This window comes from Nothobranchius furzeri, chromosome 10 (assembly GCF_043380555.1).
Source record: "Nothobranchius furzeri strain GRZ-AD chromosome 10, NfurGRZ-RIMD1, whole genome shotgun sequence".
Classification (NCBI taxonomy): domain Eukaryota; kingdom Metazoa; phylum Chordata; class Actinopteri; order Cyprinodontiformes; family Nothobranchiidae; genus Nothobranchius; species Nothobranchius furzeri.
Window position 1 is genome coordinate 27151482 of NC_091750.1, and position 72089 is coordinate 27223570.

Sequence of the window (72089 nt, forward strand, 5' to 3'; positions counted from 1 at the left end):
ACATCAGGTATTCAAGTATTGAGTATATTTACTGCATATTACAGTAAAATATTCTGTATGTGACCATATTATGGTGATCCTTGGGTCGTGATGATGGGGCCCTTGAATATTATTGCCCAGGGTACAACAAAGTGTTAATCTGGCCCTGCCTACCGGGCATTCATTAGTAGCTGAGTGAGAGAGGCTGAGAGGGAGAGAAACTCAGAGAAGCTTTAGAGCTTTTTTACTGCTGGAGAAAAAACGTAGCAAGTCATCATCTTCCTAAATGCAGTTATTCTCTTCTGAATCAGCACTTAGAAATACTTAAATGCAACAAAGGGAAATATCCTTTTATTCAGCCTGTTCATGCGGCTTGGATCAACAAATAAGTCTGAACAGTGTTAAAGGTTGTTCATCTAAAAATAAACCTTGAAGAGTTTGAAGATTTTTTTGTTTTAATAAGTTCATCTTAAAACATCTTTCTCAAGTAAAATAAAGTTTCCTCTGTGAGGTCAGATAGGCCCATCTGTGCTGTTTTGTAACAGAAATGAACAAATGAATCATATTTGTCCACCCAAATACTTGATAAATATCACAAAAACAGGAAGGACAGAAACACCGTCAAGGTAAAGTAAGAAATTTTATTTTTAAAATAAGCGGCTGTTTGTGATGAATCATGAGTTAACTATGGACATGATTTATATCATTATTAAATAGCCTATGTGGCCTATAGGCTATGCAACTGAGATTTAATATGAAAAATTAGACAAACCTATTTTCTAATTAGGTATTTGCTTTATGTTGATATATAGTTCATAAACATTTACGAGCCAAGAGGAACATCAGCTGCTGATGGTATGATTTGAAGAAAAAAGTTCATTATACTAACCTCCTCCCTTCATATTCAGAATTTTCTAGTTGTGTATAAAATGTGTATATTGTGCCTCTCTAGTTCTTAATAAAGGTTAAATAGTTTTGAATTTGGTCATGTCACATGCCAGTGATTGTGTTGTTTTTTCTGTGTGTGTGTGTGTGTGTGGGGGGGGGGAGGGGCACCACGAAGACTTTGTGCTTAGGGCACCAAAATAGCTAGCAACGGCCCTGGGAGTGGGCCTCGTTTAAGATGCAATCATCAGGCTCCGATGAGAACAGAGTCACAGCACTGTCGTCACTCCGGAACAAGATTCAGCGGCATGAGAATTCCATGAAAAAGCTCAGAAACTTACACAAAAGTGTGGACAGGATTTGCTTGTAAACTTGGTGAGAGCTGCATCAGACAGTGTGCTGGCCGAGACGGATGCTGTGCTCAGGACAGCGTATTACACTGCAAAGATAAATACACCTTTTACTGACATGACGATCTCGTTGAACTTCAGGAGAGAAATGGTGTTTACCTGGGCACTAGTCTACACTCCAGGTATAGTTGCACTAAAATTGTGGAACATGTTGCTAAAGAAATGCAGCCAAAAACAGTGAACAGCATTGTGACTTCCTCAAGCAAACTATCTGTTCTCACTGATGAGGCTACATCTGCCAGTCACAAGTCAGCTGTGATTGTCAGTGTCAAAGCCTCAATTGATGGAGAAACTCCTGAATTTGTATTCCTGGAGCTGGTTGAGTTAGAGAGCCAAACAGCAGGAAGTATAGAGAAAGCTTTACTAGCTTGTTTGGAAACTGCAGGGTTCAGTGGAGGGTGGCTGCAAGAAAACTAGATTGCATTTGTTTCTGAGGGAGCTGGTGTTATGTTGGGCAGGAACTCAGGTGTGGCAACCAGGCTGACCTCTTCACATGGCACTGTATGAACCATCGACTGGAGCTTGCTGTATCAGCTGCAGTAGATGAGGAGGTCGCATCAGTAAATCATTTTAAAGCATTCATGGACGAGATTCATAATCTGTACAGCCAGTCCAGTAAAAACTCCAGAGAACTTCTGGAAGCTGCACAAGAAGTTGGCTCACACGTTCAACAAATTGGCAGATTTTTGAACACACGATGGGTTGCAAGCGGCTTTCGCACTGTAAAAGCAGTCTGGAGGTCCTATGGTGCGCTCAACAAACACTTAGAAAATGCTGCTGTGGACCAAACTAGGAGCGCAAAAGAGAGAAAGCATAGAATTTCTTTCTGACCTAGGACTAATGTATGATGCACTTTCTGAACTGTCAAACCTGTCCCAGCAGCTCCAAGCACAGAGCCCTGCACGGGCCTAAAATCTGAGCCCGTGTCCGGCCCAGCCCAAGGGCCTAGGGCTTCAGTGCAGGGCTCCACAGTCTATCACGCTTTTAAAAGCAGAATAACTACTAAAACGCACCATTCCTAATCTGAGGTCCTTTAAAGACTCTCCAGGGGAAAAGTCAGTGGAAGCCAGTGAAGCAAAGGCTTCAGCACACTTTGGGTCTGTTCCCTTGGAGTCAAATCCAAAATTAAAACCGACAGTTGCAAATCAGTTTCTGCAAAGCTTGATCAGTAATATGAAGAAGCGACTCTCATTTCAAGGGGAAATCCTACGTGATCTGAGCATTCTCGATAAAAGCAGTTGGCCATCTAAACCTAGTATCAGACATGGTGAGACAGAAGTAGAGAGACTTTGTAAGAGATGTCATCCGTGTGAAAACCAGGCTGTTAATGGCATGAGAGGACCAAAGCAGGGAGCCAGAAAACCTTCAACCACTGATCATTTGCATGAAAACTATTCCATGTATACAGCTGAATGTGAAATATGCTTTAACCTAATGAACAATGTTTGCACTGATAAAATGTCTTCTCTGTTACTGTCAAACGTAAGTAATCTCATGATGATGTATATAAACGGGCCTCCTGTTAATCTTTTTGAGCCTGGGAAGTGTGTGATAACATGGTTAATAAAACACCCCTCTGCAACACAGACTAGAAGACAGATGAAACGAAGGAGCTTGAGAACAAACATTTTACACGTACATTTGCTTCAATCTGCTTTGAATCATTTGTACTTCTGTACTTCTTAATATTTGAATGTGTTTTGCTTGTATGCAGTTACCTACTGTCCATGTCAGTACAAATTCAACAGCTCTGCAATGTCTGTTGTACAAATTGAATTTAAATACAAGCATTAGAGAATTTTTGCTAAGTTAAATATGCAAATAAATAAATACAATTCTCGATAAGTGCATGTGTGTGCTCTGTCTTCTCCATCCCCAGTGAGTCATGGCGGATGGCTGCTTATACTGGGCCAGGATCCTCTGGAGGTTTCTTCCAGTTAAAAGGGAGTTTTCCTCTTTACTGTCGCTGCATGCTTGCTTAGTATGAGGATTATTGTGAAGACTCTGACACTAGTCAGTGACTCGATGCAACCTGCTGGGTTCCTTATACAGGAAACTTGTTACTGATTGGATTAAATAACAGTTCTGAATTGGAATGTTTATTTGTGAAGCGCCTTGAGACGACGCTTGTGATTTGGCGCTATATAAACTGAATTGAATACATTGCACTAACCAGTTGTCTCTAAGCACAGTATACCCACTACAAAAATTCAGATTACACCACTGATGCCACACTATTAGTTCATGTAAGGGAAAGCACACCAGATCAGTTTATTCAGTAGACATGCTGGCAATTTATTTAGCCCACAGTGGATAGAAGAAAGTAAAAGGAGTAACACGCACCGACTCACTCTCAGCTCTCTGTCCTCTGGCATATGGACATTTCTGAGTGTTTGTTCAGGCAACAACAGATGGACTTAGAAAGATTCCTCTGGGTGCCAGCACGTAGAGGGATGGAGGGCAGCGAGTTGGCGGACCAGAGATCCTCCATCGACGTACCAAAACCGTCGTTAAAACACGAATCCTAGAGGAACAACAAATTCAGCGGGATGCAGAAGAGAAGGGATGACATCTTTTTCAAACCCAGTAATGAAAGAAAGAAAACGATCTTTTCTACAGCGCCTCTCAAGATAAAAGTCAGGAGACTTTTCACAAAAACAAAAAAGTTAAAATATAAAAAAGATTAAAAAATGTTTAAAATAAGCAAAAGTAGACAACTGTGTTTAAAAATGCAAAGAAAAAGAGAGAGTGAAGAGGAAAGAGGGACCAGTAAACCCTGGGGAAGGCGGAATAAGTAGAAAGTAGAAGAAGTAGGGAAATGCAACATTGTGAATATGAGAAGCACAGATCCAAAAATAATATCACGGCTAAGGCTGGGCCGTACTGGACTCAGCACACTACTGGGCCATTCCCATCTGTACCGGGCCGGGTAGCCCCAGTCGGCCCCGGTCTGGCCCGGTTGATTCCACACATCCTTGCCTTAAGCCCATGTGGGCTGATTCTAGCCACCAATCAGAGGCTTGCTCTAATGGAAGGTGTGAATTTGCTGTCAGCAGTGGGTGTGTTGGCCCTGGTGGGCCTGAAGCAGACCCCCTCGAGAAGAGGGCTGAGAATGAGCCTTGGTTGGCCCGGAAAAATACCAGGCCACCCAGATATGTAAACAACCTACGCTACCCGGCCCGGGCCGACCCGGTACAGATGGGAATGGCCCATAATAAATGTAACCGGGAAACATCCAACAGGTTTTGTGGTTGTGGAACAGAAATGGAGACAGCTGAACTTGTCAGTTGCTATTATAGTAAACATACAGAGAGCCTAAACTAAACCAAAGACGAATTAAAAAGCAACGAAGGTGGATCTGTGAGGATGAAGAATCTGCTAAGTGGAGAAGAAAATAAATCTGAGTTAGTGACAGAATTCCTAAAACACAGCGGTCTGATTGAATTTAGTTTTCTCACCTCCCACTTACACTTTGACCCACACAGTAATGGTGGAAATGCAAATACAAGCTAAATGCCAAAACAACAAATAAACAACAGAAGAAGCCAATGGAGTGCGACATAGATATGATCAATATATACTTACACTCCCCTAAAGGATTATTAGGAACACCACACTAATACGGTGTTTGACCCCCTTTCACCTTCAGAACTGCCTTAATTCTACGTGGCGATGACTCAACAAGGTGCTGAAAGCATTCTTTAGGAATGTTCGCCCACATTGATTGGACAGTAAAGACGTGTGGGATGCACATCCAGGGCACGAAGCTGCCGTTCCACCACGTCCCAAAGATGCTGGAAGCAGCCATCAGAGGATGGGTACATGGTGGTCATGAAGGGATGGACACGGTCAGAAACAATGCTCAGGTAGCCCGTGGCATTTAAACCATGCCCAGTTGGCACTAAGGGGCCTAAAGTGTGCCAAGAAAACATCCCCCGCACCATGACACCACCACCACCAGCCTGCACAGTGGTAACAAGGCATGATGGATCCATGTTCTCATTCTGTCTACGCCAAATTCTGACTCTACCATCTGAATGTCTCAACAGAAATGGAGACTCGTCAGACCAGGAAACATTTTTCCAGTCTTCAAATGTCCAGTTTAGGTGAGCTGGTGCAAGCTGTAGCCTCTTTTTCCTATTTGTGGTGGAGATGAGTGGTACCCGGTGGGGTCTTCTGCTGCTGTAGCCCATCCGCCTCAAGGTTGTGCGTATTGAAGCTTCACAAATGCTTTGCTGCATTCCTCGGTTGTAACGAGTGGTTATTTCAGTCAAAGTTGCTCTTCTGTCAGCTTGAATCAGTCGGCCCATTCTGCTCTGACCTCTAGCATCAACAAGGCATTTTGGCCCACAGGACTGCCGCATACTGGAAGTTTTCCCCTTTGGTTCAGGGTGCGTCTCACTCTGTACAAGTCACCGACCCTGGGTCCAGCAAAACAGCCCCAGATCATCCCACTTCCTCCTCCATGTTTGACAGTTGATGCCACACACCGTGGAACCATCCTTTCACCTACTCGATGGCGGACAAAGATCCTGCGTGACGAACCGAAGATTTTAAATTTGGATTCATCAGTCCATAATGCCTTCTTTAGTAATCCAATGGCGGTGTTTCACGGCCCAGGCAAGCCTCTTTCTCTTATTCTGACATCTTAGCGGTGGCTATAATTCAGAAATTAACATTATTTTTCAGTTTTGTACCTTTTTGTAAACCTCTGGCAGTTCACCACTTAACTTTGTACCATTTCAAGCTATTCATTGGACTTGAATGACTTAAAGTGCAATAAATAACTGGAAACACAGGGGCGTTGACCGGTAGTGTGTTTATATAGATAGATACACACATCAGTATCATTTTTGCTTTCTTCCTGTTCTACAGGATTTGTTAAGAGATGTTGCAAGGTTCTTCTGAGGTAAAGCCGAGATGTTGCAAGGTTCTTCTGAGGTAAAACCCACATAAACAGAACAGATACAATATGTGCACCCCAACAAATAAGACAATCCACACCCACACCACATCCGTCAGCCACAGGTTTATTGTTGTATGTCACCACTGCGGCTTTCTGGATAAGGACATAATCATCATTTCACCCAGACCCACCCAGTGGCCCACCAAACCAGTCCAAACCAGTAGAACCAGGAGGCAGTCTAAATCTTTATTCGTATTAACACATTTACAAAACAAAGTCATGAATTCTCAGGTGAGTGGATCCAACCAGCACCTTTAAGGTTTGGACTCAGCCAAACTCTGCAGAGCCTTGGCGACCTGATCAGCGGACATGTTGTCCAATAAGACACTCGTCTCTTTGCCCAAACCTGAACAAACAAACAAACAAACAGCCGGTCAACACCTGGAAACAAGGCAGGGAAAAGTCATCTTCCATTATGCCAAGCCACGAATCTCACCATATCGGACCCAGAGCCGGGCCTGGACTCCAGAACACTCCCGGATAAGTATAGGGAAGTCCAAGTTGGCCTTCTTCAGGGTCACGTAGTTCTGCTCCACAAAGTCCCTGAAACACAGAGGACACATCCACATTAGTTGTTTTCCCACTCAAGAGTTTTCCCAGGATGCTCTGCTGCTCAGAGGACCTGAACTCTGGCGTTCTACTGTTCGACCACTGGCTAGCATACGAAAGAGGCACGGCCCCCCACACGAACCCACCAGCTTACAGCAGAGCTTAGGTGTTCGCCTGGGCGCGCCAGCTGCTGTGTTCACTGCTGTAAGGTAAGCAGCACAGACATAAAACAATATAAAATAAAACTCATAATAAAATGTTTCATGTACATGACATTATAGTAAAATATAAATGTAAAGACTTATATCTGAAAGACCCGATAGGGACTGTAAAATTAACCCGTTAACTCATTCACTGCCAGCCGTGTCCTGATCAGAAAGCGTCTGGCTGCCAGCGTTTTTGAGCATTTTTACTGTTTTTTTGAAGAGCCTCAGAATATTGCGCTCTATGAAGATGCCAACACCAAAATGACCAAAACAAAGAGTAGACTCACTTCTTCCATCAGGAAGAATCAGCGTGTTTCTAGCATTATCCATTCTTTCATACTCCAAATTGTGAGCTGCAACTTTTCCAGTTGGCGCCAGTGTTGCCAACTGTTTTAGACTGAAAGTAGCTGAAGTTCCCCCAAAAGTTGGAAAAAAGTCATTAGGAACAGCGACAAAGTTGCTGAGTTGGCAACACTGGTTGGCGCCTCGCTTTTCTTTCACAGCAGCGACCCAAAACGACCTCCTAATTCATGGATTTTCTGCTTCCTGATCACATGACGTGTGACATGTGTGGATGAAGAGCAGCTTTAGAGCCGTGATGGTAATTCTCACGGTGCGGGAACTCGTTGCGACACACATCAGTAAAAAAAAAAGAAGCCATCAACGACTTTAGCGGCGAGCACGCGGTTGGATTTAAAATGACAACTTCTGTCGTCAACGGCAGTAAACAAGTTAAGCGCCAAAGACCCAACGTTGCGTCTAATGAGCCACAGCTGCAAATATGATCCCTCATGAGGTTAGGACGTTACACTAGAAGAGCAACACTTTTGGGTGTTTCTACTGAAATTTTGAGTTTTAGAGCCCCCCCACCACACCACCGTCGAGGATCCCTACCACGTTGAGGAGACGAGCGAACACACAGGGTGAATATTATTATATATAACATATAAAGAAACTTTATAAACTGTTCATGCCAGGCCTTGCTTGGTTCCCCGCTAGGCCGAGTGTCCACCCCCACCCCTTAAGTTCACCTTAAGTTTACTTATTTTTTCTTAGTTTGTCTTTGCTTTTCAAGTCCAAAGAAATATGCTGAACTCTTTTCAATCCATCTAGCTCTTGATCGAACAATAATCAATAATATGCGTTTTTGTGCATAAGGATAGTATCGTGTCACTATAAATAGGTTGGGAATTTCTATGAGGCGTTCGGTCTAACCACGAATCTGGGGCTATATTATGGTCCCCTCCCAATATCACGTTCTCTGTGTTATACGTTACTTTCCATTCATTTATTCTTTGGCTTAGTTCTGAATAGAACTTTTCATTAATTTCTTGGTTGTTATATCCATACACACACGTCTAAATATAACGTTTATCATTCCACTCCACTAACACCATTAACCAGTGGCCTTCAATGTCTCCTTTGTGATCAATTATGTTGCCTGAAAATCTATTGAATAAAATCATGACTCCTGCTGAGTGTGATGTTCTGTGTGAAAAGTAGGCATAACCCCCCCCCCCATTGCGTTTTTCTAAATGTTTCAACAGTTGCAACAGAATGAGTCTCTTGTAAAAAGAAACATTGTGATTTTTGATCCTTACAAAATAAAATAATTGCTTTTCTCTTTGTGCTGTTTTTCAAACCCCGACATTTAAGGATATAAAAGAAATTATGGTTGTTCTAAACGTGCTTAACTGTGTTTTTTCTTCTTAGCAAGAATGAACATGTTGTCCTTAATAACATCATTACAAAAATGTCAAATAAACGTAAGAACCGCAGCAAACAACTGAACTGAACTAACCCTAACCCTTTTCACCAACAGGATTTGTTTAAGCCTAACTGCTTACATGAAAAATCTGAGTGTAGCCTTACATACACTTAAACATATAATATTGTGTTATTCACTTTTGCTCAGTATAAGCAAAGGAGACCTATGTTTTTGATTACTGAACTATACTTAGGGGTCAACTCTGCGTCCATCGATGAGTGCATAACCTTCTCTTAAGGAGGCTTTCTTCCCATTTCTCCTGGCTTCTTGCACCTTGAGCCAAAGCTTAGCACGAGCCTCACAATCCTCTTTTGAGAAGTCCTCCTTAAACTTGATGTTCATCTCACTGCACACTCTTGCCTCTCTGGATCTCCTCCAAACTTCATCACTAACAGTTCGCAAGGCAAACTGGATGATTATAGTTCTGGGCATCTTGTTGGTGGCGGCATCGTTTTTCTTCCCAAGCGATGGGCTGTGTCTACGGAGTCCTGTAGTTTTCCACCGACACCGGGATTACTCTAGTGAGGATGCCGACACAGTTCCTCTCGTATCCTCTTTGTCTTTCTCAGGGAGGCCCATCAGTCGAAGATCCCATCTTCTCTTGTACCGGGCTTGCTCCGAGCACAGCTGCTTCAGTGACGCGTTTTCTTTTTTCACCAGCACCATTTCTTCCTTCATTTAGCACATTTCTTCTTTAGTCTCTCTCACTGCTTGTGTGTTAGCTTCTATTCTACTTTCAAATGCTTTCAGTCTCTCATCTTGTTCATCAAATCTCTTTATCAGTAGTTGAATCGCATTTAGAATGTTTTCGTTGGTAATCTCACCTTGCTCGCTCGACTCATCTTGCTTCTTTTGTTTCAACTTTTTGTGGTTTGGGCAGGGGGTGGTGAGTGAATATGAAGCAATTTCCTGTTTTCTTCTTCCATTGCCTCTATTTCTTCTTCTTCTTCACATGCTTCTTGCAAGGCCGTTAGGCTGTAGTCGTGGTCTGTTATCTTTTGAGCCTTAGCCGTTATGCTACCTTTAGCCATCTTGCTCATGTTGTCAAAGGGAAAAAGAAAAAACCAAAGAGTAACGGTGGTCAGCCTTGAGAAAAATAACGTTCCGTGGGGCTCAGTGGTTGTTTATGCAGTTCTTTTGATCTTCTTTTGCTTTTTTAAGGTTTAAACTCAAGGACAATTCCATTTTAAATTCCAGAGCCTGCAAAAGTGCTACCGCTCACTCCGCCATCTTAACTCCTCCCGAGGAAGAACATCCATGAATTAGGAGTATATATGTCGATGATTAGGAGGTTGTTTTGGGACGCTGCTGTGAAAAAAGCGAAGCGCGAACCGGAAAAGCTTCTGCAGCTCACAATTCGGATTATAAAGGAATGGATAGTGCTAGAAACACGCTGACTGCCCTTGATGTAGGAAGTGAGTCTACTCTTGATAGTTCTGGCATTGGCATCATCATAGAGCACAATATTCGGACTCTTCAAAAAACAGTAAAAACACTCAAAAACACTGGCAGTCAGATGCTTTCTGATCAGGAAACGGCTGGCAGTGAATAACTGAGACTCAGGCCTTTCCCCGGAGCTAGCGCTGAAGTCACGTGGCTCTGATGCTCATTAATTATTCAGAATTTTAACATTTAATTCCACTTAAACCCCTCAGAATCGTCATAAATGTAAACTAGATCTATTAAACCTAGAATGGGGTTTTGAACCAGGCTGTAAACAGTGAGGATTTGCTCACTTCTGCAGCCAGACCCTAGCGGATGAGGGTGGAACTGCAACTTTAGCTCCTTCCCTATGGGGACGTGCATCCACCGATGACGCTGTTTGTTTCCAGGAAATAGTCGGAGCCTTCGCTGACCGGCCCACATTGGTTCTACCCATCAGTTCTACCTGCTTAAATAAAACTTCCAGGAGTTCCGGTTAAAACTTCTGTTACCATTTCTAAGGGTTGCATGTTTAACATTTCCCCGCTGAAACATGCTGGCTAATAAACTACAACACTCTCGTTTCACAACAGCCTTTAGTCGCAGCTAGCCATTAGCCCGCTCCGTTTCCCGGTATAAATGGACAAATCTTCGCTTTGTCCCCCTACGAACGCCGCTCACCTGACTCCCTTGCTGGCCGCGGAGGTCTGGCAGAGGTGGAGGCGGACCTCTCTGAGGTTTCTACCCAAACTAGAACCCAGAGACCTGACCACGGACGCCGCCATTTTATCTTCCTCAGTCAAGGACGGTCGTGGGTTGTACCACGCATAGACATGAATACGTAGACGCCCCACTGGCGCTGGAGGGCATAACAGCCTCTCCGCCATATTGGATGGGTCTTTACACTCTCCAAACCCAACTTTCAAAGCACGTCTTTTTATATTCTTTCTGTGCTTTTCTTCCAGGGGCGTTACGGCTGGTTTCTGCTTCTTGTCTTGCTGCTCTTAAGTGTCTTTGACTTGTTTACTTCTCACACTCCTTCCTACGCTCTACTGTTCTTGAGGTGGCGTCCAGGTGCTCCTGTGTATGTTTCACTGTAGAATTGACCTGGGATTTCATAAATGACTCCACACTTGTGTCCTGCTGATACCTTGTCCTTTGGGTGTACTGGTCTGTTTCTAACTGTTGCGTGTGTTTATGTTGTTGCTATTATTTTTCTGTAATGCCTTTGATGTAAGGTAGTTATCACTGGTTTTGGTTCTTGTTTTTTTTAGTTTTTGTTGTTCTTTTCTTTCTGTTGTTGTTTGTTGTTTACCTTTGTTTATTGCCCATGCTAGGTATCCACATGTCTTTAACCCTTTGATGCATGATGAAATATTCAACCATGATTTTTTTTAACAATTTTTTTCATTCATCTTTAGCTGTGAATGAAACAAATTTCATATTTACATATTTTTGTAACATTTAATTTACAAATGATTTATTACATGTCCACCTCAGTGGACAGCGTGCATTCTGAACATGAAATATGTTGGCTTGACTTACTGAAGTCCAAATGGATGGGCTCAAATGCAATAAAGTCTTCAACAGCTGTGCTTAACAGTAAAAATAAATAAATAACAATTTTGAGTACCTGTCCACTGTAGTGACCATCATGCACCAAAGGGTTAAAGCGTTTTGTATATGTTGGTCCTCTGGTTTATGGTCTTGTTCTTCTGTTATCATGTTTGCTCGGTGGTCTAACGTTCTGATCACTGATATTTTATGTGCAGTACGTGTTCTGGTGTCCATAATAAATGTTGGTCTGTGCGTGTTGGTTTCCAGCACGGGCAGCAGCTGCACAAAAACGTGCGTAGTTGCTCACTCTGCACAGCGCCGTGCACAGGCGCCACCGGTCCCTCCGACCACCACCAGCAGGCAAGGTAGGTTAAGTGTCTTGCCCAAGGACACAACGACATTATTCTCTGATCTGAGCTGGGATCAAACCTGACAACCTTCATATTACTGAACAACTGGCTTTACCTCCTGAGCTGCTGCTGTACTTCAGAGAGCTGAATGTCTGCACTCGCAAGGAAGAGTGGACCAGAGCCAGAACCACGTGAGAGGCTGATGAGGTCAGACTGAGGGTTCCTCTAAAACTGGACTGCTGGTCAGTAAGCACCTGAAGGATTCACATGTGATCCATAAAAGCACACACTGGAAACTGGATGAGACTTTGCTTTATTCAGAAACAGAGTTAGTCAGTACAAAATCATGAATGTGAAAACAAGAACGGGCCCGGTGGTTTCAGAAGACCAGGCTGGTCTTTCCTTCAGCAGGAACAAATAGTTCCTCAGTCCCTTAGTGGGTTTGTTAGGAGTAGCAGAGAGTGAGGAGATACAGGAGACCATCCAGGTCAGTCCGACTGGCTCTGCTTCTCTCTCAGGAGCTGTTGAATCCGTTTGTTATGTGTCTGCTCGTGGAACGGCGGCCTTCGGGGCACAAAGTAGTTCTGCTGTTGTTTAGTGGACCTACTGTTCACTCCCACGATCTGGTACTGGACCTCCCCCACTGAGGAGGGGTGCTTCTTTGGGGGCGGGGCCAAAGTTGATAAAGACTCTGCCGTGTTATCAGGTGATGATGTAACGGTGTCTGGGATGGCAGATGTTCTTATTGTTGCTGGTGTTTGGTTCCCAGTTGCCATGGAAACAGCAACAAGGGGCATTCCGGAAGCCGACTTCTTAAACAAATGAGGTGGAGCCGTTTTTCTGGGTGGTGTTGTGGTGGGGGTGGGGGTGGGGGGGAGTGATGATGGATCCAGATATGATAAAAACTCGCCGTAGTCCTGGTATTCCACATAAACAAGGTCAGTGCTGCTCCTATCAGTGGGGGCGGGGGTGACGGTTGGGGGAAGGCTGATGATGACATCATTGATGGCATATCTGCTGTCCAATGAGCTGGAGCTAAAAACAAACAAACAAAAAGAGTGAAACTCTGGGGACTTCCTGTTAGAAGACACGGGTCATTAAGTCCACGGTGGACAAGGTCCCAGCAGAAGAAGATGGGACCTCACCAGGGTTTCTTCCTTCTCATTTGTCAGTAAAAAAATTTAGTTTTCTCATCGTTTATGATTTCTTTTCTATCATGTTTTTATTTTTATTCTGTGTTCTTGTGATGTTTATCATGACAGGCTCTGAGTAAATAATAATTTCTTCAGTTCGGATGCGGCTTGAAATGTTCTGACGGAGGTTCCTACAGCAGACGCAGCGCTGAACGAACACAGAAACGTTCATCTAACTCTGAGTAATCTTCTTGGGTGTGTTCTTGCTGTGTCGTATTTCTAACGCCAAGCTGTAGTTCTTTCTTACAACACAGAACAGTTTTGTTACCTGTGTTCCCGCTACGTTTCGTCTGAGACGAAACGTAGCAGGAACACAGGTAACAAAACTGTTCTGTGTTGTAAGAAAGAACTACAGCATGGAGTCTGAGTAATCTTAGTAAAGGATGGGAACATGGACCCGGGGAGGGGGGGGGGGGGTGTCAGATGTCACCAACATGGCTGCTGCCTCTGTCTTTCCATAGTGAGTCGTACCTGCTGGGGTCCGTCCCGGGAGCCCTGACGTCTGGACGGCTGACGTTGCTGAAGTCGTCCGAGCTGCTGAAGTTTCTCTCGCTGCAGGACTTGCAGCACATCTGTCTGTAGCCGGCGACGGAGCAGTATGGACTCAACACCTCCATCCGACAGAACACAGAGCGGTCACCTCGGCAACGCTGCTCTGCAGAAACAGAAGACCAGCTGATGATCTCTCTCAGCGTTTCCCGCGGCTGGCTGCAGAAGCGGCTCGTGGAGACAGGAAGAAGCAAACAGTGATCAGTTGTTGACTTTGTTTGGATATTTCAGCCAGCAGGTTTCCGTACTTGACAACGTGTGTGAAGCTGGGAACTTTGAGTTGGACCTGGACAACCACAGGGTGATGGCATTCTTCTGGTCACCTGCAGGAGGAGACAAACCTTCAGCAACAGCCTCCTTAGAAACACAGCAATGTAGTTGATGCTTACCACTGCAGGGCGGAGCCTGGCAGACACGCGTTCTAATTGGTTGAGGATCAGTGCAATTTCCAGTGGAACCCTCTGGATGTAAACACGCAACCTGACGCTCCTGAGTCCCGTTTCCACAGGAGGTAGAACACTGAACTCACAGAGGTGAAAGTCCGATCAGCAACAGATCTAAACGCCAACGTGAATCTGAGGCCCTGTCCATACGTAGCCGGGGATCTGCCAAAACGTAGATATTTTTCTACGTTTTGGGCTGTCATCCACACGAAAACGGATCTTTTTAAAAACTCCGGCCAAAGTGAAGATCTGCGTTTTCTCCGTTTTGGGTGTCTGCGTGTGGACAGACTAAACCGGAGTTTTAAGGTCCGCAACGTCACTTTCCGCGACAAAAAAATGCTGACATCACGTGTGCGACCTGTGTTTACACTAGCCGACAGCATGGATGCCCTCAGAGCTGCGCTCGCTTTATCAATTGTCCAAGCGCTTTTTGCTTGTTTGTTTTTGCAAGCGGAATTACTGCTCCTTGCGGAAGACCACAGACGAAGGACGAGGTTAAGAACGGGGGAAGTACTGCCACCTACAGGTCTGGCATGTCCTTAACAACGTATTTATCCGGGTACGTGTGGACAGTTTCTTTTTAAAACGAGGTGGTGTGGATGCAAGTTTTTGGAGGGGCAGATATTCGTTTTTAAAAAACCCGGCTACGTGTGGACTAGGCCTCAGACAGCAGGGAGACACTCACCGGGGCCCACGGCCCGGCCCTCCAGCCGGCAGGGCAGGGGAACCGGTTACATGTTTGTTTGGATTCTGGACGGTCTTCACCACAGAGCCTGCTGTTGACTGAGCGCTGCTGCTTTCCACTGCTGGACTCCTGCTGGCAGCTCACCCAGCGCCGCTGCCACCCAGTCTGACCACAGGAGGCGCTGCAGGCCTTCCAGCCTCCGCTCACCCAGCTGACAGCAGACAACAGTCAGATGTTTGGTTAAACCTGCTTCTTTCTGCTATGAGGAGCTGTATTCTTGGTACTGGGTGGATGTGATGGTTGCAGACAGCTAAGCTAGTCACCAGCATGCCACACTGAGACTGTTACCATGTTGACCTGCAGAGAGTTACCAGGGTAAACTGGAGTATGTTACCGTGGAGACTTGCACATCTCAGCATTGCATTTGCGGCTGATTGGTCGTGGCTTGTTTATGTTGGAGCAGTACATGGTCTCAACCATTTTCCCATCAGCTTTCCTCCTGCAGCCAAACCTGGTGTACTGAGTCCCTGACAACAGAGATCATTATCACAGGTTTACCATGGTAACCCTGGCAACCAGCTGATGGACGCCACCTACCTCCTCCACAGGGTTTGGAACAGTGTGACCATTTCCTCAGAGCCCAGTCATACAAAACGGAATCCTCCTCCAGCAGGTTGGACTCCAGTGAGGACTGGACTCCATCCTGGATGATGTATTTGTAGGAGACAGTCACCTTGGAATCGCCATGGGAGCGGACCTAAGCAATAGCGAGCAGATCTAGTTTACCTCTGTCAGACACAAAGACCTGTTTGTCTGGTGAAACTGACTGACCATGAGTAGGGCATCGTACTTCAGTGGCCCGCTGGTCTGGACCGACTCCTGCTCACCAGTCCTGTTGTATTTCCAGACCACACCCTTTTCAATCACCACTCTGGATTCAGGTAGCTCGTCCTCATCATTGAGGAAGAAATGATTGGTCTCCTTGTTCTTTATGGCTGTAATATAAAATCTGGTCAGTTTTCTGTTTTTAAATCCAGGTTTCCAGGTTCATCTGCAGCCTTACCCAGGATGTGAGGAGTCCCTTTGAACTCTTGGATAAGAAGATGTCTGGCTCCTTTAGGGATCTCCAAGATCTTCAGGTATCCTGAAAATGTACTCTATCATCAGTCAATCAGGTGTCAAAAACATCCAATTGAAAACAAACCATGTGAGAAGCAGGTCCTAATGGCTGACTCAGATCCTCATCTGTGCCCCAGACAAGCTGGTTCCCAAAGTCAGAGACTCTCTTGGTCAGCTTGCTTCCCACACCAAACTCTCCATCAGGAATCTTGGCGTGACCTTTGACCCAGCTCTGACCCTGGATTCTCATGTCAGTTCTCTTGTTGGCTCTTCCTTCTTCCATCTCAGGAACGTTGCTAAGCTGAGTCCCATTCTGTCCCGCTCTGAACTTGAGACAGTTCTCCACACCTTCATCTCCTCACGCTTAGACTACTGTAACTCTCTTTTCACGTGTCTGAGCAGAACCTCCCTGAACCGTCTACAGGTGGTTCAGAACGCCTGTGCTCGGCTTCTGACCAAGTCCTCCAAACACACCCACATCACCCCGCTTCTCCTCCAGCTTCACTGGCTGCCAGTCAACTTCAGGGTTCATTTCAAGATCCTGGTTCTGGTCTATAGGGCCTTACATGGACAAGCACCATTTTACATTGGTGATCTTCTTAGTCCCTACACCCCCAGCAGGTCCCTGAGGTCCAGTGATCAAAGCCTACTGGTTGTGCAATGCACCAGGTTAAAGGTCAAAGGTGACAGATCATTTGCTGCTGTGGCCCCCAGACTCTGGACCTCTCTCCCCCTGAGCCTGAGATCAGTGGACTCAGTGGTCTCCTTTAAAAAGCAGCTGAAGACTCACTTGTTCAAGCTGGCTTTTGTATGACCTTCTTCACCTCTCTCTCTTTATTCTGCTCTCCCCACCTATTCCACCTTCACCAGGATCCACTGATTTCCCTCTTTCCTGTTCACTCTCTCTCTTTCTTAACATGTTTTTAAAATCCCAATTGCCTATTTTTGCTCATTTTAAATATATTTTTAAACATTTTCTAAATGCTTTTTTATATTTTTACATTTTTTATTTTTGTGAAGCGCCTCGTGATTTTTATCTTGAGAGGCGCTATAGAAATTATACTTTCTTGTTCTTCTTGGAGAAAGTGCGTGGGGCTAGGGAGTATCCGAACGGGAGTCTGTTGTACTGATACTGAGTCCCGTTGACTGAGAAGCGCAGGAATTTCCGGTGCTTTGGAACAATCGGAACGTGGAAGTATGCGTACCTCAGGTCTATGGACGTAAACCAATCGCCTGGGCGCATGCATTCCAACACCAGCTTGATCGTGAGCATGAGGAAATGCTTCACTGCTATGAAGGTGTTGAACAGAGACAGATCGAGGATCGGTCTGAGCCACCATTTTTCTTCGGAACTAGGAAATAACGGGAGTAGAAATCTGTGTTCTTCTCCCCTGGCGGAACCTCGGAGATGGCCTCCTTCGACAGGAGTTCCCTCAACTCCGCCTTGAGGGTGGCAGCGTGAGAGGCTGACGTCAGTGTCGTCTCCACAATCCTTGAGAACGGGGGTGGGCGGGACTGAAACTGCAGCCTGTGGCCGCTGCGAATGATGTCCCGAATCCACTTGGTCATGTGGCACACGTGGCTCCAGTCGTGGGCGCGCTCCGACAGTGGATGCGTGCATGGCGCCTGGGCCTGCAACACGTCCAAAATCCACGTCCGGACCCCTACCGCCGGCGCTTGACCCGAAGGAATATCGGGAGCGACCCATGGGGGGCCGGCTGGGAAAGGGCCGGCCGCGGAGTTGTGACTCAGTCGACGTCGGTTCCCTCATAAACGGACAAGGTCGTTTGTGCGGTGCCGGCGAGCGCGGAGAGCGTTGCCGCGCATCAGGAGCATGCGGAGGAAACCCAGTGCGCGAGCGCGGGAAACGCTCTGAAGCCCGCGCAGACGGGCGGTGATCATAGATGACAGCCCGTTTTGGTGGTTGTAATGAATGCGGCAAATCGTCATTGTGCAGATTTGCAGCAGTCACAGCGGGGAGAAGGCGCCAGTTGGAGGCAGAGCGCACGTTCGCTGAGCTCTGTGAGCCGCTGTGTAACGACGAAGTCCTTATCGCTGGTTGGCCCCTGCTCTCGTGTCGAGATTGCAGTGCGGACGGGATTTGTAGCGACTCTACCCTAACCCGTAACAGGTGTGTGAGGAGAGAGGTTGTGCTTGGTGTGGGAAACATGTGTGAGAGAACAGCAGATGGTACGTTCGAACCGTCTGTACAAGGTTGCGACAGGATGGTGGTCTTTAAGTGATTTAAATGTTTTATTTCAAAACACAAATCGTCACAATCAAAAACACACACATTTCCCCCAAGAAGCCATTTCCTTGGGTTCTTCTTGCGACTGTCCTGAGGCTGCCAAGTCCAGGTAGGGGCAAGCGGTCTGGTTGGTCTGGGGCGCTGCGCCGGTGGCTGGCGAACCGGAGGTTCCGGGTCCGCCACCGGCGACTGACTCTGCGTTCATCTGGAGCTGGATCGGGAAGCGCGGCGTCTCTTTGCACCTCGGTGGTCTTTCCAGGTTCTGGCTGAGGTATGGTACGGTGCTGGTGACCGGGCCGGTGTTGGACCAGGCTGCGCACAGTGGCGGAGAGGTCAGCCGACCTCTGAGCCCTCTCGAAGGTGTCTCTGAAGTTGGACCCAAACAGCACGTCCAAACTGATTGGGCCCTTCAGCATCTCTTTGTGGAGCTGCTCCGGGATGGACGTAAGAGCTCCGTGCCACAGGAGCCGGTGGATGAGGGTCTGCCATGCGGAGATGCGAGCTGCACAGACCAGGTTGGCGGCACACAAGTTCAAAATGGCGTCTGCCGACTTGCAGATGAGGTCCTTGGGCTCCTCAGGCAGGTCACCCGTCTCCGCCGCCTTGGAGATGCCGTAGGCGAGTCGCGCCACGTTGTTTGAGGCCGCGCTGATCTGCGCAGCGCACTGGTGGGAACGGTCAGCAAACCGTGCCAGCTGCTGGTCGTTCCTGGAAGCGGGAACCGCTCGCCTGTTCATCATTTTAACCTTGGTTCTGAGCAGGGAAGCCAAGTCAGCCTCCAAGGGTGGGACCGTCGGGAAGCCATGCTCGGTGAGGTTCTCCAGCTTAGTGATAGACGTGTAGGAGGACACAGGAGCCCTGAGCTGGGTGGGCTCGGCCCTGGAGCCGTTCTAGTACTGCATGGCTGCCGGGAAATGCGGGAACACTGGGTCAGGGAAGCTAGTCGGTTTTGCGCCAAACCTGCCCGCCAAGTCGTCTGACTTAGCAGGGGCGGGAGCGGGAACCGTTAGTCCTTTGAAGCTCGCCGCTGCCGAGATGATGGCATGCCGCTCCTGGAGCAACGCTCGGATGGGAGGGAGCGGTGTGTGGGTGTCCTGGAGGTGTGGGTTCGGGTCCCGTTCGGGAGCCCGAAGGTCCGCAGCCTCCAAGGACAAGTGTGAGGATCCCGCGCAGCTAAGCTGCTCCGTGTCAGAGTACCTAGCTAGCGCAGGCCCAGCTGGTTCCAGACCGGTGTCAAAAAAGTCCATGGCTTCCTCGTGTGGGACGGTGTTGGGTGCTGCAAACCCGCCCTCAGAGCCCTCGGAGATGGCGGGGAAATAATCCATGCGCCGGAGTTTCTCGGCCGCCAGCAGAAGTGGCAGGCCGCCTGGGGTGTAAGGGCAAGGCCGGCGTGTCTAGGCCCGAGGCAGATGTCACATCTGGCATGGAGGTCGCCAGGCATCATGTGTGCCGCGTTGCAGGACTGGCACACAGATTGCTTCTCTCGTCATGGTTGTAGAGAGATAGTTGAAGATAGCTCAGTTGCAGTCAGGTCTAGTTGAAGAACTAAAAGGAGACGATCCTTGGTCCTCATACCTATTTATAGGACCAGGTCCCACCTGATAGGCGGGCATACATTAATGCTCTTCAGTCATTGGTCGTTGTCGGGGACTAACTCCCAATAGGCGAGGCTTAAAGGGCGGAGCCATACGAAATAGAACTACAAGATTCTCCAACAGAACCTGGTCCAAAGCACCAAATTACACCCTCAGGTGCAACTTCGTCTCACTATGCACCAAGTCCACCTTCTCTCTAGGTAAGAGACACGAACAGGCCAGACCATCCATTTAATTCATTTGAATCTCTCTGCTGAAGAAGAAGAGATGTTCTGGCCCAGCTAGTTCTGCTTGCTGACGGATTCACCCTGTCAGGTGTCAGCTAGTCAGCATTTTATGCTCACCTGGTTTCTTGGTGCTGCGGGTGAAGTTTCCCTTAATGATCCTGCAGGTGGAGTCGTCTCCTCCACAGACTCCACACCGGTCCTCCTGCTTGTCTGAGGCAATCTGACCATCACATCCCACATGCTACAAGGACACAGAGCAAAAATGCAAGCTCAAGTTACCATGGCAACAATGAAAAGATGAAAAACCTAGAGGGAAGAATCTATAGATGCTAACAGAAACAAAACCAAATATCATGAGAACCAGGGAGTTTCACAAGAACGGCTCTGGTTTGATTTAGTTTTTATTCCCTCATTAATTCAGAACCAACATTCCAGGGAACTAGAGTCAGGATGTGAGTCACGTTTGTAAAGACCTCACACTCTCCTCGGACGCACACACTGTGGGCATCTTCGTAAGAACACAGCGTCCCGTCATGCACCATTCTGTCCATGGACACTACGTCTCCCATTTCTTTAGACTGACAATAGAGGTGACAGCGCTCATCAGCTGGAAACATAAACAGGAAGACATCACTTAAGGTGGAATGTGTAAAGTGGAAATTTTAATGTGTAAAATGAAAACTAAATTCTTCTCAAACGAGGAAGGGTTAAAGGAGGAGTTAGATCCCTCCAAAAGTTTTCCTGCCTGAAATGTTTTTATTTAATTTTCTGTGGTAAGAATCACACATAAATCAGCAGAACATGCTAACTACACGTATGCCTAAGGAGAACATGCTAACTTTACATATGGATGAGGAGAACATACTAACTCTATGTATGCATGAGGAGAAGAGGCTAACTCCATGTATGCATGAGGCGAACATGCTAACTCCATGTATACATGAGGAGAACATGCTAACTCCATGTATACATGAGGAGAACATGCTAACTTTACAAATGCATGAGAACATGCTAACTGCATGTATGCATGAGGAGAACATGCTAACTCCATGTTTCCATAAGGAGAACATGCTAACTTCATATATGCATGAGGAGAACATGCTAACTACATGTATGCATGAGGAGAACATGCTAACTCCATGTATACATGAGGAGAACATGCTAACTTTACATATGCATGAGAACATGCTAACTACATGTATGCATGAGGAGAACATGCTAACTCCATGTTTCCATAAGGAGAACATACTAACTCCATGTATGCATGAGGAGAACACGCTAATTCCATGTATGCATGAGAACATGCTAACTCCATGTATGCATGAGGAGAACATGCTAACTCCATGTATGCATAAGGAGAACATGCTAACTCCATGTATGCATGAGGAGAACACGCTAATTCCATGTATGCATGAGAACATGCTAACTCCATGTATGCATAAGGAGAACATGCTAACTCCATGTATGCATAAGGAGAACATGCTAACTCCATGTATGCATAAGGAGAGCACGCTAATTCCATGTATGCATGAGGAGAACACGCTAATTCCATGTATGCATGAGAACATGCTAACTCCATGTATGCATGAGGAGAACATGCTAACTTTACAGAGAAGGGATCTGAACTTGCAAACTTTATGCTGCGAGGCAGCAGTGCTATCAATTGTACCAGCATGCAACCATGTTTGTAAACATTAATGCCAAATCTGTTTGTGTGTGTGTGTGTGTGTGTGTGTGTGTGTGTGTGTGTGTGCGCGCATGTGTGTGTGTGTGTGTGTGTGTTTACCATCTGGATGTTGGTAGGGGAGCCAGTGATGTTTTATTCCCTTATGTTCAAAGAATGGATTCCATGCTTTACACTGATCCTCCCTGAAACCAACCAACCAGCCAACCAACACACACACACACACACACACACACACACACACACACACACACACACACACACACACACACACACACACACACACACACACACACACACACACTTTGGTCTGACCTGGAGTCTGTCAGAGGAAATGTATAACGGATGGAGCATCGGGTAAACTGACCTGAAGTCTGTCAGGGGGGAACAGGGGTTCTGGTTGCACAGCTGGAACTCATAGCTGTTCCCGTAGCAGGTGCGCCCCCCATTGGCTGGACTGGGAACAGCAGCTGGTTAGGACATCTGATTGATGCATCTGAATTGTGACATCACAAATGATTGACAATTGACTCACGATGGATTATCACATTTTCTGGTCCGGAATCTGACCCCACCCCCACAGGTTCGGGAACAGCTGTCAAATGAACTCCAGGTCCCCCAGCTGCCATGTGTCCTCAGGAAGTCCAGGGTTAGCTTCATGCAGAACCCTCTGAAGCAGTGCTGCAATCACAGAATGTTACCCAGGACACCGAGGTTAGAAATGAAAAGTTTTGTTCTGTGCTGAAAACATCTTATTGATGGTAGAGGTTTGGGTGAAATCCACATCAGCAAGAAGATCACCAGGTTCTACTGGTGTCTCCAACATGCTGGCAGTCCCATATGCTGAGGAAGAACTAAACCATGTATGGTCTCACCTTCCCAGGTCCACACTTGGTCCCATCGAGTGGCGGGCTTTTCTTGGTCTTGCAGAAGAACGGGTTGCTGTAGTCACTGCACCAAAGCTGTTTGCATGGGTCTGGGCTCGTGTACTGGGGACACAGAAACAGGCACAATCTGGTTTATGGGTTAGGGTTACTGTTAGCTGGTTGATGGCAGGTCCTAGCCCCATTGCCCCATCGCCTGATCACTGCTGAGGAAAATCTGCGGTGCAAAAACTGGTCAAGGGAAGGGAACTGGTCCAACCAGTTCAGCATTTATGTGAATGTTGGCAAAGTATACAATTTTGTTTTTTTCTATCAATTAGTAGCTACTCTGCATTTCTATCACCGACAGGTCAGTGGTTGCCTCCCACTTCTCAGTTCCAAGCCAAACAAGTCAGGTCATGAATGCAGCACCAATGATTGACCGTCACTGATTGGCTAGGGGGTGGAGCCACTGGTTGATCCAGAGATTTCTGCCTGCTGCCTCGCTGCACACGACCCTTCCTGGGTTCAGAGTTTGACAAAAAGCCAGAGACTGAGGAAAATGTTCAACATCACCACCATTGTTGTGTTTTATGTCACATACAATCGCATACATAGACTGTAGTCCAGTCTACTTTTGATTGTTGTTTATTTTCTCCAGTAAGTTGATGAAATGACAACATTTTTGGCATTATGAAGCGTTACCTGACTGTTCCGAACCAAAATACGTCAATAGTGATATTTCATGTAGCCAGTTTTATTGTGTTAAAGGGTAACTAGGCTTTGGCTTACTTCTAGCACCCCCTAGTGTCAGTTTGTAGAACCAAAAGTAAAACGTATCTCCTTGCTGTGCGCTCGTCATTTTAACACCTTCATCTGACAGCTGACATGTCTCCCAACCTTTCTAAGTGTCTACAGGAGTGATTCACCACTAAATTAAACAAATCAGCTGTGTTCATGATCTAAACATGCAGGAACGTGCTGGAAGCAGACAGCAGCGCCGGGTATGCCAGCTCCATTTTTCTAAGTCCCAAAAGAGAATATTCTGGCCACAGGGGGCGATAGGGGCTGGGTGGACTTTCATTAACCCTGTAAAGGTCATATTGGCTCAAGAAAAGGATTTAAAATATCTGTACGTTAACCAGCTAGCCATAGTTTTGCCTGCAGCTAGCACGGAGGGTTTTTGTCGTGTTAAACAGGCCTATTTCTGCCTGATTCAGCTTTTTAAAATATTCAGCACAGTTTGAAATATTTATACTTAGAGTTTTGTAAATTCTTGGGTAATTTCTGAATTTGAAATGCTTTCTAAGGGCTGGAAAATACTTGTTTATTATGGCTGCCTAGCATAATTAGCTTCAGTTTGAAGCGTTGTTCGTACGTGTCCTCTGAAATGAATGCAACAAATTTGCAAGCTGCAATATGCGACCAACTAGTAGGTGAAGTTTACAAAACAAGCAAACATACTCTCCATACTCACTCCGTCTCTGGTTTAGAGGTCTTTCATATTACCTGTTTGTAACGCCCAGGCCCGGTGCCCCTGGACGCTACCGGTTACCGACGTGGGTTTACATGCGTTTAAAGAACTTGCAGCTTGAATGTTCTGTTAACATGTTTATTGCTATGTGAGTGTCCATGATTCAGTCACACAGGCACAACTTTACTCCTATATGTTTACTTGCCCCTAACTGTCTGTGCGTTCGTGATCACTTAGCCACGCAGTAGAAACTGCTAGCGCCCCGTGTCAGCAACACCTGGCGCTGACCTCTCCCAGGTTGAATAAGCGGGAGTGGCTACCACTCAGGCCCTGGGCTTAGGAAAAATACAAATCAGATAATACACAATCGGCTCCTACACTGCTACTGCCTTTGTTTTTGTCATGATCTCAACATTAACCTGTTACTGATCTCTTCTCTTGATGCCATGTTTGTTTTGGTTGTACCAGCTGCATTCTGGACCAGTTGAAGCCAGTGAATTGATGACCAAAGCCACAGCGTAAGGAGATGCAGTAGTCCAGTCTACAGGAAATAAAACATTTTGGAGGTAAATGGGCATCACCTGAGTGAGCAGCAGCAGCTCGTCCATAGGGGGCACTAGGGCGCCGCCCCACCAGTCTCACAGGAAGAAAAACAAGAAGAAGACGGGAATCACAAAATTTAAAAAAAACAACAAAAATATTTCTCTACACCATCTCTACACCATACAGACTATACATTTTGTGTATAAACTGCACTTAAGTTTAGTTGAAAAATGTTATTTACACACCCTTTGCGCATTTCCTGTCCCTTTGGGTGCAGCAATCTCTACCATAGACCTACGCTAACTGGCACATGCGTGTTGGATCCCCCTCCAATAAAAAGAATAGGAGAGCCCTTTAGCGCAGAGTTTTGTGAGCGCAAAAACACAGGCAGAGGACCGGCAGGGCAGAGTCTCAGCTCTGATCAGGACAGAATTGGAAATTCTTCACAGTTCACCATCCTTGGCTTTTGTAGAGCAGCTGAGTACACCTCGTGAGTTTTTTATTATAAAGAACCAGAAAAAGATGGAATGTGGATCTTGTTGACTCTTTTGGCCTGTCTCAGCTAGTGAATGGACGAGCACACACACTGGACCTGGTTCTGTCTCACGGGCTGAGGATTAATGACGTGGACCTTCTTTCTGCCCGTTTCTCAGATCACTCACCATTGCTGTTTCATTTGAATTCTGTTTCTCGTACAAACTCTATCCATGCTTGCTCCTCTCGTTACCACGCCCCCTCCGGCTGCAAATGTTGCCACTGTTTTTGCATTGAAATCAGCTCCCTGCAAGTTCACTGGTGTTGATAATTTATAGCATATTTTCAATACATCCTGCCTGGCTGCTATGAATACTGTAGCTCCATTAAAACACAGACGTTCAAAATCCAAGCCTGACCCGTGACTGAATGAGCATACTCGATCTGCAGGAGCCTGGAGGGTAAATGGAGGAAGGACAGGCTCACAGTTTTCTTGGAAAGCATGAGAGATGCATGGTTGCAGAATCAAAAAGCTGTCAGCGATGCAAGAAATCGTTGTTTTTATTTTTTTGCTGGTAACGTTTCTGTTGAACAGTCAAAATGTCATTTTTTTTTTAAAAACCCTAAATGCCTTGGTTTCTCCTGCTATAGCTGCATCTTCCTGTCTCTACCGGCCTCTGTAACCAAATCCGTCCGCTGTTCTTAGATAAGGTTGGTAAGATTAGAGCTCAAACTTCTCCTCCTTCCCATGTTTATGTTCCTGTCGTTCTAAACCTAACCGTTTTAAACCCATTTCTCTGTCCTATCTGGAAAAACTATCGCTACTATGAAACCCTCGGGCTCTCCGGTAGATGTGGTTCCACCTCCTTTCCTGAAAGATGTGCTTTCTTTGGTTGGCCAACATGTACTGGTCATTATTAATGGTAGTTTGACTTTGGCTGAAGTTCCTCATGCCTTCAAACACGCTATTGTTCAGGTCTTGATCCCACCATTTTCTCTAATCTCCGACCAAATTTCCAAATTACCATTTTCATGAAAGGTTCTTGAAAAAAGTCGAGTGTGAACAGTTTCTACATCTAAATGACCATCATGTAATCTTTCAGCCTGGGTTTAGACAACGTCATAGCACAAAAACTGCTCATGTTCATGTGTTTACATCTGCCTGGCTTTGGATTCAGGGTTCCATGTGGGTTAGGGATCTATCTGCAGCTTTTGATACGATCAATCTTACATGTTGATCTCCAGACTGCACACAAGGGCTGGTATCATCGGTTTGGCCCTCGACTGGTTTAGGTCTTACTTTTCAGGATGTAACAGGATGCTCAGGGTGATGCTGGATGACTACTTATACCAGTCAGTCTCCCTTCTCTGGGGGGTTCCTCAAGGTTCCATTCTTGGCTTGTTACTGTTCTCCTGCAGTTCCCGAGGTTAAGCAATGGATGTTCTCTAACTAACTAAGGTATGCGTGCCTTTTAAGTGGGGCCACAATCATGTTTTGTGGTCTCTTTTAGATTGTCTTGTTGAGGTTAGGCACTGGATCTTCTCTAACTTCCTTCTATTTAATGATAGAAAGACAGAGGTTGTAGCTTTGGTCCAAGTACCTTGTCTAGGGTGGGTGCAGTGGACCTTGGTCATTTATCTTCTGTCGTCAAGATGAACTTAAGGAATTTGGGTGTTTTTGACCAATCAATGTCTCTTGAAGGCCACTCAAAAACATTGGTCCAAAACAGTTTTTATCACTTAAGAATTGGCTGAAAATGGATGGGTGGTATGGGATGTATGTAGTGAAAAACAGTCAGAGTCTGTTGCTGAGAAAAGATGGACGGATGAACTTACTGCGGTACACAGACTATATCCCGGGCCAAAGTCAAACCGGCACTGTTGATCCATGGAATACTGAAACCCGGGTAGCTGAGGCTGAGCTGGCCAGTCATGGTTGAATGGGTCATCACGAAGACAGTCATAAGAGCTGGAGGACAGAAAACGTAAGCAGTGATCCAGATGTTCTATATCCAGATGGACCTCCCATCTGTTCCATGAGGAGCCTTCTTATGGAACTGCTGGGGTTCTCACTTCAGGTACTGGTGGAGCTCCCTCCAGCTGCACCTGGACCAGTGGTAACGATAGAATGTGGCCTGGACCCTTGGGGACATGATGCTACCCAGGGGGACATCTTCATCACAATCATTGGCCTCACCATCATGCTCCATCCCTAATCTGGGGACACATGGAAGAGCTGTCAGTCATCCTGAGTGAAGCTTGGAAAGTCAGAAGTTCAGATGCTTTCTAACAAACATAGCATGTCACAAACTCCTCATGAATTGTTGTGTTTTGTGTCTCACACATGTCCGGTTTCATGTGCAGCAACAAAAGCTGAAGAAAAGCCGTCCTCCAGAACAAGAACACAACTCCGATGCAGCTGACACATCCCAGTAACTGGAGCATAACCTGCACAAAAACACCACAGGGTCAGAGGTCAACCATAATATAAAGCTACAACAAATGGTGGCAGAAGTGGTACCCTGCATGCCGAAGGGGCCGAACTCCTGTTTGGTCAGGTAGATGGTAAGATCGTGTTGCTCAGCGTTACTCTGCTCCCTCTGCTGGAGGTATGACCATCTACAAACGTTCTCTAAACTCTTCTGAGGATTCCCAACAGAAATCAGCTCCTGAGACTAACAAAGAGAAAACGTTACTTTTATTATTCTGGCTTTTTATAGACCCAGAAACATCTGCATGGTCAGGCCTTGTACTGCTGCGTATGCTGGTGTCAGCTCAGGTGCACTTGTCCAGACTCGGTGGTTAGACTCTTGTCTGGTACTGGGAGGAGGGAGCATATCAGTCCTGTACAGGCCCAACTTCACTGGCTCCCAGTTGAGTATCGGGTTAAGTTGAAAACCCTGCTGTACGTGCAGAAGACCCTACGGGGCACTGCCCCATAAACACATCCCCTGAAGGGCCTAGCATTCCCTAGACAGGGGACTCTTGGATGTGCCACGCTCTAGACACAAATCTAGATCTTTGCGTCTCCTCCACCTGAGCTGATGGTGACGCGTGGCACTCCTCGCGGCAGTGATTTGCCTGATGGAGCGCGTGCCAGACTGTGGATGACTGGTGTGCTGACACTTCCTGTTGTCAGCCAGCTGGGTGAGGGCGGAGAGGGCTTCTGACGTGCTTCTATTCATCAATCAAACATCTTTTGGCCGTGCAATAGTCTTGTTTATTTTTTTTTACAAGCACTAGCTAGCGTTTTACACAATGCTGTTCTAAGGTTAGTAGTACTCAAAGTTGATCGTCACAAAAAAGAAATATTTCGTGCCATGGTGTGGCAAGCGGTAAAAACCGTATGCTCATCCCGCCACCCATGCGTAATCGGCTCATCCGAAACACCTGAGGACCCACTTAAATAGCATGTGAGGAACCTGACACCACCACCACAGATGAAAGCCCAACCAACAAAATATAATTAAAGAACAAATAAATGGCTCCTACATCTCCGGCCCCTAATTGTGATAGAATACACAATTACAAAAATTACATATGGAGCCAGAAAAGTTCATTTGTCTCTTATATCCTTTTATTATGTCCAACAATAGTCATTGTAACTTATGGAGCTTCTTGAAGTAGAAAGATCTTTGATATTGGTCTTTCTAGAACTCCAGTCATAGTCTTCAGTTGAACTGTTCGTACAAATCCAGCGTTGTCTGGGTATGTTTTGGTAACTCTGCCCATGATCCACAAACCTCGAGGAGTTGAACGATCCATGATGATGACAATGTCTCCAACAGAAAAGCTTCTTCGAGGCTTGATCCATTTTTGTCTCTCGTGCATCATCAGCATGTACTCTTTGGTCCACCTTCTCCAGAAGAGGTCAGCCGGATACTGAACTTGTCTCCAGCGTCGTTTGATGTAAAGGTCATTTTCAGTGAAACACCCAGGGGTCAGGAGAGATTTTCCTTTTAGCAACAGGATGTGATTTGGTGTTAGAGCTTCAAAATCATTAATATCCTCAGATGCCTTGGTGATAGGTCGATCATTAAGAATAGCCTCTACTTCACATATCACTGTATGGAGGCTTTCATCATCCAACTTCCGTTGCTTCAAAATGGAAAAAATAATTTTTCGAACTATTTTGATCAGCCTTTCCCAAACACCTCCATGATGTGATGCTGCTGGGGGATTAAATGCCCACTCAATGTCTCTGTGAAGGAGAGTTCTTTGAATCTTTCCATGGTCGACAGCAGCCCAAGCTTGTTTCTACTCTCTTTCTGCCCCAACAAAGTTAGTTCCATTATCTGATTGGATGCGCTTCACTTGACCTCTGCGACACAAAAACCTTCTTATAGCGTTGATACAGGAGTCGGTGGTCAAGGAATGGGCAACTTCCAAATGAACAGCTCTACTAGTCATGCAAGTAAAGATAACCTTGTACCTTTTAACCACAGTGCGTTCTTGTTGGACTTTGATGGGCCCAAAGAAATCTACCCCCACGTTGGTAAAAGTAGGTAAATCTTGGGTAACCCTTTTCAGTGGCATATCAGCTATTTTCTGCTCACTTGGCTGACCTTTCTGGCGTCGACATATCACACATTATGATATTATTTTTCTGCAGGCAGAGTTAGCATTTGTAATGCAATACTTCTTCCTCAAGGTTGGTAGCATGTGATTCCTTCCTGCATGTCCAAGATGTTGGTGTACATGCTGTAGAATAAGTTTGGATACATGCTGGTTCTTTGAGAGGATCACAGGATGCTTTTGTTCTTCAGGTAAAGCTGCATGCCTCAGCCTTCCACCTACTCTCAATAGGCCATCAATCAGCTTGGGATCCAGCTTGTAGAGACTGCTGCTCCTCTTGACGCATGATGTCCCGGCTTCCAGAAGAATGATTTCCTCCTTAAAGATGCTTTGTTGACTGAAACGAATTATAGCAATTTCTGCTCTGGAAAAGTCTGAAATAGTCAACAATTGGCCACCAAGTGAAGATTTAATCTTTGACAACTCTTTCTCCACCACTTCTGATGACCCGAGGGGAGCAGTAACAACTTATTTTCTCTTTTTACGCAAAGTCGGGAGAACATCTAGAAACTTGAGGAGCCAACCCACAGAAGTTTTGAGCTTTATCCGTGAAGAAAAATAATCCACAAATGATGTTAATGAATCTTGAGCCACTGTAGTGACAACGTTTACCATGATATCTCTCTTGACCTCTGGATCATCTGCGGAAATCTGTTGCAACAGAAATGGTTTAGGCCAACCATCTTCATGCTGTCTGAGAAAAGGTGGACCTGTGAACCACCTGCTATTTTTCAACAGACTGTCCAAAGGTAAACCTCTAGATGCATCATCAGCAGGATTGTCCTTTGAGCTAATGCACCTCCACTGTTCAGGGTCTGTAGCGTCTCTTATCAAGGCCACCCTGTAAGCCACAAAAGTGTGATATCGTTTAGTTTCATTTTTGATATATTTCAACACTGTCTGGCTATCTGTCCATAATAGTGACCTTTGAAGTTCAAAAGGTAGGTCATTGCGTAGCATTTTGTCCCATGGTGCGTAAAAGCATGTTAGTTTTAACACTCTGCACGTTCAGTTTTCCCATTACACCATTTGTACAAAATATTGCATTGCATTATTGAGATTGGTGCCTGCGGGAGAGCTCATGACTTCCACCCAGCCGGAGAGGCGATTGCCAACGACCAGGTAGTGGTGCCCCCTGTAGTCGAAGAAGTCAGCGAACACTTCCTCAAATGGCATGGATGGCAGTGATGCCGGCATGGGAGGTGTGGCCGCCTGAGAGGGGGCATTGCGGTTACATTCTGCACATCGCTCCCTGGTCAACTGGTTGTCGTTAGACATCCCAGGCCAGTGTACGATGGAGCAGGCCCGTCGTTCCATTGCCGACTTGCCCTGATGGGCGGCGTGGAGGTGCTGAAGTACCGCACGATGAAGGGACATGGGGACAACGACGCGGTCACAGTACAGCAGGACCCCATCTTGCACATACACTGACTCACAGACCTTAGACAGGTCGGCCAGCGCCGGGTCCTTTGGGTCAATGCTGCCCCGTCTTCAATGAGGTGAGGGAGGTGGGAGAGGCATGCGTCCGCGGCCGTCTCCTGTGCAAGGAGTGGCCATGCAATGGCGGCAGACTCCAGTGCGTCGCTGCAAATGGATGCCATATGCACCGACACCTCGCTATCGGTCACATTCCATGCGCCCATGCAGCGGCCCTCATCAGAGCCAGAGGGTGAGGGATACCTGGAGGCTGCGTCGGCAGCGCAGTTGCTCTTGCCAGGCAAGTGTACAATATCAAAGCACCATGGGAGTGTGCACTGTTTGAGCCTGAACAGGCGAGAGTTAGTTATCTCATCCAGTGTCCGGTTTCCAAGGATCTTCACCAGGGGCTTATGGTCAGTGACCACGACCAGGTCGTCACACCCCTGCATAAAGTGTCTGGTCTGCTCCAGACCCCATGCTACAGCCAAGGCCTCCCCCTCAATAGCGGCGTATCGCTGCTCAGCGGAGGAGAGAAAGCGTGAGCTGGCCAGAGTAATTTTCCATCCATCCGGACAGCAGCCAGGGACACCGGAGCTGCAGGTGCAGTGCTGCTGGAGGAGGAAGTATCCAGTGCCGCGTCTGGACCAGTCTGGGCGGAGACAAGTGCGCCTCTCCATGTCGTAGATCTCTACGCCTGCCCGGATAGAGTCCACGATGGCCAGCTTGGATGCCTGAAATGCTGCCTCTAACTCGGGTGACCACACAAATTTGCATCGAGGACTAGGGCTGCTCAATTATGGCAAAAACAATAATCACGATTATTATGACTGAAATTGAGATCTCGATTATTTAGGACGATTTTTCAATTTATGTTGATTTTATTAGTTTTTATTCAGTCATAAAATTGCTCAGGGCACAATCAGGACAAAAATAATTAAGAAACAAGATGATCACTAAAATAACTCCTGATTCCCAGTATAAAAAGGCCAATATACTTATAGCTCATAGTCTATGACCCAAGGGCTATAGACCTTGGTTTAACTCATTTAAGTCTAACCAGTACAGACCCAAATACCAATATCTTGCAAATACTGACAGCAAGAATTATACAGTGGCATTTATAACAAATAAATGCAAATAAATTGATGTTCACAAAATGTTGCATAACATCTATTGAGTCGTGTCAATGTGCTGTAGGAGAGTGCACTAGCACCGTGTCCTCAGAGAGATTAGTCATTAGTTATCAGCGTGAGGAACTTATTTCTACCTTATTTATAAACTATTTATTTACAGGTCCATCAGTTAATGTAATAATTGTCCCAACCACAGCTGCAGCCCCCACCCCAAACCTGGTCTCACAGCAATTGGTGGCAAGCTGCAAGTGTGTTTAGCACGCCGCAAGCGCACATTTAGCCGTTTTTAGTGGCTCAGGAGTCCGCAGGTGCGGTGTGTGTGTCACTCACTCTGGTTAATCCAACAAGGAGCCAGCTCCGAGAGCTGTTTCTTTAGCGACTGACACATCACTACATCATTCCCTTTCCTAATGTCCTGAAGAACGGTCCGGAGCGCAGGCGGAGTGTTTAGCTAACCTGCAGGAAATGTCAACGACAGTTATCCAGAAAGTAGCTAAGGGTTACCAGTCAAAGTCAAGTCAAAGTCAGTTTTATTGTCAATTCTACCACATGTACAAGACACACAGAGAAATGAAATTACGTTACTCTCAAACTCTTGCTAAAGAACGGGAGAGAGACAGAAGCCACTGCATGTGCACGCACCGCCAGCATTTCATTAGATAAAAAGGGGATTACATACATGAGGATAAGTTGGGGGAAGGAAAAAAAAGGCATACCAGAGTTACTCCCGGCAGGGCGTAGCTTTACTATGCAAAAAAACGCCTCAAACATATAAGCACGAACATCACAGTTCACAACATGAGACTCCGATAGGGAGGCGGGGAGTGGGGAGGGGGGGATCCTGTTTCCCCAGCGGGAGCAGCCCTGCATGGCGCTCAGCCAACTGTAGCCACAGGTGGGAGGGAGATCTTGGGAGGAGCGCAGAGCACATTGAGTTCTGCAGGCTGATGACCTTGCTAGGCAGAAGTCCACAATCCGAAGGCGGGGGGTGGGGGGTGGGTTGGGGGTGTTGTTCACAGCATCTGTCTGCATTCCTTCCTTCGTGGGGGTTGTTGTTAGCAGCGTGAAGGCTGCCTTGGCATCAGATTTGGATAACAATACTTTGTTTGGGTCAGGCAGAGATAATTTTCCTCTCTACCTTCACTCTGTAACCGATCATTCAAGTCCTCCAGTGAAGCCAATTTAGGTTTTAGGTTCTAATCATCCCCACACCGTCCGGTGACCCTCTCCGAGATGACATCAATTTTGCGCACTAATACCGGTATCGCAGCTAGAACATTGTCCAGCTTACGGTTCACCTCGAGTAACGTCCCAGTCTGTGAGGCATCCGCCCAGGCGGTGCTTTCCGTGGGTGCGGGTCACCCTCCAATCGCTCCCGTCTTCCCAAATTTCCAGAAAACCAGATATCCTCCCACTCCAATCAGAAGAAATCCAGTGATCATCAGGCCAAATATCCACATGTCTTCGATATCCTCAATGGACAACTGAGAGAGGCATACGATCCTCCATTCTTTCCAGGAATCGAGCGCATATCCCGCTGCGTGTGTCCCTTGAGGGCAAGTGGGAGTCCCCTCCTCCGTTCTCATCGTAGAAAAAATTTTATCAATCGCGTTGAATGACCAATTAATTAAATCCATTCTAAAAAATAGGGGTTTTCAGAAGAAATGCAGAGAAGCGCTCTGTAGGTTAGACAGGACAAAGAGCCTTGGGAAAAAAAGATAAGGGAGCAAGAGCAGAAGCGTCTGTACTCTGCGAGTGCCGGAAGATAGAGATGTTTCTGAGGTTCGCTAGGTACTTTTAAGATTTAAAAAGTCAAGAAGGGGGTCTGAAAAGCTGTAGGAAATAGCGTCAAAGTCGCCAAGTTGGCAACACTGTGGGAGGAGCGCTTCATTTGCAACTCAGGGCAGCGCAAGTGGGAGGAGCAAATAATCGGCTTGTTTTGTTTGAATAATCGTTCAAAACTCAGATTGTAATTGTGATTAAAATTCAATTAATTGAGCAGCCCTATCGAGGACTCAGAAAGGGCTTAAATGGCGCCATTATATCATGCAGCTGCGCGTAGTTGACTACCTGATTGACCAGACCAAACAAGCTCCTAATGTGCGTGGTCGAGGTAGGCGTGGGGAGGTGATGGCTCTGTCAGGTACTTTGGGAGGGGCTCGATTGTAGCATCAGAGACCCTGAAACCAGCAAAATCATCGTCCCTCTCGGCAAATTGAAACTTTGATGGGTTCAACACGATGCCGGATCGGCCAACGTGCGTCAGGAAGTCGATTGTTCTCCACCAATGAGTGTTAAGGTCGGTGTCATAGTGAATGGTGTCATCCACGCACTTTTCCTTCTGTTCAAAGTCGGAGAGGATCGCATCAAAGCGGCGATTGTAGCCATCGCCAGATGACAGAAAGCCCTGTGGGGCTCTGGTGTAACGCCAGCCGCCGAAGGGAGTGATGAAGGTAGTGAGATGACGGTCTGACTCGCGCAGGGGCACGCTGTGATACCCATTCCAGGCGTCAGTGACAGTCTTCCAGGTCCCTTTCGGGATCCGGCGCACCAGGTGGAATGGGGACTCGGTTGCGAAAGTTTCACGTTTGCAGAATTTGTTAAGAGGTGAGATATCGACGGTCCTACAGGGGGTTCCGTCGTGCTTCCGGATGACCACAATGTGTATTTCTATGGGTGGACCTTCCATGCATGGTAGTGGCCGATGGGGGCAAGTGTTGAATATTGAAGATGCGTACCTGTCAAGCAGCCATGCCTTCATCCGGTGATTATTCTCTGGGGAGCATGGGAACGGCAGCTACGCGGGGCACAGAGGCTGGATGCTGCATTGAGGACATGAGCAACAAGCCACATAATGGGAAGCCATGCCTCCATCGCAGACTTCTCCCAGGCATGAGACTTTGGTGAGCCCACCGCAACGGCTGGCGGCTTCAAGGTCACGGCCCACTGCCGAATTGCCCTCACCCATGCAGGATGGAAACCCGCTGGGCAGAAGGCCGAGGCTGAGCAGGGAGTCATACGAGAGGTACATCACATGAACTGACCTGCTAACCCATATCATTGCCCAGCAGGACACCACCTCACCACCAGGGGCAGCAGTGGATAGTTTGGCAAAGAAGGCGCCCTCGATGTCAATGGGGGACACGGTGGCCTCTGCAGCCGGGCATCTGGCACCGGCTCCACTAGTGAACCTCACCTTATCATCAATTTGGATGGAGATGGGCACTCGGGGGTGGTCCCTGAGCTTTGCGCGCCGCCATTCGCCCTTGGAGAAGATGTGATGGCTGAGCCTGATCGGCGTGGGCCCATCACTGCAGCTATGCGTCCCCAAGTTGTGGGCTCAGTGCCTGTCTCTGCGGCGTCCATTAGAGCAGACGCCGGACGTGACGGATGAGACTTGCGATATCACGTCACAGCCTACAGCAGCCTGCTGTCTGTCCATGTGTGGCTGGTGCCGTGCCCAGAAGCAGTCGGCACACATTCGATGAGGCTTGGTGTTCCAACCCCAAGATCCCTCAGAAAAAACACAGAAAGACACTTTACAATCAGGGCATGTAGCCCTAGCAGACCTGTCTGGTAGGGCTGGAGAGAAAGCAGGCCTTGATGGCGGCATAGCTTGTCTGCGCCTGAATGAGGACATAGCTGACAGGCTGGAGGAGGGGAGGCGTTGCGAGCCATTTCTCTGTTCTCCACCAGTGCTATAATATTATTCACAGACTTGCACAGAACATCGTGAGTCCCCAACATGTCCCTTTGTATATCGAGTCATTAATCCCATTAATCAGTACATCATGAATAATATGATCAGAATAGTCAACTGACTGCCCGCATCCGCACACAGCGTTGTAGGCACAGGTTTCTGCCTTGCCACGCACCCTGGCGGCAAATGCACGAAAGGGCTCGTCATGATCCTGGCGTAGTTGAAGCAGTTCAGTCCTCAGAATGCATGTGGCAACCGGTATCACCGCCAGAGAGCGCATGGCAGCCAGCAGAGTCTCAACCGGTCCAGTTGCAGCATCCGGGTTAGCCTTTAGCAAACTGTCCCCATGTTCCGGACCGGCACACTGAAACAGCTGGAAGGGGGCCTGGGCATCACCTATGCTCGACCCAGCACGGAAGAGGTCCCAGCGGCGTGTAAAGACGTTCCATTCCTCGATGGACATGCCGACATCCACTCTCAGTCAATCCAGAGCAGGGCCAGGCAGGCCCGGGGCCCGAACGGGCGCAGCGGGTTCGGTCCGGCTCTGATGGGCGAGGCCATGGTTTGCCAGCAGCGCCACGGCGAGAGCCTCGGACACGTCATCGGTGGCGAACGTGCAGGCTGGAATGGACCATCTGACGACCACCATGGCTCCTTCATGAAGAAATACACTCCTCGATGTCTAATGGCTTTATTGACAAGGATGAAGGAGCCCTGCGGCGACATACAAAGCTGAGTGAGCAGAAGCTAACGGCAGTGTGAAGCAGCAGCATGGGCTGAAGACCAGAGCTAAGCAATGCGATCAAATAGGTAAACAAATACAGCGCGGCTTAGATGCATACTGACAATGTGACCATTACATTAGCTTAACAAGCAGGTGAAGACTTACAGATACAAGTCGAACAGTAGCATGGATAGACAGCAGTGTGATGGTTGAGCAGCAGCAATCCAACTGAGAAGCAGCAGTATGTACAGTGAGGGATAGTCGCATGTACGTGATTTCAGGCACGTCCCTGAAGACACCTTTTTCCCTCGAGGCTTGATCTAGCCCCCACAATGCGGATCTAAAATTGAGTCAAACCCGGAAGTACCAAAAATTGCAGTTCCACCCTCATCCACTAGGGGCTGGTGTCAGAAGCGAGCGAATCCTCATTGACTCCCATGTTAAAAATACCAATTTCACAGCAGAAATAAACATGTTTACAGCCTGGTACCAAAACATGTTTTTGGTTTTAATGATCTAGTTTACACTCATGACAACTCTGAGGGGGTGATTTTTTTTCTCACTCTTCGGTTTAAGTGTATTAAAAGCCTAAAATTCTGTATAATTAATGAGCATCCGACCCACGTGACCACAGAGCTAGCTCCGTGGAAAGGCCTCAGTAGAGCCTCGGTCTGGCCTGGAAACTGCTCCGGGATTTTGAGTCTCTCTGTGTTTGTGTATTCTTTTTTGAATATTTTTTGTGCAATTGTTGGACAAAATGACTTGCTGTGGCATTAATTGCATTAATAGAGCGTCCAAGGAGTCTCCACTTCATTTTTTTCGGTAAGTAAAATTATATTTATGTATTTTAGGTCACTGCCGAGCTGAGCTTAGATTTTAACATGTACTGTTTAACCATGAAATTTAAATGTAATAGGGTAAAACCCAGTGCATTTAACATAACGCTGCACTTTAGAAAATGGGTTGAAATATAACATGTTGGTGGAGCTAGGTTCCCACTATCGGCTTGTGGAGCTCTCGGGAGACCGATGTTTTCCACCCGTTTCTCCCCTGGCTTTGCAGCCTCTGTTTGCTGCGTCGGGATGCCAGCTGGGTCTCCCGGCAGCTCGGCACATCTCTGTCTGATCGCCGCTTCTGTTTGATGCCCCGGGCTGCCGGCTTGTGGAGCTCTGGGATGGAAACTTTTCCACTCGGTTCTCCCCAGCGGCAGCTCTGCGCATCTCAGATCGCAGCAGCGCTTGTCTGCGGTGTGGCTGCCAGCTTGTGGAGGGCTCGGAGACCTCTGTGTTCCACCCGGTTTTACTCAGCGGTCAGCTCGGCGTATCTCTGACTCAGAAGCTCTGGTGTTGTGCACAGTTAACTCTGTTTGTAGCTAGGTTGCTACCTCCGTTAGCTTAGCTCCCACCTCCGCGTTAGCTTTGGGTTAGCTTCAGGTTAGCTTGTAGCTAGTTTGACCGGGTGTCGTCAGTCGATCCCAGCCTTACAGCCCCACCCTCAGCTCCACCTCTCTTCCCTTTTGTGGAAATGTCTGGGCTTGACGGAACCTGTGACACGGTCAAAATGGCGGTGGTGGCCACCTCCCATTTAGCCTCAAAAACGTAATATTGGAGCCTATGGAAAGGAGATGTCCAGTATATTAATGTCGATGGGCTTGATCGCAGCACATCCTAGTGGCCAGTCGTGACCTCTGCAAAATCCAGAAGGTCAGAAAACATAACTGTTTCCTTGTCGCTCTTTTATGTCACAAACTGTGGTGTGCCATCTTTCTCTTAACTTATATGGCCACTTCATGATGATCTTCCTGAGGTTTGCTGAAATATTCATTTCTTCCTTGTATTCAATGTCTTCCATAGAGTTACAACATCCTTTCAGAAATAGAGCAAGTTGTTGCATTCCTTGAGCATGCTCCGCTTTCAGTGCTGGCCAGGCAAATATTTTGTCTATATCGGCTGCAGCTCCTTTGCCTTTTTATATCCTTGCTGAGGTGTCGTGTGCAGACAGCTTCTTACTAATGCTCTTGGCTTCCCCCGGTACATTGCTCCAAAAAATACAAGCAATCTTGTGAATTATTTGTTCTGTGTTCCACACAATGTTCAGATGTCCTAATGAATGAAATGTACTGCAATGGGTCTCCATCAAATGGCGTTATTTCTCTTTGTGGCAAAGTGGTGGTCTTCTGTTGTTGCATCAGCGTATCAGTAATTTCATTCTGTTTTTGCACGATTTCACAGACTGAATCCTGAAGAACTGTATTTTGAGTAGGCTAAATATGGTGTTGTTGCTCCTCTCTTTCTGTAACGGATGGTGTCGCTGTAGAAACATTTACCAGAGTCTTTCTTGGGTTTAGAGATTAAAATATCTCCTTTTCAATTCTCACCTTTGGTCTCACGTCCTGGGTATATGAAACAAACCCCTTTTGTGTTTCTTGCTCTCTTAACTGACCATCCTTTTTCGGAATAAACTCCTTTGCGTTGGGTTTAAATTCACTCTTTTGGTCCTTTTATATCTCTGCTCATATATGAGTTCATGCCATCAGAGCAGGCCTTTCCACTAACATCGCTGCCTTCCAACACAGACAGTCTTGCAACAGCGGCAGCAATTTGTGTATCAATCTCCATTTGTTCTTTGAGTTTTCTCAATTTCTCTCTTTCCATTCTGAGGTTTTCTTCCTGAGCCTCCAGCTCATGATTCGCTTTTAGAGCAGCAGCTTTCTGCCTGCCTTTGCCTTTAAACATGCAGAAGAAATGCTGGAGGCAGATGTACCAGAATGGCTTCTCCTTGACCTTTTGCTTGATATGTTCGACACACTGTCTTCAGGATTGATATCATCATGACACTGAACCATTTCACTTTTATCAGCAGCGTCAACATCTTCATTCGTATTATTTTATCACCTTCCAGGATTCCTTTAACCATTTAGCAATTTTATCGATAAAAGCATCACTGGCCTCTTTCTCCAAATCAAACCATTGCTGTTGCTTTTCCTGTTCTTCTGCAGGAAGAGAGACCTTTGTGAATATGAGCTTCAGTAGCATCTTCACGACATTTTTTAAACTTCTCCAGATTTTGTTCAACAGCACATACATTTCCTCATGAGACCAACAGTTCAATTTTAGCCTTTATTTTTTTTGCTTGTTTGAAACAATAATTTTGTTCCTTCTGAAAATTTCAATCATCATTAAAAACGCCTTTGGAGTCGGTTTGATTATTCTTTTTTCTGATTCATGCTGATTCACAGCATGGCCACTCCAGCATCATCTGCACAGCTCAAACAACTGATGATCTTGTCATCCTTTATGGATCCAAACAACCACAATCGCTGCACCTTGAAGGGGACACCACACCCACTGACGCAACTGACAGCTTCGCAGCATCAAACTCTGCAATTGGTTCCACATCCACGTTCAGACATATAGGCTGCGGTGTTGTTTACATCGGTACCTCTATGATGTCGTTGTTACAGTGCCTTCTCATCAGGATGCTCATGAAGGAGTACAGCGGCGTCGTTGAATAACTCCTCTGCGCGGTGCCAGAATGAGCTCTACGCTTTCCAAAGGATCTGTGTCAGAAGTGCCGTGGACCTTTTTTTTTTCTCCAAGTGAGAAGGGTTTTTACTTGTTGTGCTGACACTTCCTGTTGTCAGCCAGCTGGGTGAGGGCGGAAACGGCTTCTGACGTGCTTCTATTCATCAATCAAACATCTTTTGGCCGTGCAATAGTCTTGTTTATTTTCTTCACAAGCACTAGCTGGCGTTTTACATAATGCTGTTCTAAGGTTAGTAGTGCTCAAAGTTGAGTGTCACAAAAAAGGAATATTTCGTGCCATGGTGTGGCAAGAGGTAAAAACCGTATGCTCATCCCGCCACCCATGCGTAATCGCTCATCCGAAACACCTGAGGACCCACTTAAATAGCATGTGACGCACCTGACACCACCACCACAGATGAAAGCCCAACCAACAAAATATAATTTTATTTATTTATTTATTTATTTATTTATTTATTTATTTATTTATTTTTACAGTGTCCTGTCTGGCTGTGAAGCAAACAGAATTGATGTCTGAATGCTGGTAACAAGCCTTGAGGTGGAGCATCAGAGCGTTTGCTTTTAATGTCACTCCTGATACTTAAAACTTTATTGTTATTGTTTTTGAATGCTTTGTAATTCCGACCTGACACGGAGACAGAGGTGAAAGAGAAAGGAAAAGACAAGAGGTGGGGAGGGGGGGGGGGTCCACAAAAATAAACAATAATGAACAAGAGTCTGCTTCTAGACCTGCAGAAAATGACAAAAAAAAGCAAAAGAACAAAAAAAAATGGGACACAACAACAATACAACAAGATCAAGCTATCACTGCGTCAACTTGATGAAGAAATATATAATCAACATTGTTTAACTGAACAATCACACGATAATAAATCACAGTGCATGTAAGGTTTATGTAAGGTTTCTCTATAGGAGCGTCCAACAGAGAGTGTGAGGGACCACAGATCCGCCCCCAAAGATGTGCAGGAGACGTGGGGAGCTCCAAGTCCCAGAGATCCAGGCGCTGCCCCAGAACACAGGAACCCCAAGGAGACTGCAACCAGAAAGGCCCCCGCCCCCCTCGAGAGGCACAGAGGGTCGCCCCGGGGAGCCACAACCAGCAGCCGGCAGAGTCCCGGGAGATATCAGCTGCAAGCCCTCAGGCCCGGCCGCAGCCTCACACCCCTAGCCGGCCGAGCCCGGGACCCAGCGACCCGGGACCCAGGGGCGACCACCCCCGCCGGGGACCCAGCAGAGCCCAGGGACCCAGACCCCACCAGGCAGCCACCGGGATTGATCAGGCAGATGCCAAAAATCTTAAACCCCCAGACCCGGGAGCCACGAACACTCAGGCAGACCAAGGCACAACCCCCCACACCAGGTGTGGCAGGGGGAGGGGGGACGAAGATCTATATCATCAAAAGAAGTTCCAGGAGAGGGGAGGAGTCAAAGGCCCCACCTGACATATACAGTCATACACAAACACAGTCACACAGTCACACACTCCCTCCCTCATGCTCACACATGCACATACAACCCAAGACTTACAAAATGCATGCCGGACACCCACTCATGCTCCCCATACACACCCTATTCACTCTGGTCCCGGTACTGCTGCACATTGGGTACAACCATCACCGGTTACCAGAGTTTGACCCTTTCTGCTGGGGTGTTGATGAGCATGCTCCCCCGCCCAACGCTGAGCACAGCAACCCACCACCCCAGACCCCAACCAGACGGCCAGATCTCCCTCCTAGCCTCCAGCCCCCGGAAGCCAAGCAACAACAGAGGTGTGCGAAGACCCCTAGTCTCCCTCCGCCTGCTCCAATATAGTGTTGTGTGATCATGAGGTGTATTCCATGGCTGTGGTGAGCGGACAGTGCGGACATCATCCGGCCTATGCTGGCTGATGCCACTGCACCACCCCACTTACACCCTCAGCCATCAGTGTCTAAGTGCGGTTCAAAATTGGAAGTGGGCACCGGCACCCGGGAGGAGGCTGAGATATCCCCCTGCCAAATGCCGTTGAATGTGCTCACTCCCAAGGCCCTAAGTGTGTGTTTGTGTGGAATGTCGTCAGTGGAAGTGTATAAGGTGCAAATAAAATTGGGGGGCAGGTTGCCACAGGAATGCGGAAATGGGATCCATACCGGCACTCCCTGACTTGCCCACCCCCCAAGGTCCTATGTGTATGTTTGTGTGATGATGTGAGGGAACAGGAGGAGAGAAATATGCGGGGATGGGGAGGAATGGCTGGTTGGGCTTATCCCTCCAGGGAGCCAGCTCCCCTACTGGCCCTAATAGGCACCTCTGTTGTCAAACCACCACCCAGGGCATGGAGACCCCAGCCCATCCTGCCAGGGCCCTGGGCTGGTGAGCTCAGAGTAGCCCCTGGGGCCCGGCAGGGGCTACTCTGAGCCCCTCCCGGATGACCGAGCTTCTCACCCTATCTCTAAGGGAGAGCCCAGACACCCTGCAGAGAAAACTAATTTTGACCGCTTGTGTCCGTGATCTTGTTCTTTCGGTCACTACCCAAAGCTCGTGACCATAGGTGAGGGTAGGAACGTAGATCAACCAGTAAATCGAGAGCTTTACCTTCTGGCTCAGCTCTCTCTTCACCATGACAGATCGGTATAATGCCTGCATCACTGCAGATGCACCACCAATCCTGTCGATCTCATTAATCTTATTAAAATAAGAAAACCGAATGCACTAAAGAATAAATTGGTTATGTTCTCAATCTTGGTCAGATCAGCAAAACCAGACCTTAGCAGGGATGGTACCTTTGTTCCAGAGAGCATGATGATTCGGACCAGGACCACGTTCATGTTTCCTCCCAGAGAATGATCCTGATAGATCTCATTAACCTGGAACAGACACACAGAACATCTCAGAACTATGCTGGTGAAGGTTCTCAGTCCTCCGGGTCATGGTAATCTAAAGAGGTTCAAATAAAGGCAACTGGAATTCTTTGGTTTATGGAAGATGTTTTGCTTCTCATTCAAGAAGGTATGCCATTTCTGACTGGGTTCAGGTCACACCCACCTGCAGCAAAACAACCATTCTCACACAATAGGGAGTAACAACTTCAATGGCTCCTCACAGGGTAGGGACGTGGGAGTGTAGACAGCTACAGTTTATAAGCTTGACTCTCCCATTTTCCAGTCAGCCATGTTCCCTAACCTAAACCCAGCACCACTGCAGAAAAAACTGATTTTGGTCACTCGTATTCGTGATCTCATTCTTTCGGTCTCTACCCAAAGCTCGTGACCATAGGTGAGGGTAGGAACGTAGAACGACCAGTAAATCAAGAGCTACGCTTTCTGGCTCTGCTCTCTCTTCACCACGACAGACCAGCAAAAGCCTGAGATCATGTAATGATGAAGCCAACAGGACCACTCACCTTCAAAAAGCAGAGACCTGATCCTCAGGCCACCAAAACGGATCTCCTGTGCCTAGAAATCCTGTCCATAATTGTTATGAACAGAACGTCATAAGGGCCTGGTACCCCATACTCCCGGAGTACCCCCCACAGCGCCTCCCGAGGTATGCAGTCGAACGTCTTCCCCAAATCCTCTTAACACATGTAGATTGGTTGGGCGAACTCCCACGCACCCTCCAGGACCCCCCTAAGGGTATAGAACTGCTCCAGTGTTCCACGGCCAGGACGAAAACCATGTTTTTCCTCCTGAATCTGAGGTGCAACAATCCGACGAACCATCCTCTCCAGAACCCCTTAATAGACCTCACCAGGGAGTCTCGGGAGTGTGATCCCCCTGTAGCTGGAACACTGTCCCTCTTTTGCATACCAACACATCCCTACAATGTCCAGAGCCTTAAGGAACTCTGGGCCGGTCTCATCCACCCTTGGGGCCTTGCCACTGAGTAGCATTTGACCACCTCAGTGACCTCAGCCCCAGACAGTGGAGAGCCCAGCTCAAAATCCTCGGACTCCAGCTTCCTCACTAGAAGATGTGTCAGTGGGATTGAGGAGGTATTTGAAGTACTCCTCCAACTTATCCACAACGTCCCGAGTCAAGGTCAGCAGCACACCTTCTCTACGACCACCCCAGCCACTTTGTGCTTAGACTGCCGGTACCCATCAGCTGCCTCTGGAGTCCCACTGGCCAAAAAGACACAATAGAACTTTTCCTTCAGCTTGACAGCATCCCTAACTGGCGGTGTACACCAGCGGGTTCAGGGGTTACCACTACTACAGGCACCGACGACCCTGCGGCCCCAGCTCCGGTCGGCTGCCTCAACAATGGAGGCATGGAACATGGTCCACTCGGACTCAATGTCCCCCAACTCACCTGGACCAGTAAACCCTTCTGATCGTACCATTATCATATCATACCATTTAATTTGTATAGCACATTTCAAATACAGCACTAGAGCTGTCCAAATTGCTGCACAGGCAAATACAACAAACTAAAAACAATCAAACTAAGATAAAAACGCTAAAAGCAGGGGGGCGGCAGCATGGACAAGTGCTCGCTCACTCCATGATTTATAGCACATCCGTGGAATAGAGCAGGAGGTGATCAGCTGACCTCAATGAGCATGTGGGAACATAGGGCGTGAGCAGGTCAGATAGCATCACTGAGACAGCACACCTTTCAGAGTTTATACCTACTATGTTCATCAGAGTCAACAGGTACTTCTGGATGTGGTCACGCCCATGGAACAGAAGGAGAGAATAGTCCACGGCCAGCAGAACCTGAAGAACACAGACTAGAAACCAGAATTCTGTTGGCTCAGCTGTTACTTGGTTTTGTGCAGAACACCACACCTACCTCAATGTAGAACTGCTCATCCATGGTGGACCGCCTTCGGCGAACAGAACCAGAGCCAGGCGGAACCAGAGTCTGGGTAAAATTTAAGGAGCCAAGGAGAGGACCTAAAATTAAACATTCAAAAAGATCAGATCAACATCTGACACTGTTTTTGGTTGCACTTGCATCTAACGGCGCTTACACATTAGCGTCGGCACGGTCGGGGATTGGTCGGGCTGGATGGCATGGGTTCAGTCTCGAACAGGCGGTGTAGTGTTCACATATAAATCCAAGGGACTTCTCAGGAATGCGGAAATTCCTGAGTCTGTGGGTGGAGCTTAAAACGCGCTTGCAGTGCCCTCCATTATAAGGTAAACAAGGGCGGACATAAGCTGTGTTGCTTTTGGAGACTCTGAACCACATTATTTTATTAATTTGCTGTGTGTGTCCTCATGATCATGTGCCACACACACACACACACACACACACACACACACACACACACACACACACACACACACACATACACACACACACACACACACACACACACACACACACACACACACACACACACACACACACACACACACACAGCTCCATGCTACAACAGCATGAAAATGAATCATGCATGCAGGAACCCCCCGCTGGCTCATTCTCCTCACAGATCGGAGGCGGTAGGCGTAAATTCAGCCGGCCAATCAGTCTGTAGTGTCGCCCCGGTCTTAGTCTGACCGCTGGGGAGGAGGTCTGAAGAAGGAGTCGCCTTGGAACTGAAAACGCAAATCTGACCTGTGTGTGAAACCAAGTTCCAGGCATGGAAGGGACCAATCTGACGCTAATGTGAAAGCACCAAGAAGACAGAGCTTCAACTGTCAGTTTGATGAGAACAGCTGATCCACCTACTTTATATTTTCACCCGTGTGTGTGTGCGCATGTGTGTGTGTAGTCTTGTACTTACTACACACGGAGGACCATTTTGAGGTTTTAACCAACAGAGTGAGGTCATTTTTGTGGTCCTCACTTCTTTACCAGTTGGTAGTAGAAGAACTGTGTGACCTAAACTTTAGTTCTGATTAAGGTCAGGCATAATACAGTCACAAAAATGAATGGAAGTCAATGGATGGTCTTCACTAAGATAGAAAGACAGACGTGTGTGTGTGTGTGTGTGTGTGTGTTTAGTAAATCTTGGTCAACTCGGCTAACTTTCCTGGACAGATTTCATTGTTTTTCTTTTTTTCCATACAGAATTGAAACTCGTTCTCAGTTTATAGTAAGTACAAATGCGCACGCACGCACGCACGCACACACACACACACACACACACACACACACACACACACACACACACACACACACACACACACACACACACACACATCACACACACACACACACACACACACACACACACACACACACACACACACACATCACAAAGGGGGGACTCCAGCTGGAGCCAGTAGCAACGTGGCAGTCTGGATTTCACAGCTTTGCAGGATCTGGGCTCAGAGTTGAAGAGCAGTTCATCTCTCTTTCTCTCTCTTTCTCTCTTTCTCTCTCTCTCTCTCTCTCTCTCTCTCTCTCTCTCTCTCTCTCTCTCTCTCTCTCTCTCTCTCTCTCTCTCTCTCTCTCTCTCTCTCTCTCTCTCTCTCTCTCTCTCTCTCACACACACACGCACGCACGAGTACACTCAATCACACACATGCACGCACGCACGAGTACACTCACAATCACACGCACACACACGCACGAGTACACTCACAATCACACACACACGCACGCACGAGTACACTGACAATCACATGCACACAGAAACACACACACACACACACATGCACGAGTACACTCACAATCACACACACACGCACGCACGAGTACACTCACAATCACACACACGCATGCACACGAGTACACTGACAATCACATGCACACAGAAACACACACACACACACAATCACACGCACACACACACGAGTACACTCACAATCACACGCACGCACGAGTACACTCACAATCACACGCACGCACGCACGCACGAGTACACTCACAATCACACGCACGCACAATACACTCACAATCATACACACACGCACGCACGCACGAGTACACTCACAATCACACACACACGCACGCACGAGTACACTCACAATCACACACGCACACACACGAGTACACTCACAATCATACACACACGCACGCACGCACGAGTACACTCACAATCACACACACACGCACGCACGAGTACACTCACAATCACACACGAGTACACTGACAATCACATGCACACAGACACACACACACACACACACACACACACATGCATGCACGCACGAGTACACTCACAATCACACGCACGCACGAGTACACTCACAATCACACGCACACACACGCACGAGTACACTCACAATCACACACACACGCACGCACGAGTACACTGACAATCACATGCACACAGAAACACACACACACACACACACACATGCACGAGTACACTCACAATCACACACACACGCACGCACGAGTACACTCACAATCACACACACGCATGCACACGAGTACACTGACAATCACATGCACACAGAAACACACACACACACACAATCACACGCACACACACACGAGTACACTCACAATCACACGCACGCACGAGTACACTCACAATCACACGCACGCACGCACGCACGAGTACACTCACAATCACACGCACGCACGAGTACACTCACAATCATACACACACGCACGCACGCACGAGTACACTCACAATCACACACACACGCACGCACGAGTACACTCACAATCACACACGCACACACACGAGTACACTCACAATCATACACACACGCACGCACGCACGAGTACACTCACAATCACACACACACGCACGCACGAGTACACTCACAATCACACACGAGTACACTGACAATCACATGCACACAGACACACACACACACACACACACACACACACACACATGCATGCACGCACGAGTACACTCACAATCACACGCACGCACGAGTACACTCACAATCATACACACACGCACGCACGCACGAGTACACTCACAATCACACACACACGCACGGTCGAGTACACTCACAATCACACACGCACACACACGAGTACACTGACAATCACATGCACACAGACACACACACACACACACACACACACACACATGCATGCACGCACGAGTACACTCACAATCACACGCACACACGCACGAGTACACTCACAATCACAAGCACACACACACGCACGCACGAGTACAGTCACACACACACACACACACACACACACACACACACACACACACACACACACACACACACACACACACACACACATCTGTCTTTCTATCTTAGTGAGGACCCCCCACTGACCTCCAGTCATCTTTGAGACTGTCATACGCCTAACCCATACTCTAACTTTAACACTAACCAGTGCCATTCTAACCTTAACCTTAACTGAAACTTAATTCACACTAAACCTCTAAAACCAACCACTAAGCTTGTAAAAAAAAAGTGAGGACCAGACAAATGTCCTCACTTTGTAGGGAATATGGTGAAAATGGTCCTCAGTAGCTACTATGTACAAGAACACACACACACACACACACACACACACACACACACACACACACACACACACACACACACACACACACACACACACACACACACACACACACACACAGATGTGATCGAAACGTTTAACCTTGCATCCAAATGTCTCCCCGGTAGACCAGACCTGTGGGTACGTCAGGCCTCATTATCATGTCATCTTACCTCGGACAAAATCTTTTGTGGTTTGATTGAAGGTTTCCGTCTGACTGACAGCAGATTTTTTTTTGATGATGGCTGAGGAACGGTAAACGATGTGCTTTTGTCCTCCTTCTTCTTGCTGCTGCTCTCCTGGGCTCCACTGGTCCCACGGTTCAATGAAAAACTCATCTCCCCCCATCCGGATCATTCCTGCCTGGAGACACAAGAATCTGACCTTCATCTGTTTAACCTCCATGATCCATTATTGATCCATAGATCAATCTTCAACCAAGTGGTGGGTGTCCTGACTCGGCTCTTTAGCACCTCGCCGGCCCAGGGCTGTGGTTCCCTCCTGTTTAAAAGCAGCTACAACAACCCAAGTGGCAACAAAGTCCACTTTGATGGAGTTCAATGGCCAGAGGCCCTGACATCTGTGGTGACGAAGCGCTCTGAGAGCCTCATTTTCAACACCTTAAGTTATGCCTCCCAAAAAGTTTGATGTGCACCAATTTGCCTATAGGGTGACCCACTGCCCGAGGACACCATCTCCACCGCCCTTCATTGTTATCGTTAGAGCATCCGGACGCCAGACTGTTATTTGGGGATTACAGCTCAGGATTTAACACCACCCTCCCTGTGTGTGTGTGGTAGAAGACAACAGAGCTGAATTTTACCCCCCTCATGTGCTCTAGAAATAAAGACTTTCTTAACCAATCACCTGCAGTAGTTAAGTTTGGTGAATGCTACTCATCCACTCCGAGACCATGCACAGACTCCCCACAGGGTGCCGAGTCCCCGTTTGTACACCTTCTACACTGTTGGTGCCCTCAGCCTCTACCATGGTGGTGGGTTAATCATGGGGGTGATGAGATAACCTATGGGTAGTGTTCATCCATTCATACACACACACACACACACACACACACACACTGATGAGGATGAGCTACGATGAAGCCACAGCTGCCCTGGGGCAGTACTGACAGAGGCGAGGCTGCCGAACACAGGCCGAATTCTCTGTCCTGAGCCGGGATCGAACCTGCAACCTTCCGATTACTGGACAACCCGCTCAACCTGTTGAGCTACTGGTGCATCCTGAACAATCGGGCTTTCAAAATAATGAAGACCAAAGAAAGGATTGTGGAAGGGTAGAGGTGTTCCTCTGTTCATTAAGGGCACATGGGTAGGCTCGTTCAGGTTCCTGGGGACAAAGCTTTAAGAGGACCTGTGGTGGAAAACAAACACCTTAGCACTGTTGAAAGAAGCTTGGCAGAGACTTTCTTTCCTGTGAGGGTTGCACGGGAACCATCTCACGAAGAGGCTGCTGGCGTCTTTTGACCTAGGTTCCAGACACAGTTTGTCTGTTTCTGGCGACTATCAGCGAACACGAGGATGGTCTGCCTGCCCAGCAAGTGCAGCAGGCGCCGGAGGGAGAGAAAGCGTCATCTTTGATGATGATGGTGGCGCGGAAGGACGCAGCGGCTCAGTTCTCTGTGAATGTACGAATATTAGTGTTCATTTTGTTTTTGAACGCGAATAAGAAGTTTGGCGAGACTAATACTTCCTACACCCGAGAGGAAGTATCATGGAAATTAAAGGAGAGGAAGTGGAGAAAGTTTCCAGTGTTAAGCTACTGGGGACATCCATCACTGATGACCTTACATGGACCATTAAGTCCACTGCCCTAGTTAGAAAGGTCCAACAGAGACTCTACTCTCTCCTGAGAACATTAAGGAACGTGGGCTGGCAGCAGAGCTATTGAAAGCTTTTTCATCACTGCGGCATGGAGAGCATCCTGACTTCCTGTCTCACATCATGGTACTCCAGCTGTACACAGGCAGATCGGAAGAGTCTCCAAAGAGTTAATACACAGCCCAAAAGATAGTCGGAGTGCCGCCGCCACCCCTGGAGGACATTTTTAGAACTCGCTGCCTATACAGAGCAACGTACATCCTGGGAGATGTGTCCCACCCTCGCACTTGTTTCTTCTCTTTGTTACCATCTGGACGGCACTGCAGAGCTGTCAAAGCTGTCGATCGACATGGAGAAACAGCTTTGTGCCCAGAGCAACTACGAAACTGAATCTGATGACGTGAGCCTCTAATGATCTAAGGGGGGATGTCTGTGCAAACGCTTGATCCATTTTTGATCGTTTTTTATTCATTTTAATGGCATGAGTGAGGACCTAAGATCATCCACGGAGTACAATAAACTTCATTATAGAAATTGCAACGACAGTAAAGGTGAATTGATTGGGAAAAAAGAGGGGATGCTGGTCGGGCTCAGATGCTAGACTATACAAACAATTTCACCAGCCAGCACTACGGAGCCTTTCTCTGTCAGACGTCAGCTCCATCACCCACAGACTGGAGCTACAGATGGCCTCCGCGAGCTTTGTACCGAACCGCAGCATTATTCTGATCACAGAGTCGTGGCTTCACCTGCTGATTCCTGATGCTGCAGTCGAGCTAGCAGGCCGCACGCTACACCGGCATGACCCAAATAGTGATGAGTATACGACCACCGTACTCTCCTACATCCGGAACTGTGTTGACACTGTCAACGTCAACAAAAGGGTTAAGGTGTTTCCAAACCAAAAACCCTGGATAAATAGCAAAGTGCAATCCCTCCTGATAAGCTGCAACACTGCCTTCAAGTCAGGGACAGGGCAGTGTACAGGGCGGCTAGCGCCGACCTGAGCAGAGGTATCAGGAAAGCCAAGGCAGCCTATAGGAGGAAGGTCGAGGATCACTTTGCTGACTAGGACCCTAGGAGTAGTAACCAGGCGACATCTAGGACTGACGCCTCGCTGGCTGAGTATCTAAACCATTTCTTCGCCTGCAAACAGGCCATCAGCGGTCCGACCACCTCCACCTGCCCCCAGCTGACACTTCAGATGCATAAAGTGAGATGTGTTCTGAGGTCAGTGAACCCCAGGAAGGCGGCAGGCCCTGACGGAATACGTGGAAAGGTTGTCAGAGCATGTGCTGACCAACCGTCTGGGGTCTTCACTAAAATATTCCGTCCTTGTCACTCAACACCGTACCGCCCTGCCTCAAAACCTCCGCCATCATCCCCATCGCCAAGACGACAGCAGTGGACAGCCTAAACATCTTCAGGGCATCTGCACTTACGCCTGTAGTCATGAAGTTGCATGGTGGCGCAGTGGTTAGCACTGTTGCCTCGCGGCACGAAGGTTGCAGGTTCGAAACTCGGCTGCTGCCTTTCTGCGTGGAGTTGCGTGTTCTCCCCATGCATGCGTGGGTTTCCTCCGGGTACTCCGGTTTCCCCCACTGATCACAACATGCCCTGCAGGTTATAAACTGTACGTCGCTTTGGATAAAAGCGTCTGCTAAATAAACATAAACATAAACATAAACATGAAGTCCTGCGAGAGGCTGGCCCGTCAGCACATCAGGGCCTGTCTGCCCTCTACTCTTGACCCTCACCAAGTTGCCTACAGGGCAAACTGATCCACTGAGGACATCATCTCCATAGCGCTGTACACTGCGCTGAGTCATCTGGAGCACCAAGAAAGTTATGTGAGAACGCACTTCCTGGATTTCAGCTCATCATTCAGTTACATCATCCCAGGGATCCTGGTCGAGAAACTGCCTCACCTGGGACTCTCCACCCCGTCTGCCTCTGGGTTAAAGACTTTCTGACGAATAGACCACAGAATGTCAGACTCGGCCCCCACCTTCCCAGCACCATCACGCTTAAGCCTAATTCATACTCCGTCTCCTGGGGAGCGTTGCACAGCAATTCCCCGTCAAGACACCAGAGGGCGTAGCGCTGTTCTGTGGTCTCCTGTCATGTATCCGGTCCATTATGGTGTGTTTATATTGTGTTTTTATGTGTTTAAGAGACTTTATAACACGGACTAATTTGTCCCTCATTCTCCTCCACCTCCTCATGCGCTCGCCACCTCTAAACTCACGTTTCCCGTCATTTCCGCCCACGAATAAAATGCTTGCCTTTGCATCTTTTCACTCCTCCAGTCACGGGGAATAAAATGTTCACATTACAGTTTTTCTGCGAGGTATTCTTCACTCTGCTCCGTGTCTGCCGCTAGATATCCTTGGCTCTCTTTACGCTTTTGACGGTGCGATGGCGGTGGTGTGGATGACAGCGGCATCCTGACCAATCACGAGCTTGAGTTCTCTGTCTCGACCAAGCCCCCATAATTCGGGTCTGGAAATGAAGCCAAACAGGGAGTGAAAAAAATTGCAGTTCTACCCTCATCCACTAGGGGCTGGTGTCAGAAGCGAGCAAATCCTCATTGACTCCCATGTTAAAAATACCAATTTCACAGCAGAAATAAACACGTTTACAGCCTGGTACCAGAACATGTTTTTTTGTTTAAATGATCTAGTTTACACTCATGACAACTCTGAGGGGGGTGAATTTTTTCTCACTCTTCTGTTTAAGTGTATTAAAAGCCTAAAATTCTGTATAATTAATGAGCATCAGACCCACGTGACCACAGAGCTAGCTCCGTGGAAAGGCCTCAGTAGAGCCTCGGCCTGGCCTGGAAACTGTTCCGCTATTTTCAGTCTCTCAACTTAGACCGTTAGTTGGAGCGTTTGTGTATTCTTGTTTGGATATTATTTGTGCAATTTTTGGACAAAATGACTTGCTGTGGCATCAGTTGGACTAATAGAGCTTCCAAGGAGTCTCCACTTCATTTTATCGGTAAGTAAAATTATATTTATGTATTTTAGGTCACTGCCGCTCTTGCACTAGCTGAGCTTAGATTTTATCATGTACTGTTTAACCATGAAGTTTAAATTTAATAGTGAATTTAACATAACGCTGCATTTCTGAAAATGGGTGGAGCTGGGTTCCGACTATCGGTATGGTCCCCTCCCCGGTGGCAGCTTGGCGCATCTCAGATCGCAGCGGCGCTTGTCTGCAGTGCGGCTGCCGGCTTGTGGAGCTCTCGGGAGACCGCTGTGTTCCACCCGGTTTTACCCAGCGGTCAGCCCGGCGTATCTCTGACTCAGAAGCTCTGGTGTTGTGCACAGTTAACTCTGGTTGTAGCTAGGTTGCTATCTCCGCTAGCTTAGCTCCCACCTCCGCGTTAGCTTTGGGTTAGCTTGTAGGTACATCGCTTCAGTTCGACGGGTGTCGTCAGTCGATCCCAGCCTAACGATCCCACCCTCAGCTCCACCTCTCTTCCCTTTTTTCGAATTGTCTGGGCTTGACGGAACCTGTGACACGGTCAAAATGGCGGTGGTGGCCACCTCCCATTTTGGCACAAAAACTTATAATTGGAGCCTATGGAAACCCATTGTCCAGTAAATATGTCGATGGTCTTGACGGACGGATGTTTAGAAAAGAGAGCTTGACTCCGTCCGTCCTTGTGAGCCTGTCGGAGAGCCCTAGGTAGGACGGCGTTGCGTGCGCCCGTCCCAACTACAGAGATGAGGTTGACAGACTGACCGCGTGGTGTGTAAACAACCTCCAACTGAAAACCACAAAAACTAAAGAAGTTATCTTGGATTTCAGGAAAGGCAGCGCTGACCCGGCCCTTCTCTACGGGGACTGTGTGGAGAGGGTACACTCCATGAGGTTTCTGGGTGTGCAGATCTCTGATGATCTCTCCTGGACTGCAAATCCTATGGTGGCAAAACAGGCCCAGCAGCGTCTCCACTTCCTGAGCAGGAACGACCTGGAGGACAGGCTGCTGGTCACGGTCTACAGAGCCACCTTAGAGAGCATCCTAGTATATGGCAGCACAACAAGGTATGCAGGTAATCAGCTGCAGACAGGAAAGTGCTGCAGAGGGTCAACAGCACAGCTCAGAAGATCACTGGCTGCTCTCTGCCCAGCCTGGAGGACATTGCCCACTCTCCCTACCTCAGTAGAGCCGGCAATATCATCAAGGACTACTTTCACCTCAGTACCCAGCTGTGTGACCGGTACTGCCAGGCTGACGGTGCCGGTCACGTAAAACCAGGACAAATAGACTCAGGGATAACTACTTTCCCAGAGCCATCACCGTAGTAAACAACCACAGAACCAGGTGGACCCACTAACCCGAATCACACACGTACTGTTCAATACTGATCATGTGCACTGGCATGTATACGTGCTATTGTGTTATTCACTATGCTAAAACTCTGCTTACAGTAGCGACCTGCACTAAACCAACTAATGCTGCTGCTCTGTGCGTTTGTACATCTTACTGTTGGTTTTACATTTATAATATTATTGATTTATTTTCCTGTATTCTTTTACATTTAGCACCAAAGGGAGTGGCCCTCCAATTTTGCTGCACCCTGTACAACGACAATAAAGGCTATTCTATTCTATTCTATTCTATTCTACAGGGCCACCATTGAGCCAGTGCTGGCGTACTCCGTCACCACGTGGTTTGCTGCCTGCTCAGCAGGGGGTCATCAGATCAGAAGACAAGATCATTGGTTGCTCCCTGCCCACCTTGGAGAGCACTGGCAGCTCCAGATGCCGGAATAGAGCCCGGAATATTGTAGCTGACTCTTCTCACCCAGGTCACCCACTATTGACCCTGCTTAAGTCCTCTAGTTCTTGGTGACTTGTACCACCACAAAGAGATCAATCAGTGAGAGAGCAAATGTAACCCATCATTACTCTAATCTGCATCGACCAGACCGGTCTAAGGCACTTGTGTGATGAAACCTTTCAGGTCAGCTGACACCTACCAGCCCGTCACAGCTGCTGATGGCGACAGACGTGTCCTCCATATTTGCCACTGTTCCAGTGTAGAAGCAGTGGTTGTTTCGGATTGGTTCAGAGTAGAATTGTCCTGACTCCTCCCAGTCCATGGTTGCAGTGGGGGCAATGAGGCGGGAGTTGGGCCAGAGCCTTAGATGGAGCTGTTGACCAAACACTGTCACGTTGTAGAAAAGCTGCGCCTCATCTTCTGCCTCTGGACCCCGCCCCTTCCAACTGTTGCTGGATGAAAGTGAAGAAGGCAGATCCTGGTGTAATGAAGGCATGCCTGTTTGAGTCCTGACATTGTTCGAGTCAGTAGGCAGGTTTGATGACGTGGTGTGTCTCTTTCTGCGTCCGCGGTGCTGGGTGGACAGTGATGCTGACAGAAAACGCCCCTTTGAGTCGGTTCTGATGGGACGAGTGATACTGAACTCCGACAGAACCTGCTGGAGAGCATCTGAGAGACACAGAGACAGTTTCAGTTTGTGTAAGAGGTCTCTGGGTCCAGATGAGATCAGTCCCCAAATCACAATCAAAGAGGACTGATGCTTCTACCAACCAGACGGGTTCATTTTTACACTTTAAACTTTAAGAAGAACTGGAACCTAAAGATGAATGGATGAACCATCTGTCTGCAGCCTTAGTGGGAACGGATCACGTGGTTCTGGTCATAGTTGGTACCGTTTCAGTGATGTATTTATGTGTTGTTAACCTTCAGTCTGCCTCTGTTCCACCACATCACTTTATTTTTATCATGATGAAGTTCCTTGTTTCTAACTGAGCACAGTGTGTTCTCTGATCGTGCTTACCTGTGATAGGCTCCGCCCCCTCCCAGACCAGCAAAATGTTTTCTCTTGTTGGTTATTTCAAATGTTATTTTTTTCTGTGTTTCTGCATGTGTGTGTGTGTGTGTGTGTGTGTGTGTGTGTGTGTGTGTGTTTCTCCAGGAACCCCCTGAATCCTTCAAGACCTACTTCTGGTCTACTCACTGATCTATGACTACACAAGCTGTTCTGACCCATCCAGTCACAGGACAAGCAGGCACACACACACACACACACACACACACACACGCACGCACGCACGCACGCACGCACGCACGCACACACACACACAGAGCCTGGGAGGGCCCAGCGAAAACTTGGATTCAAACAGTTCACATTCTCCAAACATCTGAAAGTCATAAAGACTCACGTTTCTGAAGAGTTGAACACTCAGAGCTAGCGTGTGCAGAGGTCAGAGACTGGAGGACTGATCCACCACAGCAGAAGAGCGAGTGAGACTAGAAAAGCTGTAAATCTGACCTGAGTGTCTGCTGATGGAAATGGTGAGCAAAGATTTGATGTGGAGCAGAAACAGGAGGATCAGTGGTCCAGAACCAGGTAGCTTCATGACGGGAGACCGAAGGACAGACGGAGACGTCCTGTGAGACAAATTCAGACTGAGTAGCAGAGCAGAAACTCCTCCACTCTGTCATTATCTCCTCCCTCTGAATACCCGTGTGTGTGTGCGTGTGCGTGTGTGTGTGTGTGTGTGTGTGTGAGTGAGAAGTGCTGTGATTCTGCAGAAACTCAGATACTGATCAGAACAAACTGACATCAGAGCTTCTGAACCAAACAGTTGGTTCTGCTGAGCTTAGTGTCTGGATCTGAAGTTGAGTCTGGAAAAGATCCAAAAGGTGCAACTGAGGAGAAAAGAAATGCTGCAGCAGCTCAAAGAGATGGCGCCACCTGCTGGAGAGTCGCTGAACCTGCAGCACCAGGTCCAGTTCTGTCGTCTCCAGTGTTGGGCAAGTTACTTCAAAACTGTAATGCATTATTTATTACTTGTTACCCTCATTTTAAAGTAATTCATTACATTACAATATTACTGATTTTAAAATGTAAGGCATTACACTACTTTTGCATTACTTTAAGTTACTTTCACCAAAACAACTTCAATATGAGTCTGGTCATGTGACGCTCAGTGAGCTCATGACATATATGTGGAAGGTGATGTGGTGTCTGAGCTAGGACTGCTGTTAAAACAGTCAGATATAATAACAGCGCTTTAAAATGATTGTTTATTAAATAAAAGCAACAACAATCTGTACTCTCAGCATGCTGCCATCTTATAGGGCCATCTGAGCAGGGAGCATGGGCGTAATGTTATTTTTTGGGGGGGGGGGGGGGGGGGCATGTCCCCCGCACTTTTTCCAAAGTCAAGTTTTGACCCCTACACTTTTTACCATCCAAAAACAATATTACGCTATATTAAATTGACACTGGTTTAGCTCTAGGACCAAGTGGAAAACAACCGTTTGTGTTGAAGCCTGTTTCCCATTAGAGCATACTGTAAAGATACCCCCCCCCCACACACACACACACACCCCCCACACCCCACCCTGTGTCTCCCCACTTCTAAAGTGAAAATTACATCCATGGCAGGGAGTGAGGTGGTGGGGGCTCCAACCCTATATTTGCCTTGGTCCCCAAATGCCTTGATACGGCCCTGGATGTGGGACTGACTTCTGGGGTGATCTGATTCTATGACATGTATAAATATTAAATGCTTATATATTATTGCTTTTCACTGGTAAAAATGTGTATTGGGGATAAATCTACCTACTTTTTTCTTTTCAAGCACTTTGTTTTGTTTTCTTGATTTTATTTGAATAATTTCCGGCCCTTTCTCTCTCTAACCTTCCTGCATGCTGCATGTTTCCTCCGTCTTCCAGAAAAAGTGTTCCCTAGATTTCCTACTTTCTAACTAATCAGCCAAAGGGATCTACCGAACGCAAATAAATAAATAACTAAATAAAACGCTTAATATGCGCTGCGCTCCAGCAGCAATGAGTTGAAATCACCGGGGCACAGATTATGAACTCAGCTGAAAAGTACATGAAGTACCAGAGAATATGGGCGGATATAAACGATCGTAAACGAATGACTTGGTTTTGGTGGAGCGATTTTGTGAATATAACAGCGGCCGCGCGCAGGACGCAGCTGGAGTATTTGAGCTGTTACCGCTGCGTCCTCTCTGCTCATAGAATGCCTGCAAAGCTGAGTCCATAAATGACGTAATGTATGTGGATACTGGATCTTTTTTCTGGCTTCCCGCAAATTGAATTTTTAGGAAACCCGCATCTTGATTCTGGGTTTAAAAATGCGTTGTAATTACCGCGTTACTGACAATTGTACCGAGTAAATATTACCATTTTCTTTCCCTGTAATGCTTTACATGACCACATTAAAGCAAAAAGCAATGCATTACAGTAATTAATTACTTTTGTACCGCGTTACTCCCAACACTGGTCGTCCCTGGATGTCATAGAACAGTCCCAGACGGGTGTCTAACCAACTCAACTACTAATCCAGCTGATGATGTTATCCATGTACACGATGGCCTCGACAACTTTCCGTCTGGTTTTAGAGTGAACCACATCACCAGCCCTTTTACATGACACACCTGATGGTTCTGGTGCTACTGGATCTAAGCGCTGCCTTTGATACACAACATTCTTTTGACCCGGTTCAAACACACCGGACTCTTTGGTGCTGTCCATATATGGGTTACTTCTTATCTCACAGACCAGGGATGGGAACTGACTTTTTGAGAACCAGTTCTTACGGCTCGGCTCACTAAAATGAATCAGATCTTTTGGCTCTCAAATGGCTCCTCATAGTTTTTGTTTCTTAAATTAATTTATCGCCAGAAATGATGCAAACAGCATGTAAGCTAATCTACAATATACGTTATATCAGCTGTTTATTATTTACATAACTTCATTTCTTCAACATGAAGCAGAAAGCTACAAAAACACATTTTAAATGACAAAAACAAACTCTAAGTTAAATATTTATTAACTTTGAACTATTAAACTGTCCTGTTGCATATTCCACATTCTGCCTTTTAAATGTCACTGTAGTCAAAATGTGTCCAAACCTTGCTGCCTGACCTGTTTTCAACCTTCTCCTCACCTTTATGCAGTTGTAACAGACATAATGGGGCTGTGTCCCTTTAAGACTTTGTGGGTTGCTTAGGAATGATGTCATAATCCAGATATTTTGTGCGTGCCATCCCTCACCCTGCTTTCACTGATCGGAGGTGTGCTGCAACCCCCACCCATCCTTTCCCGGTCTGACGGTCATCAGAGGCCCACGGTGTGTGTGCACGCCATGTGCAGACATTCAGCCATTCATCAGCAGCTCGGGGACCTGCAGGTAGTCTGTTTGTCAGTCCTGCTCCTCCAAGGGGAAGCCGACTCTAATCGGTCACATCAACGAGCTGGCTTTAAGAGCCGTTTCATTTACGACCGACACATTTCAATCACAGACAGAACTCTTATGTTACGTTTAGATACCTGCTGCTTCAAGGCCCAAGAAAATACATGTGGTGTGCCCCTGGGTTCTCCACATTTGGCCTGGGGGAGCTGTGAGCTGCAGACACGGCTGTGCTCAGGTATCATTTGGTGGTGCTACATATTTTTCCATCGCTATTTGAGGATAATAAGAATAATCCTAAATTTATTTTCAGTACAGTTGCCAAACTTACACAGAATCATAGCTCTGAGCCATCTATTCCCTTAGCCCTCAGCAGCAATGACTTTATGGGATTTTTCACGAGTAAAATTAATTCTATTAGAAACAAAATCTTTAGCATCCTCCCCAATGTGATTTCTTCTTCCTCAGTAAGTGAGGCAGCATCAGAGGTGACTGTAGAACCTCATCTGTGCTTGAACCGTTTTGATCCAGTTGAGCTTTCAGAGTTATCAAAAATATTAGCTTCATCTAAACCTTCAACTTGCATTTTGGATCCAATCCCAACCATATTATTTAAAGATGCATTTCCTTTGGTTACTGCCCCCATTCTATATATAATCAATCCATCTTTAGTAAATGGATATGTACCACAGGATTTTAAGGTTGCTGTAATCAAACCTTCACTTAAGAAGCCTTCTCTGGATCCAGATGACCCAATGAATTACAGACCAATATCTAACCTTCCATTTTTATCCAAAGTCCTGGAGAAAATAGTGGCCATCCAAGTATGTCAGCATTTAAACACTAATGCTCTGTTTGAGGAATTTCAGTCTGGTTTTAGAGAGTATCACAGCACTGAAACTGCATTAGTGAGAGTTACAAATGATATTCTCATGGCCTCTGATAAGAATCTTGTGTCTGTTCTAGTCTTGTTAGATCTCAGTGCTGCCTTTGACACAGTTGATCACAATGTTCTTGTAGAAAGACTTGAACATGTTGTAGGGATCAAAGGAACAGCGCTAAGCTGGTTTAAATCCTACCTGTCTGATAGATATAATTTTGTAAATTTACTGGACAAATCTCCATTTTGTTTTCTTTAGTTCTTCGTTGTGTGATGAGGGTTTATGTTTAACTTTGCCGACATGTTTCAGTGTCACTGCCGTCTTCGTGAGGGTCACCGTCGGATGTTGGTGGCATGACTTCCTTTCATCAGCAGTCAGCAGAGGACAATGTCGCCCTCTGCTGCCCGTGCCCTCTTCGCTGATCATCGTGTACCATGAACTGTCCAGCGTGTAGACTCCATCCCCGTTCATGGTCCTGGATCCACGCCTCCTTATCTCAACTGCTTCTTTGATTCATCTTTTAAACTTTTGTTGTTCAATTTAATTCAAGTTTATTTATAAAACGCCAAATCAGGACCAGAGTCGTCTCAAGGGCCTTCACACAGTAAACATTCCATTACAGGTCATTAAGCCAATCAGTAACAAGTTTCCTATATAAGGAACCCAGCAGGTTGCATCGAGTCACTGACTAGTGTCAGAGTCTTTACAGCAATCCTCATACTAAGCAAGCATGCAGCGACAGTGGAGAGGAAAACTCCCTTTTAACAGGAAGAAATCTCCAGAGAATCCTGGCTCAGTATAAGCAGCCATCCTCCACGACTCACTGGGGATCGAGAACACGAACACGAACACGAACACACACACACAAACACACACACACACACACAAACACGAACACACACACACAAACACACACACACACACAAACACAAACACAAACACACACACACAAACACACACACACACACACAAACACGAACACACACACACAAACACACACACACACAAACACGAACACACACACACAAACACACACACACACACACACACGAACACGAACACGAACACGAACACACACACACACACACACACGAACACGAACACACACACACACACACACACACGAACACGAACACACACACACACACACACACGAACACGAACACACACACACACACACACGAACACGAACACACACGAACACGAACACACACGAACACACACGAACACGAACACGAACACGAACACACACACACAAACACACACACACACACACAAACACAAACACACACACACAAACACACACACACACACACACACACGAACACGCACACACAAACACACACACACACACACACACACGAACACACACACACAAACACACACACACACACAAACACGAACACACACACACAAACACACACACACACACACACACACGAACACGAACACGAACACGAACACACACACACACACACACACACGAACACGAACACGAACACGAACACACACACACACACACACGAACACGAACACACACACACACACACACACACGAACACGAACACACACACACACACACACACGAACACGAACACACACGAACACGAACACACACGAACACACACGAACACGAACACACACGAACACACACGAACACACACGAACACACACGAACACACACACACACACACACACACACACACACACACACACACACACACACACACACACACACGAACACGAAGACACACACACACACACGAACACGAACACACACGAACACGAACACACACGAACACACACGAACACACACACACACACACACACGAACACGAACACACACGAACACACACGAACACACACACACACACACGAACACGAACACACACGAACACACACACGAACACACACGAACACGAACACACACGAACACACACGAACACACACACACACACACACACGAACACGAACACACACGAACACACACGAACACGAACACACACGAACACACACACGAACACACACGAACACACACACGAACACACACGAACACGAACACACACACACACACACACACACACACACACACACACACACACACACACACACACACACACACACACACACACACACACACACACACACACACACACACACACACACACACACACACACACACACACCTCCAGTGGCTCCTATGGTACAGCAAAAATCCCTTGTCTGTGTTTTCATTTAGGATGGGAGGAACTGATGTGGAGGCGTAGATGTACAGCTACCCACCAAACCTGATGGTCCAAAAAGGTTCAGACAGGAGCTCAGTGTGTTCAATCAACCACATCTGCTACACAAGCATCATTTAAAGCTTTTTATACGTATTCACAACTTATTTTGTCACATTTTATTCATGGATTCACTCATTTTGAAGCGATGAAGATGAGGAGGAGCGTCTGGTTTGGGCAATCCAGGAGAGAAAAGCAGAGACTCGAGCGTAGCCTCCAGGTCTCTGAGGACGCCCACAGCCGACCCCGAAGGAGGTAACACCTGTACCAATTAGAAATTACCACCGTCAGACCAGTGTGTGTGTGTGTGTGTGTAGACTTGTGTGCACATGTGTGCAACTGACCAATTACAGTCCAGCGTCCATCCTCAAGACACATCAGTGGACCACCAGAGTCGCCCTAACAGCAGTACCAAGCTGTTTAGAAACACGACAACACGCCGGCTGTGTCTAAGACAGGAGAACACTTACCTGACATGAGTCCACACCCCCTTCAAGGTATCCGGCACACAGCATGCTGGAGGTGATTGTGTACTCCGGTAACAGTTCCTGACATAGCTCCTGAGCCACCAGTGGAACCTGGGCCTCCTGGAGAATGTCAGGAAGTGAACCTGGGAGAAAGACAGGTTAAGGAGTAGGGAGAGATAGACAGGTGTGTGTCTCACAGTAGGCTTGTTTTGCCTCACCTCCTTCAGTCTCTCGCCCCCAGCCTGCGATTGAACATTTCCTTCCTGTTGTGATATTCTGATCATCCGCTGGTAAACACACTGACTGTACCCATTCTGAAACAGAGTGGGTCATGGTCATTATGGGAATTTGATCTTTGACCCCACATAGCACAGGTGTCACTTGGTTACTGACGGGTGAAGTTGACTGGCTGCTGCAGGTGCATCATGGCAATATCAGCCTGCTTGGTTCTTCTGTTGTAGTGCTTGTTGATGATTATGCGATCAACTTGTCGGGTCTGAACATCTGCAGAGTTTCTGTCACTTTGAGCATGAAGTCCAAGCACAGCTGACCAGGATAAAAGGTCAATGTTCTTCCTGTTGAGACAGAGAAGACCAAAGGTCATGCAAACGTAAAACCATCTCAGTCTGTTCACCATCTGGTTGAACTCTCCTGCATCTAATCAACATGACTCCCTCACAATAGAAGCTAATGGCTCTTCAGGATGTAGTAAGGAGGGGTACTCATAGGTAGTTTCTGCTCCTTAAGCAACAATAGACAGCTACAGCTTATAAGCTTGACCCTCTGTTAAGCACCAGACCAAAAGGGCTGTGAGGAGGGGAACTAATTAACTGGAATACTCTTACAAAATCCTAAATAAAACGAAAGTCATCCTGGGAAGCGGAGACGCTCGGGGAAAATCCAAACTCGGAGTCCAAGGCCGGTTTAAAGTCAAAGTTTACCCAAAAGTCAATCCGAACGAGAGTCTAATCACAGAAAGTACCACTAAGCTAACAAACCAAGCACACGAGGAGACGAGAGACGCCTGAACACTTCCGTGCCCACACTTCCCTGTACCTTCTCCTCGACAGAAGGCTCGGGAGAGCCTTTCAACAGCTGAGCTCTGATGAGCTATTACGCACAGCTGGGGATGAAGCCAGGTGAAGAGGGAGCAGCTGAGGCCATCCAGTGGCCAAAAAGGGGAGCGTATGTAACACCCTCCTATATTCCAGTCAGACTTGACAAAGCTCCTCGGGTGAGGCAAGGCAGCTTTATTTGTATAACACCTTACAGCGGTATAAACCCCACCAAAGTGCTTGACAGAAATTAAAAACAATAAAAACAATACACAACATAAAAATGTGTAAAGACTAAAGCTTAAGAACTAACACTAAACACACTAAAAAGACTCTCATGCTGAGTTAAAAGCCAAATCATAAAAATAGGTTTTAAAAAGAGATTTAAAACCAAACAGTAATGAGGCCGACCTAATGCTCAAAGGCAGCACACTCCAGAGCCTAGGGGCCACTACAGAGAAGGCCCTGTCACCTCTGAGCTCACGGCTGGTTTTTGGGACTTCCAGAAGCATCCTATCAGCCAACCTCAGACACTGTGCAGGGTGGTAAAAAACCAGATTGATGAATTGATAAAAACTAGATTTAGTCACCGCACTGATCTACCTGTCCAAGACAAGATCCCCATCCAGTGCAACACCCAGGGAAGTCACACTCAGTTTCAAGAATGGGGCGAGTTGACCGAGGTCCACACCGACCCTAGACAAAGTACTTGGACCAAAACTACAACCTCTGACTTTCTATCATTAAAAAACAGCAAGTTAGAGAACATCCATTGCCTAACCTAAACGAGACAATCTAAAAGAGATCGCAAAGAATTATTGTGGCCCGTCTTAAAAGGCACGTATACCTGGGTATCATCTGCATAGCAGTGAAAACGACACCTTAAAAATTGAACCAAGATGTAGCAGATACAGAGAAAACAATAATGGGCCCAACACAGAACCCTGGGGAACCCCGCAAGAGAATGAGGCATTAGAGGAAGTAACATTCCCCAATGAGACACTGAAGGTTCTGTCAGCCAGGTACGACACAAACCAATCCAGCACAACCCCGCGAACACCCACAAAATGTTCCAACCTAGAATTTAGGAGGAAATGATCCACAGTATTGAATGCAGCCGATAGGTCCAACAATACCAAAATAACAAGTCTCTGGAATCAATTGCCAATAAAATGTCTATAAAAACTAATAATGGCAAGAACCCACGGACCAACTGAAAAAAACAACTTCTTTTAAAAGCCTAGGGGACATCAAATTCAAGGGAGAACCATCGACATATAAATATTGGACAATGGGTTTCCATAGACTCCAATAACACGTTTTTGAGGGGAAATGGGAGGTGACCACCACCGCCATTTTGACCGTGTCACAGGTTCCATCAAGCCCAGACATTTCCACAAAAGGGAAGAGAGGTGGAGCTGAGGGTGGGGCTGTAAGGCTGGGATCGACTGACGACACCTGGTCGAACCAGCTACAAGCTAACCTGAAGCTAACCCAAAGCTAACGCGGAGGTGGGAGCTAAGCTATTGGAGGTAGCAACCTAGCTACAACCGGAGTTAACTGTGTACAACACCAGAGCTTCTGAGTCAGAGATACGCCGGGCTGACCGCTGGGTAAAACCAGGTGGAACACAGAGGTCTCCGAGACCTCCACAAGCCGGCAGCCGCACAGCAGACAAGCGCCGCTGCGATCTGAGATGCACAGAGCTGCCGCTGGGGAGAACCGGGTGGAAAGGTTTCCATCCCAGAGCTCCACAAGCAGGCAGCCCGCGCAGCAGACAGAAGCCGCGATCAGACAGAGATGCGCCGAGCTGCGGAGAGGGGAGAAGAGCTCCACAAGCCGATAGTGGGAACCCAGCTCCACCAACATGTTATATTTCAACCCATTTTCTAAAGTGCAGCATTATGATAAATGCACTGGGGTTTACCCTATTACATTTAAATTTCATGGTTAAACAGTACACGTTAAAATCTAAGCTCAGCTCGGCAGTGACCTAAAATACATAAATATAATTTTACTTACTGAAAAAAATAAAGTGGAGACTCCCTGGACGCTCTATTGGTGCAATTAATGCCACAGCAATCATTTTGTCCAACAGTTGCACAAATAATATCCAAAAAAGAATACACATGCAGAGAGACTCAAAATCCCGGAACAGTTTCCAGGCCAGACCGAGGCTCTACTGAGGCCTTTCCACGGAGCTAGGTCTGTGGTCACGTGGGTCTGATGCTCATTAATTATACAGAATTTTAGGCTTTTAATACACTTAAACAGAAGAGTGAGAAAAAAAAATCACACCCTCAGAGTTGTCATGAGAGTAAACTAGATCATTTAAACCAAAAACATGTTTTGGTACCAGGCTGTAAACATGTTTATTTCTGCTGTGAAATTGGTATTTTTAACATGGGAGTCAATGAGGATTTGCTCGCTTCTGACACCAGCCCCTAGTGGATGAGGGTGGAACTGCAATTTTTGGTACTTCCGGAATTGCTCCAATTTTTGAGCCGCATTGTGGGGGCTTGGGGAGAACCAGCAGGTTTTACAAAGTTAACAAAATCCCAACGGCACTGACTGGACGTCTCACTTCCTGGTCTCCAAAATACAGAGAACATCCAAACCCTTGTCCATGAAGAAATCCCTGATGACAAAAGTCTTGTTCGATAGAGACCTCGCGTTAGCCAGTCCAAACTTAATGGCCAGTCTCGGCGTTGCGGCGGGCTGACTCAACGCTCGGCCAAGGAGCCGCAAATTGGCGGCATTACTCCCACGCTGCAGAGGACAGATGGAATAAATGAAGCGATGGCAATCCAAACAACTGAAGCCACTAACAGGAACCAGCCAGGAGCAAAGGGGCTCCACCAAACGCTTCAGATCCCTGGATAGGAATACGTCATCAGCTGCACGGGGAAGAGGTAGCCACCCAAACTTCAGCCTCGTTAGCTTTCCACCTCGCATCCCTCTGCGTTTACCCCGGCCTGACTAACGCCTCCTCCAGGGCGGAAGCACTGGAGCACGGTACAAGTATGCTGGAATTCTAGCCAACAGTGGTGGCAAATTATCCTGCCCAACTTGATCAAAAGTATTCCCAGCAGAAAAACAAGAGTCCAGAAGCGTATGGCGATCCTACACCAGCAGAGAGTCTGCAACATGGCACATAAAACAGCAAAGCATTAAAAACACAAGCAGAGGAAGACGGCCAGCCAAGCACACCGGTGCCATCTTGCTCATTATGATGAGAAGCAAAACATCTTCAAGAAACCAAAGAAGTCCAGTTGCCTTCATTCAAACCCCTTTAGATCACCATGGATGACTCAGAGCCTTCACCTACTTGTTGGATTTGGTTTATTTCTGTTGTGTCACTTTTTGTTTCTCGGCTGTATAAAAAATGGTGATTAATAACGTTTGTGATGAATCGTAAGCTGGACAATGTCTTAGCTGCGTTACCGGTGTTAGTGCGCAAAATGGATGTCGTCTCGGAGAGGGTCACCGGACGGTGTGGAGATGTATAATAACAGGCAGAGGGGAAAATTGTCTCTGCCTGACCCAAACACAGTCTTGTTATCCAAATCTGACGCCAAGGCAGCCTTGAGCTGCTAACAGCTACCCCCACGAAGGAAGGAATGCAGACAGATGCTGTGAAAACCCATCCTACCCCCCTGCCTTCAGATTGTGGACTTCTGCCTAGCGAGGTCATCAATCTGCAGGAAACTCAGATGTGCTCTGCGCTCCTCCAATCTCCCTCCCTCCTGTGGATACAGCTGGCTAGAGTGCCACACAGGGCTGTTCCCGCTGGGGAACCAGGATCCCAGCCCCTCCCCCCCCCCCCGCCTCCCTATCGGAGTCTCATGTTGTGAACTGTGATGTTCGTGCTTATATGTTTGAGGCGCTTTTTTTTTGCATAGTAAAGCTACGCCCTGCCGGGAGTAACTCTGGTATGCCTTTTTTTCCCTCCCCCAATTTAACCTCATGTAATTCCCTTTTCATCTTTTTAAGGTAGCGCGACTCATGTTGCGAAGGACCACAGTCACCAATTCTTGTCATGTGTCTTGCCCATGTATGTCTGATCTCTGAATTGTGTGTACTGAAACTCAATTTCATTTCTCTGTATGTCTTGCACATGCGGTAGAATTGACAATAAAACTGACTTTGACTTATTAATATCTTTATTAAAAAGAAAACACAACTAGGTGTTACCAGAGGTGGGCGACGCTGAGGCAGGGTCAGGAGGAAGCGTGGGTCAAAACCAGAGAGATCCAGGGATGCTACAAGGGGCAGGCGGAAGGCAGAATCCAGAGAATGGTCCAAGGTCGAGAATCCAGGTGGTCAGAGGCAGAGGAAACAATCCAGGCAGGGAGCAGGCACGTGGGTTGGTCGACTAACAGAAACGAGGTCAGGATCTATGGTACAGGCAGAGGTTGGAGTGCTGGAGAATTTACTGGCATGAGCTTTCAATAATCTGGCCGATTGCTGGTGGTAGACTGTGGAATATATAGCTGGTGAGGCAGGTGAGTGGCATGAGCTTGATGAGGGGACCAGGTGTGATACATGAAGGCTGATGAGATGAATGATGGTGCGTGGAGGTCAGGGCATGGCGGGATCATGACAGATACAGCCGATATAGAAAAAGTCAGGCTGTTTTGGAAAATTATAGGCCCATCTCTGTGTACCACAGGGTTCTGTCCTGGGGCAACTCGTCTTTGCTCTTAATTTACTTCCTTGGGTGCTCTCCTGTGCAGTCATGGTGTTAAGTTTCATCTGTATGCAGTTGACTGCCAGGTTCATTTTCCTGTTCCCAGGGGAAAGGGCTCCGTTTCTAACCTCCTGGCTTGTTCGGATGACGTTAAGTCGTGGCTCGCAGCTACAGTGGTGTGAAAAACTATTTGCCCCTTCCTGATTTCTTATTCTTTTGCATGTTTGTCACACAAAATGTTTCTGATCATCAAACACATTTAACCGTTAGTCAAAGATAACACAAGTAAACACAAAATGCAGTTTTGAAATCATGGTTTTTTATTATTTAGGGAGAGAACTAAATCCAAACCTGCATTGCCCTGTGTGAAAAAGTAATCGCCTCCTGATCCTAATAACTGGTTGGGCCTCCCTTAGCAGCAATAACTGCAACCAAGCGTTTGAGATAACTTGCTACGAGTCTTTTACAGCGCTCTGGAGGAAATCTGGCCCACTCATCTTTGCAGAATTGTTGTAATTCAGCTTTATTTGAGGGTTTTCTAGCATGAACCACCTTTTTAAGGTCATGCCATAGCATCTCAATAGGATTCAGGTCAGGACTTTGACTAGGCCTGCGACGGCTAACCAAAATCAAACCCATGCTGTCTCGAGCGTACATGGAGTCTGTGCTCCATGCATCTGTTTTATCCAAGCTCGACTATTGTAGTGTTTTATATGTTAGGCTGAGTCAGGCAGCACTGAGACGTCTACAGTTGGTTCAGAACTCTGTAGTAGTGATGGGAATTCCGGCTCCTTTTAGAGAGCCGGTTCTTTTGGCTCCCAAGTGGCTCCTCAGATTTTCTGTTGCGTAAAGTACATTTATCACCAAAAACAATGCTAAACTGTATGTAAAATGATTTACTAATGTAAAAAAATGCAATATATCAAGTATTTATCATTTATATGGATTTATTAACTGAACACTTAAAGAAATCTCCACTTCCCGACTGCTGTCGCTCATTTTCTCACCGTCTTCATCACACTCTCCTCTGTCACTCGCCTTTTTCCTCCTCCTCATTCCCTCTCATCTCCCTCCGCCCGCATGTGCTCTGCTGTGTGTCTGAGTCTTATCCTCCCTCTTCCTCGCCCCTACTGCTCTGTGTGTGGACAGTCTGGGCATGCATTTACACACGTCGACCAATCGCCTGTGGCTTTCATCAAAACAAGAGGGGAGAGGGCGACGGCTCCCAGCGACAAGCCGGCTCCCGTCGTTCACTTCGTTCGCGACCGACACATCACTACTCTGTAGCAACATTTCTGACAAAGATGAGGATGTTGGCACACATCACTCCTGTGCTGGTCTCATTAATTCAATTCAATTCAGTTTATTCCTATGACACCAAATCAGGACCAGAGTCGTCTCAAGGACCTTCACACAGTCCAGTACAGGTCAGGTCATTTAGCCAATCAGTAACAAGTTTCCTATAAAAGGAACTCAGCAGATTGCATCAAGTCACTGACTAGTGTCAGAGTCTTTACAGCAATCCTCATACTAAGCAAGCATGCAGCGACAGTGGAGAGGAAAACTCCCTTTTAACAGGAAGAAACCTCCAGAGGATCCTGGCCCAGTATAAGCAGCCATCCTCCACGACTCACTGGGGATCGAGAAGACAGAGCACACACACACACACACACACACACACACACACACACACACACACACACACACACACACACACACACACACACACACACACACACACACACACAAAGTGGTGTTTCTATGGTTACATTGTGATTTCTTAATAAATATTCTATTTGGTGAGAGATAAACTTTATTGTAATTATCCTAGTGAATCTATAATTAAATGGGTAAACTAGTAGTAGCACACTATATATATGATATACTATATACACCACTATATCATATACTACTATGTTATATATTATAATAATATATTATCTTGCTTTTGAACACTGATTTTATAATTGTATCTCACTGTTTGATTTTTTTATACTGTTCTTTTTTTTCATCGTTGTATCGTTGTTCATCACTTTGGTCAGCTGTCATGTTGTTTGATAATGTGTTTAGAAATAAGCTTGCTATGGTGTACTATTTTGTGTTTCTTAAGTAGTTCATAATTGTTAAAACACAGATAGTATTTCATGGTAGAACATAAACTTTATTTTCCCATCACTACATGGCAACCCAAAAACTGCAGTAACCAAATCTGACCACAGGCTGTCACTGTTACTCAATTCTTACACACACACTTAAAACTGCTGGGTTATTTTTAACCCAGCAGTTTTAAGTGTGTGTGTGTTACCTTTAAGAGGATATTCCATTTTTTTTGCATATTGTTAAGTAATGCATTAGTTACTTTTCCTGTTAATTAGTTACTTACTGTAGTAACTCCGTAACTTAAAGTAATTTGTAACTATGACTAATTAATCACTGTCCAGTGCTATAAAACGCTATACATGCTCCAGATTCTAAATATTACTCACCCATAGACACAGTGTGCAGCTGTCAACAGCCAATCGTTGTCGATCAATGAGGCTCCACAAACATGGCGCCCCCTCCAATGGAGAGATGCCATCCAAGGCCACGCCCCTTTCTCAGAGTTGACTCCGCCTACCACTTTACCTTGAAACAAACAAACCAAAGTCAGAGTCTTTGTCCAAACTCAGGGGCAACACCCTTCGAAGCACCCAGCCACCCCTATCCGTGTAGACACCAGATACTGAGTGAAGGTCCTCGAGATGACTCGTCAGGATTTGGCGCTTTATTTGTTCCTGCCGTTACTTTGGTGTATGTCTTGTTGCCTAGCAACCGTAACACTGTTGAGCACATTCTTTACCAACACCAAGTTTGCTCATAATGCTTTGTCTTGTGATTTTTAAAAGGAATTATGCAACTTTTTCATATTTAAAATCATTTTCTTGAGTCAGTACAGGGTTAATAAAGTCACTCAGACCCCGCCGTCTGTGGCCAGAAAATCGCACGCTGCCGGTCCAGGCCCTGGTGGACTTCG

General features: G+C 47.0%; 3 protein-coding genes across 7 annotated transcripts in view; all 3 read right to left on the minus strand.

Annotated features, from left to right (window-relative positions):
* Positions 1–6412: 6412 nt before the first annotated feature.
* Positions 6413–11021, minus strand: ndufa2 (NADH:ubiquinone oxidoreductase subunit A2). The gene is made up of 3 exons (XM_015961998.3): positions 10867–11021; positions 6677–6783; positions 6413–6586 (listed from the first exon to the last, which is right to left on the minus strand). The coding sequence occupies exons 1-3, from the start codon at positions 10968–10970 to the stop codon at positions 6495–6497; spliced, it is 303 nt and encodes a 100-aa protein (XP_015817484.3). The 5' UTR covers positions 10971–11021; the 3' UTR covers positions 6413–6494.
* Positions 11022–12386: 1365 nt separating this feature from the next.
* Positions 12387–57000, minus strand: LOC107387186 (A disintegrin and metalloproteinase with thrombospondin motifs 2). Its single transcript, XM_054731010.2, has 25 exons — positions 56804–57000; positions 55487–55956; positions 48828–49017; positions 45061–45164; positions 44901–44984; positions 43048–43131; positions 27711–27864; positions 27532–27637; positions 27263–27406; positions 27026–27158; positions 22711–22824; positions 22371–22516; positions 22203–22292; positions 21938–22020; positions 20625–20758; positions 20269–20392; positions 16026–16106; positions 15794–15957; positions 15560–15719; positions 15357–15489; positions 14963–15173; positions 14224–14353; positions 14083–14157; positions 13757–13940; positions 12387–13127 (listed from the first exon to the last, which is right to left on the minus strand). Exons 1-25 carry the CDS (start codon positions 56889–56891, stop codon positions 12581–12583), a joined length of 3933 nt encoding a protein of 1310 aa, XP_054586985.2. The 5' UTR covers positions 56892–57000; the 3' UTR covers positions 12387–12580.
* Positions 57001–62936: 5936 nt separating this feature from the next.
* tmprss15 (transmembrane serine protease 15) overlaps positions 62937–72089 on the minus strand; it is a 63127-nt gene continuing 53974 nt past the window's right edge. For all 5 annotated transcript variants that reach the window (XM_015962003.3, XM_070555447.1, XM_015962001.3 and 2 more), the window contains 6 exons: positions 71563–71701; positions 63725–63906; positions 63550–63645; positions 63335–63474; positions 63209–63263; positions 62937–63126 (listed from right to left, as the gene is read on the minus strand). In XM_015962003.3, coding sequence (XP_015817489.3) covers positions 62996–63126; positions 63209–63263; positions 63335–63474; positions 63550–63645; positions 63725–63906; positions 71563–71701 — 743 coding nt within the window. In that variant the 3' untranslated portion in view covers positions 62937–62995. The remainder of the gene's footprint in view (positions 63127–63208; positions 63264–63334; positions 63475–63549; positions 63646–63724; positions 63907–71562; positions 71702–72089) is intronic.

Excerpts from the sequence above, each read along its gene's own strand:
- ndufa2 (XM_015961998.3), bottom strand. The coding sequence starts at position 10,970 with ATGGCGGCGTCCGTGGTCAGGTCTCTGGGTTCTAGTTTGGGTAGAAAC. Across the intron at positions 6,784-10,866 it reads GCGGCCAGCAAGGGAGTCAG|GGACTTTGTGGAGCAGAACT; the intron begins GTGAGCGGCGTT and ends TCTGTGTTTCAG. Across the intron at positions 6,587-6,676 it reads CCGGCTCTGGGTCCGATATG|GTTTGGGCAAAGAGACGAGT; the intron begins GTGAGATTCGTG and ends TTGTTTGTTCAG.
- LOC107387186 (XM_054731010.2), bottom strand. The coding sequence starts at position 56,891 with ATGAAGCTACCTGGTTCTGGACCACTGATCCTCCTGTTTCTGCTCCAC. Across the intron at positions 27,159-27,262 it reads GAGCTCCACCAGTACCTGAA|CTCTTATGACTGTCTTCGTG; the intron begins GTGAGAACCCCA and ends TCTGTCCTCCAG. Across the intron at positions 15,490-15,559 it reads TTCCAAACCCTGTGGAGGAG|GGACTCAGTACACCAGGTTT; the intron begins GTAGGTGGCGTC and ends CTCTGTTGTCAG.